The sequence below is a fragment of the Atractosteus spatula genome, chromosome 5 (genome assembly GCF_055471065.1).
Source record: "Atractosteus spatula isolate fAtrSpa1 chromosome 5, fAtrSpa1.hap1, whole genome shotgun sequence".
Classification (NCBI taxonomy): Eukaryota; Metazoa; Chordata; class Actinopteri; order Semionotiformes; family Lepisosteidae; genus Atractosteus; species Atractosteus spatula.
In genome coordinates, this window is record NC_142710.1 from 30,913,413 (window position 1) to 30,985,501 (window position 72,089).

Here is a 72,089-nt window from a genome sequence, read left to right on the forward strand (position 1 = left end):
TAATGCAGCTTTGAAATTGCATACCATCCACAAATAATACCAAATTCAGTCCTAAGATTTACTATAGTGGTTGAAGGGAAACTAAGGATATCATTTAGAGCCATCCAGAGTCCCATATTACAATGACGTGACATGGAACAATGGGACTGAGCAGGCATCATTGCAGTTCATTAAGAAAAGACTTTCAACTTTCAACTTAGAATAAGTAAAGTGTACATTTGGATATCCACTTTAAAATGCATGTTTACATTATATTGTAGCAATCTTAGGCCTAGGCCAGGATTCCTGGGACACTACGAACGTAGGTCTGGGGGATCTGTGATCTGTACAAGATGGCACACGGGGAGCTTTTATGCAGAATGACTCTCACTAATAGCAGGAGTATGGCATCTGCCTTTATTAAGAAGATACCCTTCACAACATCTTCTGCTGCCTCCCCGTGGAGGGTCTATAAGGAGGGGGTTGTCTCCTGCATGGCTCCTTGTAGGATTAAGAGTCTTGAGGGCTGTCCTGTGTCACTGTACACATCTGTTAGGTGCCCTGTGTTACTGAGGACTTGTTGCTCTCTTATTCCACACTGTATCGAAGGCAAGGAACACACCACTAGAATTCATTGCCCATAAAATCCTGAATATCCATAGAAACTAATTGTTTCATTTGAATGTTAAAAAAAAATTAAGTGCACTTTATTATCTTTATTATATCTGTATTTATCTATCAAGCACGGGCTTTCCCCTTGTGCAGTGATCAATTACAGCACGATGCAGGAGAACATAAGCTTGCTCTGCCACAGATGATATGATGTTCCCTGGGTGGTTGTTCAGCATTACTGGCCTAGCTCATTTCATATGTGTCAAACACATTAAGAGGTATGCACTCAATCTAAACATCAGTATTAAGTGTAATATGTAAAGAATTTGAGGAATACAATCATACATGTTTTTGGCAAAGGGAAACAAGTGGCAAAGAATTTCAAGGTGTGTGGAGAACTTGTGTTTGAGACTGAAAGTGTTGTTTTCTTACTTGGTGCAGAGAGCTCTCTTTTCTTCATTTAAACATGTCTCAAAAGGGCTTTGTAAAGGTCTGATCTTTTAAGGGTCTGATTAACATATTGATCCATGGACTTATGGGATAAATACTGAACTAGAACTGATCGATTGATTCAGAATCTGCAGTGAAACATTAAGCAGAGGACACAAGTTGAAACTAAGGGCCAGTGCATTTAAAACTGAGAACAGGAGGCACCTCTTTATACAAAGGATCATGGGACATCAGAACAAATTTGCCAATTATTGGTGGTGCAAGAAACGACTTGGAACAATAAGGTACTAGCAAATAAGCTATATAGGCCAAATGGCCTTGTCCTTTGTTAATATACAGTATCTTATGTTCTTGTGATTTGGATTATTTAGTTATGGGTGAATTAGATGGAACTACTCCTGCAGTTAGAATGTAGAAATAAGTCCCCAATTACCTAATTCACAGTACCCCAATATATCACAATGTTATGTGTACCACACAAGAAAGGAACAGACTGCACGTTTACCTCAGCGATGTGAAGCAATGAAACACCTGATGTGTAGCATTCATGACTTGTACTTCTCTGATGTATTTCACAAAGGAACAGATCGGTAAATCGTCATGTGGCCCATATCTAAAGAGTTTCTGAAAATGGCATGTGGAAATGATTTTGAAACATTACTTACAAAACCAGCCCAAGCTGTCTATCACACTTCAACTGGAATTGTCAAAGACAGCTGTAAAAAGTAAAACATTCCTGCTGTCTCCTTCTCCACGTTTTTAGTACTTTAGGTCCATATGAAAGAGTAAACTTCCAATTATATTGATGTATCAATACAAAACTCTTCATACTTTCATACCAGTTTAAGCAGAGTAATACAAAGCAATATTATTCTTTTTTTAATTCAAATTTCTTATTTGATTCAGATCTAGCCTAGACTTAAGTCTTGACTCACTGTGCTGAATTAAACAAGTCTTAAACTACAGTATCTCTATACACCAGTTTGCATAACGTGGTACTTGTCTCTGTAATTAGGTAAAAAGAGAAAAAAAAATACTAAGCAGAAAATCAGATTTCAGGCAATCACAAATACAGAATCAAGCAGCACAAGGCTGGTGGTGGAGATATCTAATGGCTACTAAAGTGTACACAATATTTCACAGATAAAGAGAAAATCTTTTGCCAGCAATCCATAGAATGTGTAAACCAAATAATCGATTAAAAACTCTGCAGTCCCTTTTGATTGGTATTTGCTTTTATATGGTTTATAATCATTTAAGCATTAATGAGTATAAAATACACACAACCTCTGCAAATTTGTATATATCTGTAATTTCCCTCACGGGATCAATAAAGTATCTATATAGCAGAAGGTTTGTGACTCTATTTTGTTAATATTGTAGTCTGAAAACTTTAAAATTACATCTATACACAAATGTAGTAAAAGTTAAACACATTAAAGTAATGGTAAAAATACTGACTTATTTAAGGTGCCTGTATATAATATAACATGGTACAGTAGGAAATTTATCTCATGAAAAAATAAAAAAATTCATATAGATTTCACAGTGTGAAAAAGAAAATCTAGGAATTAAAACTAGTTATACAGATATATTTATGTAGTTTTGGTTAAAAAATGAAACTGCAAAATATTTTTTTCTCATAAAACAGGTTAATTAGACTTTATAAGAAATCTTTTTCTTTGGATTCTTCTCTCTTTACTGATAATTATTTAATGATTGTTACAATGAAGACATAAAATATTTTTATTTCATTATTCTTTACCAAATCTTTACAATCGTGGCATGTTGAACAACCCAGTGCCCTTTTTGAAGAGCGAAGATTACATTAATTAAAATTGCACAACATCTGTGAAGACCAAAGATATGGTAGAATTTTACAGTTCATTAAATCAACAACGCAAAATGTCAACATCTTCAGTTCCAAACCTGTCTGGTGTACTAAATCCTTCTTTTACATCTAGAGGAATATTGCAAATTACTGTAAGAAAAAACACACACACATTTCACTCTAATTAAATATGGTGGCCTATTGAGATAAATAAAATGCCAAATAAAGGGCATTTAAAATAGTCTCATCTAGAACACCAGCAATTGAGTTGTCTGTATGTCTGTTAATTACACCCCACAAATATGAATTAATGAAATCTGTCAAAACATAAGCATCATTTGGCAAAGTTAAGGGAATGATTATTTCACCAGGAAACTTCTTTCAGTCTCAAATAGTTACCACCAGAACCATAAAATTTAAAACACAAAAACTTTATGGTCTCTAAAGCATGACTATTGTTTTATAATGGGATTGTAATGTTTTTCTTTTTTGAGTTTGCAAAGTGTTCTTTGTTTCACATTCTGCATTCAGGAAGGTATATTGAACCTGGTTTTTAAGTACAGTAGGTGTTTAAAATTATTCAGTTGATCACTCTTTTTGGAAAGAATGGATATTGTGACACTGCCATAAGAGACAGAATACCATATTTAATTTTTAAAGTGGAATGAAAGACTGTAAAACTGAGAAGTTTTGAGACTGTGTAGATTTCTATCCATACAACATTCATCAGGGATTAAAAATGTCACCAGCAAACTTTTTCACGAACATTTTTCACCAAATCCACAAAAAATAATCTGTGTCAAATTGTGTCAAATTCTGGCAATTCTTATGTTTTAATTTAGTCTATAAACAGCAGCTAGCATATTACCTCAAGTCATGAAAACAACAAAATTTTCCATTATGGCTTTGTATATAAATTTGTCTAAAATCACAGTGATCTTGCTGATATAACCAAAGTTCAAAACTCTGAGCACCTTATAATAATAATTAATTAATAATTGCTTACACTTATATAGTGCTTTTCTGGACACTCCACTCAAAGCGCTTTACAGGTAATGGGGACTCCCCTCCACCACCAATGTGCAGCATCCACCTGGATGATGCGACGGCAGCCATAGTGCACCAGAACGCTCGCCACACATCAGCTATCAGTGGGGAGGAGAGCACAGTAATGAAGCCAAATCATAGATAGGGATTATTGGGAGGCCATGACTGGTAAGGGCCAATGGGAATTTTGGGCAGGACGCCGTGGTTACACCCCTACTCTTGTTGTGAGTTGCAGAGTGATATGGCTGCTGACCATAAGAATTGTGGGCTAACAGTTCTAAACCAACTCCTCAATGCAAAGCACTGTGCCTCTCACCAAGTGTGGGCATGTGCACAATGTTGTAAAATGACACTTGTGGTGAGTGCTCAGCAGGTCTTTGCATATATTGCTGGATTGCTCATCTACATTCCTCCTCAAGTGAAGATGTGTCCTACTGTTACACTAAATCAGGGGTCGGCAGCCTTTCAGAAGGAGCGTGCCAAGAGTTTGCTTATGCACTTGTATTTACAGATTTGTGTGTCGTTAATACATTTTAATATCAATAATAAATAATGTCAACAATGCATTTTAAAGGATATAATAGTTTTTAATGTCAATATAGCCCTACTTACATCAAAAAATCTATTAAATATAATAATATCTAATATTAATAAATTAATATGTATATCTTACCATTTAGTGTGATCTCTGCCCTTGCTTTCCCTTGCTGAGTTTAATGGTTCACATGGAAGTGTGTGACACTAAGACATGTGCGTTCACACAATATTGTCTTCATCTCTTTCCTACCGCATGATTATGACTTGAGCTTTCAGGTAGTTGGAGATCACTAATTTAATTCTACAACTCAAACATGGCAAAGCTTTCCAAGGCCAAAATTTTATTAATGACATTCAATTCCAAGTTTTAGTACAGAAATGGTTGAAGGAACTACCTTGTCATTTTATTACAAGCTCACCCATAATTGTAGACATTTCAAGTTAAAACATACAATATGAAATGCATACTAATGACAACAACCTCAAGTATTACAATCATACTTCAGATGTCATCTTTCATATTAGATTCAGTGTTTTCATACTGACAAAGTATTTGCCATAGTTTTGTGTGAAAGCTTAATTTTAATATTGAATAACTTTGCATTCTTTGCATGCATCATATTATTGAGCTACATTTTAATATAATATTGCACTGCATTTTGGTTTTATACAGATTTTTTTGTTTCCTCATGGAGGGAAAGACCACCAATGGTGAGATAGTGTATGATGGCTCTAGAAGCATACACATTACTTCACAGATAAAACATTTTGCCAGCAAGTCACAGAACGTGAACATGAACGGTGTAAAACCTGTCAATCACATTAATTAAATGGAAACAAACAGTCGACACAATTTGGGTGCTAAACTGATGTATAGTGAATATGTAATCAATCCTTAAATATAGTTTTAATAATTGGCAGTGTTAATTAAATACTTAATTGATGTGAGCATACATCTGTTGCAGAACAGGCTATTACTGTAAAGTCACATAATGACTTCCTGTATTCCGATTTAAGTAGAATGTAGAATTGTAGAACTGATTTAATGAGACAAGACTTTTGAGTAAACAAATTTGCAGCATTCTTCTTGGAAACTGTAGAACAGTTTTCTTTAAAAATCTTTTTTTTGTCTTCAGAAGAGAGGGTTTACGTATTATGAAAAAGAAAACAAAAAAACACAAAAGCTCACACCAATTCAAGATCAGGCAACCTAAAACACAATTACACATAAATATTACTTAGACCCACAAATTAAAAACAAAAATGTAATCAGCAGTTATTTTCTCTACATGTTACCTGCTCATCTGGAGAATAAGAAATATTAGAAAATTATTGGGTTATTGGAATGCGGCATGTATGAATGTATCCAGATTTACTGCTATTGTACTGCACCAGCCTGGGTGCCACAAAAACAACTCCATACTATATTTCCTGTTTTAGATAGATAGATACTTTATTGATCCCGTGAGGGAAATTGCAGTGCAACAGCAGCTTAACACACACAACACAGCCACAGTGTAACGAATTATATAATAATAGTACAATACATACAATACAATACAAGAGTTACTCACAGTCCGACACACAAGAACAACTAGAACAGAACAGTACACAGAAAATCGTATCACACATATGAATATAAATATAGATGTAGCTATAGATATAAATATAAATGTATTGCACAGGTCCCTTGCATATATTGCACAAAAAGTGGTTGTAAACGGGAAAAAGAAAAAGAAAGAGAACAGATGTAGCAGTAGATGTGTAGATGTGTTTAGTCCAGAAACAGGTCACTGTCGATGTTGCCTCTGCCAAGACGCAAGGTGGATGCGTTGTACAGTCTTATGGCAGACGGCAAGAATGACCTCCTGTAGCACTCCCTGTCGCACCGTGGATGAATCAGTCTATTGCTGTACGTGCTCTTCATTCCTGCAAGCCTATCATAGAGGGGATGGGAGAAGTTGTCCATGATGGCCTCTAGTTTGGACATCATTCTCCTCTCAGCCACTATCTCCAAGGAGTCCAGGTCAGACCCAATGACAGAGCTTGCTCTCCTGATGAGCTTGTTCAGCCTTTTGGAATCTACTGCTCTAATCCCAGAGCCCCAGCACACCACTGCGTAGAAAATGGCACTCGCTACCACCGACTGATAGAACATGTGTAGCATCTTACTACACACATTGAAGGACCTGAGCCTCCTCAAGAAGTAAAGTCGGCTCTGTCCCTTCTTATAGATGGCCTCGATGTTCTTAGACCATTCCAGTCTATCGTCGATGTGCACTCCCAGGTACTTGTACGAGTCCACCATCTCCACGCCACTCCCGTGGATGTAGACAGGAGTAGGTTTGACCTTTTTCCTCCTGAAATCTACCACCAGTTCCTTTGTCTTTGTAACATTCAGTTCCAAGTGGTTCACACCACACCACTCCACAAAGCTGCTGACCAGTCCTCTGTACTCCTCCTCCTGCTCACCCTTGATACATCCCACAATTGCAGAGTCATCTGAGAACTTCTGCAGGTGGCATGACTTTGAGTTGTACTTAAAGTCCGAAGTATAGAGGGTGAAGAGGAATGGAGAAAGAACTGTCCCTTGAGGTGCCCCTGTGTTACTCACTACCTGTTCAGACACACAGTTCTGAAGTCTCACAGACTGTGGTCTGCCTGTCAGGTAGTCAGTGATCCACGAGGTCTAGCTATGGCAAATTTATTTAAAATTTTTTTCTCCAATTTAATTAACTTTTGACTATTGTAACTCAGAATATGCCTACCCAAAGTTTTAACCAATTTATAACTCTGCAGTCTCTTTGATTGTTATTATTTCATTAAGTGTTTGCTTTAATTTCATTTTCTTATTCTACACAATTATTGCACACATTAAAAAAAAGTTTTCTAGTCCTTTATATGTAAATGAATACGTTCCACCACAGCATACATGTCCTTTACAGCAGGACGTTTATGACTATTTAGCGAATATCATGCTGATTTCACGCTTTTAGCAATTAACAGCCTTCAAAGCATTTACTTTTAATACTAAAATGGGCAGGAAAAGGAAAGTGAATACAGTAGTTCTAGCTACAGCCAGTACTGCAGGAAAAAGAGCTACAGAGAAGTTCCTTAAAAAACTGCAGTCTTTATTTACACTGAAACTCTTTGCATCAAGAATTTCTCATAAATATATTTAAATGTATAATTGTTATGAATGCATATGTATTAATCAATAAAAAGTCAATCTTTATTAAAAAAATTCTTAATAGGCTAATTATTTTAAATTACCGATATTTTTATTATCAGTTTTGATGATCCTTTTATTAAATTAGCAGTTTATTAAAAAGAAAGCTTGATTTTTGTTGGGGCATTAGAGATGCTATAAGGTTTTAATAAAAGGTGGCAAACTGTGCTTTTGAGTACTATTTCAGATCTACCGCAAAGTCATCCCTTCCATTACAGCATTATACTGCTTTAACTTCTATATGAATCTTTCTGCATTTCTTTTTACTCTCCTCCTGTCTCCATCAAAACTAACCTTGATCTTTCACCGGTTTTCACCCTTTTCAACCCCACTTCTGACATTTGCACATTCCAAGAAAATGGAACAAATAAACATAAAAGCATTTTCAGCCTCTTTTCTCATCAATTCCTAATGTGTAAGCACACATTCCTCTCTTTTACGTAACTTTGAACACGCTAGCACTATTTTAAGCCTATTAATTGGATTGAAGGCTTTTTATCCTTTTTTCTATGGTTATGTACAATATACATATACCCTAAGGTGCTTTGACATCTGATTTACAAGTTTCTTTCCACATTTTACAGAAAAATAAAATAGGTTGGGGGCAAATTTTGCTTGAAGTAAATAACCACAGAACTAATGTTTCACCCAAGAAGAAGTAAAAGAGGATTTTCATGTTTGAAACTGCTGGTTCAGTGCTCCAGGCTGATGATAATGTTCAAAGGGACGAACAGATCTAGATCAGATAGATAAGTGGCGTGACACTCTCGACAAAGTAGATGTTATGCGTAGGCCTAAGAGAAGGTTTTCCAAGATTTTCCAATGAAACAGGATGGTATTTTTAAATTTAAAAATATAAATTTAGTCACTGATACTAGAGCATTTTCAGGTTAAGAAATAAGATCCCTTGGCTGACTTGCTGTGTATTTTATTAAATATCAGATATCATGACTAACAGGATACTTCAGAAAGTCTAACATGGTGATCACTGTGGGGTTTTATTATAAATCTCAAAACTTGAAACAAGGATTTTTGAGTTCATGCCTCAGGAGGTTATGAAATGAGGCAAAATTTGCAAAAATGTTACTCCCTGCACCCCTACAAACAAGTCTTCTTTTTAAAAAATCGTTTTTTCAAATTTGCCACATTTCCGAGTGCACTTGGAAATACACCGTATACAGTACAATTGTAAATTTTAATAGCTAGATATCCACTGTGGAGTGAGATGCAGATGGAGTCATTTTATTGAATGGAATGATTACTTACAAACCTACTTACCTTGCATAATGAACTAAAGATAGGAACAAAAACCACCTGAAGATAAAATGTGGGTGGAGTAAGGTAGAGAAGCTTACAGTTCTGCCATGTTACTGAAGAATGCAGTACTGCTGTAGGGGTCAGTAATGGTGGTCATCACTGCTTGTCAGACAGTTTCCCTTTCCTACCTAACTCACTTCATCCAGGTGTTGCCAAACCCCTTGGTTTCAAAAGGACCCCTGAATAAAAATGACAGGTTTAATCACATCTGTTCTACAGTATATCTGCTCATTACTAAACCCCATAGTGTAGAACAATAAACAAATTGGCACTCATTTAATTTCTAGCTTGGTAAACCCAATTACGGTGGATACCTCCCGTTGAAAATAAGGAGAGACAAATGGCTTCTGTAAGCCTTCTCCATAACAGAGCTCGGGTTTCATGACCACTCTTTGCATGTTGCAACACACCACAAGTTGTCATGTGCAACAGAAAGCCTTGCCTGTTATTAGATGTTAATTTTCTGTAGCAGGAGACACCCTTCCAATCCCCAGTGAAACCTACAGGAGTGCCGAGTTCCACCCCCCACCTCAACCCATCCTGAAGCAATAACTGTTCTTGCATGCTAATGTGGTTACATTTTTCTGCTGTGGTAATTCTCTTAATAATATGATATGTTTAAATAATTTGAAAGACTTTAGTGAGCTTAATTCTGTTCCAGATGGTGCTTCTGATGTTTGAAGACAAAGGGCTTTTTTGGATTTCATTTTTGAATGATATGACAGAGACCTATTAAAATAAAAAAGACCACCAATTACGTTTACAAGGTACTTAATCTATCTACATTATCTGATATGTTCATAATGGCCCCAAATATACAACTATCTGAAGTAGTATATTTTCTATACTGTATTATACTAGAAACTTCCTGGGTGGCTCAGTAGCACAGTCATAAAGACATACTGGTAAGTTCACCGACGTCTGAGAAAATTGGCTCTGTTGTTTGTGTGTGCGTGTCTGTATTTGTGTGTGCTCTGCGATGGACTGGCCTCCCATCCAGGGTGTACCCCACTTGCGCCGAGATTGGCTTCGGATCCCCTATGATCCTGAACTGGGTCAAGAGGTTAGGAGATGGATGGATAGAAACTTTTTGCATTCAATTTTTTCACCTGCCTCGATACCTAATTCAAATATGTTCTTATCATTGCAAGCCATATCCTATATGTTAAGTGCCAGGATCCTGGGCTGCCATTCAGCTTCAGTGAAGGGACTCTTTTCTCCTTATATCATAACTTAATTCAAAGTAATCAACTGGAGTTTTGTTAAACCTGTTAAAAACTTGAAAGTCACAACGTCAAAAGCTATGACATTGAGGATATTTTTTAAGAACGTGAATTCCAGGTCAAAATGTTTACTGCAATTCACTAGAAACTTAAAAGAGCTATACATGATCTGCAGTTAATAATTTAACAAATCTCCAGCTTCTGGTTGGCTTTTGACAAATGGTCTTAAATGTGTACAGCCAAATCCGAATACGCCTACTGTACACTGTGTACTGTACTGTACACTGTACACTGACTCATAAAGCCATGTAGTTTTAAAATAAGTGATGTCTTAAGTAAAGCTGAATTCCATGCTGAAAAATAAAATAAAGTACAATACAGTAATTCTTTTTCATTGAACTTACATGCATATGTACAACAAGGAAAGGATGATTTCTGTATGGTTGTGAACAGGAAGTTTTACATATTTTGCCAGTTGTAAATATATACATAAAATGAAAATTGAAAGAGCTGTGTTTTCAAAGGTGTGCATTATGGATGCACCATACTAAAAGCAGACAGATTCTGAGTGATACAAAAAAGACAAAAATGTCAAAAAAAACATTTGTCCACAAAATGCACAAGGAATGAGAAAAGCTTTAGGCAACCTGGACAATAATTTTCTAGCACTAAAACTGCTCTTTTGGAAAAATATTTTGCTTAAATTTGATTCACTTATGTCTTTTTGCATGGACTTGCATAACTACTGATTTAGGGCCCTTTGACAGTTATACTGCAGGTTTAATTTACGATAATTGATTACAGTCTGCTTTACATTGCTGTTTTTTAAGCTGTCAATGTTACTAGCAGTCCTGAGAACCCATCCACTCCCCTGGAGCTAAGCTAAAAAGTATGTACTGCTGACAATTATTACATTATATTCCAAACTGCTAGTGTCAGAATTGGTGGTGTAAAATGTTCAATTACTATTTGTTTGTGACCTATCTGTTATTTTTTGCTGCAGGCATTTAATGCATAAATCTAAGGTATTTAGAAAACAATTCCCTACATTTTAATTTTTTTCTGAGCCTTATTTTTCCTTTTATTTTTTTCCAGCTTTATACACAAGAAGGCCTGGCCGTATTCCTTTAACCCATTAAAGATATATATACTTCCAAGAGATTTTTTTCCATTATAGCTCTATAAATAATATAACAGACACTGATATTTTACACTTCAACAAGATAAATTCACAAGAGATTTATCCTTTATTTTAAATTTATACACTGGTATTTTACAAATTTGCTGTTTACACGCCAATACTATGAAAGTGTGGGTAAATAAAGTACAAACATACTGTACATACACATCTATTAAGGACTGAGAGCAGTTACTGTAGGTGTTCATAGTTCAAGCTCTTTCATTTAACAGTGCGTAAACACCTTTAGTACATTTTAATATATAATTTTTCATGTGTCCCAGTGTTTTCTTTTTTATGACATGATTCTCTCGGCTCTCATACAGGCCTCTACAATACAATTTCCCAGTGTAACATTTGGCACCACTCCTTTGCCACTGCAACTGCAACAACCTCTTTGTTTATCAGGGGGCTCCAACTTCATCCATATGGTTTAACTTTGTCTGTCAGACCCAGTGGGTCAAAACCCCAATACCAACAAAGTTTCTTTACCTGCATTATCTGAAAGTGTATCTTCTGGATTGCCAAGAACGATGGCTTCTTGTGCATGCCAGAATTTGTCACACAACTCTTTCTAAAGATTTGTTTAGAAGTCATCTTCACTTTAAATTTTCATCCAGCAAGAAATTTTAAGCCATCAATCTATGTTCAATCAACCCTAAATACTGTTAATTACATTTTTAAAATAATGATGAAGGATTTAATCTTCTAAAAGTACTCACCAAAACATCTGTAACCCCAAGCCAAATAATTTAATTTTATTTGAGCTGTGTGGAATTACAAAGTAAATGTCTTATGCTTGGCTGTGAGAATCTACCTGTCCTTTCCTGCTTAATACATCCCCCCAGACATTTTAGTTAAAATAGAGATTAAAAAAAATCTTTTTACAACAATGGAAACCAAATAATTAAATATATACAGTATTTAATCTGCAAGTATTGCATATCTACATATAAAAAATGACCTCATTTGTAAAAGCCCATCCCCACTGCACAAAGCTCGATCCAACATATAGTACAGTAGTAAACAGTATACTCTTCAACACCGTTAGAAGACACTCAAGGAGTAAATACGGTAAGGAAAATGTACGTTGTACAGTAACATCTTGTTTGGACAGTGATGTGATCATGTTTGTAAATGGCATTCACCACATTGATAAACATGTCCAAAGAAGGTTTTAATCTGCACAGTCTGTTTTCCTTAATGTAGTGATTACTTGAATATCCCAAGCAGCTGCTAGAGAATATAATTGCCCTCCTGTAAAAAGTGCACAAAAAATAAACAGCATATTGAAATTATTGCTCAAAAAGCATAATTTGTCTATGATTTTTTAAAATGTTTTCCTACTTTTTTTTCCTTATACACAGTATTTGTTGTTGAATGGTTACAGTAAAATAAAGCAACCAAAGATGCAAAACTGGCTCCTTTTATTTTATACAAAAAATATTTATGGGAGCTGTGGTTGGAGGTTAGTAGAGTTATGCACCAAAGAAAAAAAAATGACAATCCTCATATTGCTGCTCCAGCAATCAGGCAGTAGGGAGGAATAACCAGACTGATTAAACAGGAACATGAGAGATAAATACCTACCTTACTGAAAACAACAGTTCCATTAAATTCCCCCAAACCAACATGCTTATCCACTGCAGCAAAAACACGAGTTTAACTTTTCATCAAACCACTGCATGATTGCTGTTGTATGGTACAGTATGTCCAAAATCACTCTAGCTTTGTGACTTTTATGTCTTGTAACAAATAACAGACAACTTTTCTTTCATGCTGCTCACATTTTGCTCTGTAAAGATCTGTCACACTCAACCAGGGAATTACATGTTCAATTACTTTGGATTACAGTCACAGATATAACATCCTATTATCGGTGTGCAAGTCAAGAACTGGATGGATGCCCAACTTTCTAAAGGAAATGAACAACATTAAATTTGGGTTGCTCTGTTCACATCCCAGCCTATCAAAATTGCTTGTCAAATTAAAATTAGAGTGAATGTTACAATTAATTAACAGTTAGCCAAATCAAACGCTTTAAAACCCCTTTCTTGGATGGACATTTATTTTTTAAAATATATTACCATATTAATAACATAAAAATGTAAATGTTTCTATTTCTGTACATTCCTTGCAGCATTCCAGTTTTCTGAGCATTCCAGGAAAGCTTAATACAGTGAAAGTCAATATTAAGATACAATGTGATATTTCATTTTGTCTACAATTAGACAATGCTTCCAAGAAGAAGTTGGATTCCATATTGAAACTAAAGACTTATTTTATTAGTAGATTTTATCAGTAGCACACATTACTGTATTGATTTGAGACAATAAATTAATCAATAATATTCAAATGGATAAATCATACACAATGGATCTTTCCTTAAGTTCACAAGTAACATAACAGAGATTTTCTTTGTGCACTGTGGAAAAATAAAGAGCAGGATTTTTGACAAACGTAAAGCTAAAAATAAAAAAATCACATTAATCAAACAAACTACACTGTATTTAAGCATATTGTATGTACTGCTGCTGCTTCTTTGCTGCTGCTTCTTTGTATTTTTAGTGAAGGTTTTGCATTTCTAGTAATGAAGAAAATATAAGCACAACTTGCAGAGAAAAAGTTGATTCTAGGCTTTTTTAAAGAACTGGTGATAGCTATCACATTCATGTTTGCATAGTAGTTATATTGAAGGAGACAACTACTTAAAAAAAATCCATTTCAGTTTTTATACAAATCTAAAGAATTTCTGATGTTTCATTTAGAACAGTGATTCCCAATTTATTTTTTTCATTTTTAATTGAGCAAATGTAGCTTAAATAATGCTAATGAAATTGCTATAGTGACTCAAATGCTCATTTTCATTGCCATCCCATTAGTATGATTGCTAATATTAATGTTTCATAAGGTGTTTCTTTGTACTATGCATTGAAGCGATTGTTTTGCATCTGTTTGTCAGCAATGGTCTGACTGGAGTTTTGTAGCCAACATGTTACAAAAGGCTAAATCTAATGTGCTTTTCAGCCTTTGACAGAGGTAACATTGAGGCATATTGTTCTGAAATGAGAAAGAAAAAAGGCCAAGACATATGTTTTGCTGCCAATCCAAAATTAAAAACTGTTAACAGTCGGTTTTAAAATTAATTTTGAAAATTATTACCATATGTTGTTGTGACACCTATTGCAATTTATCATAAAAGTTGTTTCAGGAATTGTTGATTACAGGCAAAGATATTAATAGGAAAGCTTAAGAGAAGTTCCTTTATGCTTCTAGTCACAGGAAGTTAAGAGTTTTGTGAAGAGCAAAATTTGAATAACATTATTCTGAGTCCCCAATATAAGCACACAAGGTACTGTTTTTACTTGTGCCATTTTTATCATATGTGTGCAAAAGTACTCCATTCGTGGTATGTTATTAATAACACAGAGCAAGACTTAATGACATACATGATCTAAAAGTCTGTCAGCAATTTTGAGAATGTACCTTGATCCAAATAATATTCATGGGAGTTCTTTGATATGCTTTTATTTATTTAAGTGAAGGTTAGGGTGAGTCGTAATTTGTTTCAAATAACAAGAAGGCTGAAAACCACCCATCTATGGCACAGTGAATAACTCAAACTAGAATAAGAAAAAATAATACTAATTGGATATTCAGACAAAATTTCACTTGCCTAATTTCCTTTTTAAAACAAAATATGAGCCATAAAAAGTGAAACTTTATAATCTAAGGAAACCTTTATTATTTGCCAATCATCCTGCAATTGAGCGATAAAAAAACAAAAGAGATGTATGTTTTCCACAGCTGCATTTCTAATCTGTGGCATTAACCCACGTCTGGTCTTGAAATGTGAAAATATTACATGTAGCCCATGTTGCTTTTTGTCTCCCATCTTTTCTTGGCTTCAAACCTGAAATAATGCATAAAGTTTTCATTTTAGCAGTTAAATCATGCTGTGTGCCCAGACTGTCAAACAGTGCACTGCTGCAGAGAGTATTAAAAACAATAAAACATAAAAAACAAGACAAAGAAGCACAACTTTTCATACTTTAAACATTTTAAGTAGCCCATACTATATTTTGACATGTCACTGAACTTAGAAGTTTTAAAAAATCAACCTTTTAGTACCTTATGAGGATCTTTAAACAAATGCCTATTAATAATTAAATGGTAGAAGGTTGTGTTGGAGCATCTTTTAAACCCAAAGTAGAAAAAAATACCTTTCATTCTCTGGCACTTTATTGAAACACAAACACCAGTATGACAAGCAAACCAAAACCAAAAGGCAAACCTTATCTCAGACTGGACAGCTAGACTCTTTACCAGCATAAACTAAAGTTGTTAAAAATCATTCTGATCAGTTTTTAGCTCCTTCTCACTTCTGCTTCATAAAATAGACCACACATCCACATACAGCCTGTGTTAGATGGCCTTTTAAGCTTATTCTGACTGTCTCTGCAAATCTGGACTCATTTTATCTTCAGTAAACTAAGTTTTCTGGGGCCTGTAGCTCCTAAACTCATTTTATGTGAGTGTGAAATGCACCTACTTCCACAACATGGCCTCTTTCTATACCAAAATTTATAATGAGAAATCTTAAAACACAACAGTTCTTATTTGATGCACTTTTAATGCCTTATCACCTTTCTTTTGGAAAATAAAACGTATAGCAATGTTATGTTCACCGTAAAATAGAAAAACAGCTAAGCATGCCACACCCTATGAGTGATGCAACTTGCTTTGCCTGCAGATTTGTATTAGTGCACCACAATTCCCATGTTTTCTGCTTTGTTAGGCAGTTCAGGAGCTAATTGCCATTTACCACCTCATTCCATATGTAGATGTGTGCAGATTAAACTTACCTAATTTATAAACAATAAATTAGCTCTTAATGTGGTAATGTTAATTAGAGTATCAGCTACAAAATTGTCAAACAAATTAAACAGCTTTCTTCTTTTGAAAGGAATTCATTTCTAACCCTAATCAAATCAAAAATCATATGCAAGTACTAAACAAAACTAGCTGTTGTGCCAGCACTGGGTAAAACTGCATTTTTTACTAAAATACTTTATATTTTCAAGTTTGTAAATGTAATTTTACTGTATTCAGGTTGTTCTACATATGTTATATGTTATGCATATATGAAAGAGTTTATATTGAACAGACTCATTGTCAAGAAAAAATCTGAATTTTTTTATCTAATTTAGTTCTCAAAAACACTAGTACCCAATCCAGCTTTCTTTTTACTATCTACAGTAGATAACAATTATACATTTGAGCACAGAACATGGAAATCTAGACTTCATTACAGTTTCAGTTTCTTCAAACTAGATGAAGGTACTTGCATAAGTTTAATAGTGGATGCCTGCTTCAATATTTTCACAATCGATTCTGCTTTGGCAGGTATCGGACTTTTTATCAGCATGTGCAGTTTAGTAATATATTTTGCATCTTTGTAGCATCCAGTTTCCTGTGCTCGCATCTAAAATCTCTGAAATGACTGGTCTGCTTTGACACAATCATTATTTTTTCTTTAAATTTAATCTAACATTTACAGACATTAAGTACTAGTACTATCAAAATACTAATAGGAAACTTGGCTAAGTTTCCTTTTTACTTTTTTTAATTACAAACGTAGTAATATCTATAAAAATTGTATTTTTTGTGTTCAGCTTGGATAAAATATGTTAAGAATGAAATGTGCAAAAAAAACGGCAAATGTATTTTTTTTCTCTCTAGAAACAGTATAATTTCTTTCATAAAGGCTTAGGTAATTGCCAGTAGGAGTCGAATATGTGTGGGAATGCAAGTTGGAACCAGTTATTACAGTAATGACAGTAATAAATGTGGTATGCGAATCTTCCTCAGATTTAACTCACAACTATAAAAGTTAATAGGAAGAAAATGACGAACCCCCAAGCAACTTGTTTCTTTCTTTTCTGGGCCTCCCTTGATGCTTCAGCTTCCTGTTTGGCTTTCACAAAGTCACGGCAATCTGCAGATTTTGCAATTTTCACAGCCGTCTATATACAAAGAGAGCAACATGTTACGTCATCAAATGTACAGCCTCAAGTCTGGTGTATAACCTGCAATTCTGTGCATGAATATCTAGGTTTGGCCTCTTAAAACGTGTTTCGGGAAATCAGGAAAAGGTGTTTCAGAATATGATGAAAACTTGTTTCTTTACCCCATTTCAAGTACTTTCACACTACAGCTTTAAATGTGCATAAAATTCACAAATGATGTTTACACTATACAGACAAATATGGACAGACAATATATACAAGAAACAACGAGGGAAAGTAATAGTTATCCAATTCCTCATCGGTAAACAAGGAATGAACATAAGTAGTTGCTCCATCTTTTGAATTTGTGCGTTTAGATTAATATAAGTACTGTATATAGACCAAATCTGGTTTATATGTGATAATACATGGGGTCTTTAATACTGTAAGTCATTAATAGTGCTATCAATTGGATATTTGATTATCACCCTTAAACTCACTCCTAGTCCATAGAATTATAAAATATACAGAAAAACACATCTTTAATGCATTTAAATATCTTTTTGTAATTTTTTGAAAGTTTCTTGGCAGCCACAACTACTTAGGTTTATATTTTTCGCTGCTAAATAGAGGTTTTAAGGTACACGTCAGCTGACGCACAGTTGTTGTACCCCTGAGCAAGATACATCACCCATTTTGCTCTAGTAAGACACCATGCTGTACAAAAATGTACTCTTCCTCATGTCATTGTAAATAGTAAGTTCAAGCTGGTAGCAGCGTCAGTATGTGTAGGCAGTGTTATAGACAATGACAGGGCTATTCAACTTCCTCTATTTTTCCTCTATATGTCCTATACCTAACATTTCTTTAACTGAGAGATTGTACTCTCTTTGAACATAACATGCATGATATGCAATTTATCAAAATTTCAGTATAATAACGTTATTATAATGATAATAATCAGTAATGAAAACATACATTACCTAAATATATAATAAAAATTAGACAGATAATTTTCAGACAAGTTTCAGACAATTAACTTTTAAAATCGTTTGCTGAATTTGTTAGATGAATACAATTATTCTCTATGGACTGCACATCCATTTTTGTGTGCTATTTTTGAGCCTGGAAGTAAAACCTTGTTCTGTGGCATGTGACTAGACAAACGTTTCCAAATACCCACCATGCTTTCTGAGATAAGAACACAAGTGTGTTGATTCTGGGGAACAATTCTGACTCTATAATTGAAAATGGCAGGGGCACAAAAAGCCTCTTTAACTCGAATGTGAAGATGTCTGTACTTTACGTTATTTAGAAATGGCACAAACAAGATATGTCATACAGCTCCTCTAGGTTCTTATTCTTTTTGAAAGACTTTCCAATCTGCATCATCCCAATTCATTTTCAATGCACCACATAAATAATACTTCCAACAAAAAAGTGATGTTTTACATCCAAAAATTAGGAGAGAACATGGAGGGAGGGAAAACGGGGACACTTATTTTCAGCCTTTGTAATTTTCAATTGAGAAAATGCATGTTCTTGCAGTTGCCACAGTGGCTGTAGGAACTACACTTCCCACAAGGCAAAGGGTGTTTTCATTTGTTTTGTCTAACTAAAATGACCTGTGGGTTTATGAGGCTCTATGTGTCAGAGAGCATGCCTAAATGTACGTAAGAATGTACAGGCACAGGATATTTAGTTTGGACATCAACTTTTCTGTGTTCGGAGGAGGTCTAATCTCATAGTGAAGAGTAAAATTTGTGAGAGAACATTTCTTGTTATATCATGTTAGTTCATTGTAATTTAGAGATGATTTTCCCTAATACTGCACCTGCAGCTAGCACACACACTGTGGTAAAATATTTTGTTATAAAGTTAGAAAAAAAACAAAAACAAACAGTATTATCGACTTCTGGCACAAAATCCATCTGAGTGAGTCCCAAGATGAGGGTGTAAGAAAACATTGTTTTCTCAATGATGTTCATGTCTGTTGCTGGCCAGGCCAAGGCAGAAACGTGATGACTTGATTTCCTTCAGTGTTTGTCAATTTGGTCTTGAAAGCAGTATATTCTTACTATTCTTACTACTGTAAATTGAATTAGAAAAGAACTGACTTCACAGCTGTAAAAGATTTTTTTCCCAATAATTATAAAAATTAAGTCTGTTTGCTTAAGGTGGTATTCTTGGGTTTAATAGCCAAGACATCACGATAAATTTACCAGCATTCAAAGTGACTAGTCAATCAACGTGCAGGCATGTTTCAAAATAATTTCATACCAGATATCAGAGCCTGTGTGCATTGATGTAGACATTGATACACCATATAGGAACCTAAAAACAGGGAGGCAGAAGTCTAAAATAATAAATTAATGAGCTGAATAGTCTGTTCACATCATATCCTTTTCACTTATAAGAATTCTGGAACATCACCTATGCTACATTCTCTTTGTTGTTTTCCACACAAACAGCTGGACATCTGAGCGCACAATTTCAAAGTAACTTCCAAGACTTTGTGCAAGAAAAGCAGTAAAGTTAGTGTGATTGAGAAATGTTTATATTGTTTCAGGGCTTCAAGAGGCACACAAAATTACTCAAACTGAGATTAACAACACAGTAAACTAGATGATATAAAATCTATCTTCTATAATGGATATATAATGGACTTTGGGGATGTTAATCATTACAATATCGAGTAATAAATCTTCTGAATTCCTAAACTATAGCAATTCCATTAAGATAAATCAGCAACCCCTGTTATGACTAGCTATAAATGTTCTAGATAAAAACTGAATCCAGCTTTCCAGGATACTACTGAGATAATTTTATACTTTGAAAAAATGACTACAACCTTTTTGTAATACAGAATAATAATCAAAAACAGAATGAATTAAAGTACACAGAGAGAAAAAAATCTTTGAGTAATGAAGAAATGTGTCACTATTTCTCTAGTTGAAAAAACCTGGAGAAAAAAATAAATGTTTCAATTATAATTAACTGGGATAAACTTTATTAGAAAGACTGAAACTAAAATATCTTATAATGCATGCTGGGATTAAGGAGGTCAGAGCGAGCAGTCAGGAAAAATTAAACTCTAAAGGCTTTTTATCACCATATTTCAGGAACCAAGGGTGTAAAATGTTCTAATTTGGGATACATTAAAAGCCATAAAGGTCTTTCAAAAAGATTAATGGTACTTTGCTTGGATTTAAGATAAGGGCTTTAGCTGGCTGCAAGAGCTGGGCTCCGGCTGGGCCCTTGAGGCATTCATCTATACAGTCACTTGGAAGATTTGTAAAAGCGTCTGCATAACCTGAAGCTAACACACTGTGACAGTTTTTTAATTCCTCACAATTTTTTATAGGTTTTAAACCCGTAAATCATGTTTTCTAGTAAAATGTTTTAAAAAAGGGTAAGTTATAATGGCTGATCATACTCATGTTAAGTGTAGATTGCTGAAAGATAATTTTCTGGGGCTGCAAGAACCATGTAAACTGGTGTAGGTGCTAAAAGCTCACTTGGCAATAACATCAACAGAGAGTAAATCCGAGGTTTATTAAATTGTCTGCGATCTCTGCAAAGCTCTCCTTTATTTCTTGCAAAAACCCAAATCATTACATAAAAAGCATTATTCTGAGTCAAGATCAATTTAGGGGATGCTAAATGACTTCTTTTGAGGTTTACACCCAGAGATTTTTATTGTTCTACACAGGGATTACCCAAATTAACCTGCTTTCCGTGTGGGGAGATTTCTTATGCTAAGGTCTTTAAATCGTTCTGTCCTCAAATTTTTTCCAAAAACAAAATAAAAACCCTTTAAAAATACAGAGCAGAACTGTAACTATATTTAAAGCGTTAAAGGTCTTTAATTTTTTTATCAGTTCAGTCTACAGTTCCTGATTGTCTTTACTGAAGCTCGACATTAATGTCAACCAAGTTACCTAGGAGACGGAACAGATCAAAGAGACAAAAACCCCTCAAATGTCTGATTAATCAAGCCTGCAAACAGCTTATTTCTTTTAGCCTGCATGCAAGTATGAAAATGAGATTCCGAGAGCAGTACATTGTGCAGATTTGTTCATTCTTATCAGAACAAAGCCAGCGGCAGCTTATTTCATGGATCACTGGCACTGTCATCGCCGCTGCACAGAGCAGGTGACAGCTCTTCTTTCTGTGGCTGGAACAAAATTAGCAAAAAGTCGGCACAAATTAGCCTCTCATATTTTCAGTAATATGACATTATTTTTCATTTACTTTTTGATCCACTTTTCAGGATTTTTTTCCCCCCTCGGATACACTCTTCTTAGTGCCAAATGTTTTCACATCAGAATCTGGCAAAGATATAGAAATTAAAGAAAACAGAACAATAAAAAGAGGAAGAATGCAAATGGCTTTAAACAGCCTGTGTGCTCTTTGTTCTATTGAGTCATACAACATACCCCATGTTTTTAGCATATTGTATTCAGCAACTTAGAGGAAGATCATTTGGTGACCCTATCTTATCTTCAACTTTAGGTGCACCGAACAGTTAACCGCCTTTGGCACCATCTTTATTCCAATAAATGTTATTTCAGTGGTATTAAGCTCTTTAAAACAACTACCTTGTGAATCTCTGCAGCATTCATTCTGTTGACACTACAGAAATTCATCCACTAGGGGGTGAAACATTGACAGCAATATTTTTGATTGTCAATCATATCTGTAATGCTCCATCTTTATTCATCCATAATGGGCTGAGATGCCGGTTGACTCCTCAATAATGGCCTGAAGAAGATAGCGCAATGCCCTCTTGATTCAACTCTGACAGATATTTACTTGCGCCTTTTATCAGCAGTGCCAGTAATTCGTGCCAGTTTTTCGCACAATGTGTTATTTAATCTAACACAAACCCTGACAATTCTGTAACAGAAAACAAGATAAACAAGAACACAGATAACACAATAATATGCTATGAACAGACAGTACAACCACGGATGTGATTTCAAACAAGACACCTTTCCTTGGTTCTAGGCACAATATTTATTGATGGAAGGATACAGTGTGAAAATTCTCACTCTGCATGACTTGAGGTGGACTCAAAATAAAAAAGCACTAGTTAATGTTAAATGTGTGATCTGCTTAAGAAAGTTTAACTTAGTTGCATTTTGCTTCTGAGCTCCTTAATTACACAACCATAAATAACTTACCACAATTAACCTCTGAAGGAATTTTACATGTTAAAATATAAGCAAATATTTTGTAAAAGAATGTTTTATTTTCATGAACATGATCCAAGAACTGTATCCTTACAATTTACATTTATGTATAGACTAGCTACAATGTCTATCATAAAGACATTTTACCACCCTCTCTGTGACAGTACAGTGAATGGCGAGTGATTCTGTAAGATGAGGTGAAAATAAGTATACAGTCTAGAATATGCTTATCTCAGTTTTTTGGCAAAAGAATTTATTGTTTTCATTTGTAAAATGTTTGATACTTGGCAAAGAAATAGAATGGTTAAAAGTTGAACCATTTCTGCAAAAGTAAATATATTGCATAAATTCTATATACAGTATATAACTTTAAAGTGAGAAGACAATACTTGGCAATCCATAACAAGCTGCTAGATATCATTTCAACCATTCTTGTATTTTTTCTTATATAATTTATTCAGTCGCACTTTGCTACTAGACACATTTATTCTGCCATGTTTTTCTTTTTTTTGAATAATTGACTCATTTCAAATTCATTTTTTGCATATGAGTTATTATGCCGTTTTTCAAAATTACCACAACCAGAGAAGTGCCACAACAATCACATTAGTTCATTCCAATGGTTTTGAAATCCATCTACTAGTTAGATTTACAGTTGCAGAGTTGTAGTTCTCCTTAATAAAATGCTAAAGAATTGATTAACATCATACTATTTTATAAACCACTAAAATTATGCAGAAGGTAAATCTTAGAGCTGTGATTGCAAAAGAATAAATGAAAGCTGAGTTATAAATTTGTCATATTTTGTAGACAATGGTAACAAGTGAAAGTAAAAAATGACAAATTATACAAGATTTGTTACTTTTTATTAGTGCCATGACAAGACTAATATACTTTATAAAAGTATTTAAAAGTCTGTGGAGTGTTTTTAAAATCCCAATATATACTAAAACTGAAAATCAAATCAAAATGGCTATAGTTAATCAAGATCCTGTTGTGGAGGATGCTCTATATATTCCGAGACATTATTATGAATACAAAGACACTTTTGTTGACTTTTTCTAATGATAAGAATATCTTCATACTATCTACATAATATAACCAAAAATACAAGATGAAGCCATTCAAGCTACATAATCAACTGATTCAAGACAAAATACATAAAAATGTAAAAACCAAAGTAAGATCTTAACATTTAATCTAACCTATACATTTTTGAGCTCATATGTCACCTGATCTGTTTATGATCAGAACATGGAATGAGGGAGGGTGGTACCTGCTGTACATGGAATGACAACGAATGGGCCAGGTGGTACCTGCTGGATGGGAACTGGGCCATTCAATCTCCTTGGAGGTGCAGCAGGTACCATCTGGCCCATTCCAATCATACAGTACTAACTATCATAGATAACTGCCCATTCACTGCTCTGATTGTAAACACATTGGCTGAGAGTGTCAATCCAATAGACTTCTTCATAATCAATAGCGAAACACAGGCCAGAGGATACAAGACTACAGGGTATGGACTACAGGGAAGTGCATTTGAAACTGAGAACAGGGGCTCTTCTTTTAAACTAAGGACTGTGTGTTGTGGTAAGGGACAGGCTATCAAGGTATTTTGTTGGACCCAATACTCTGGCTTCTTTCAAGAAATGAGTGGTTGAGATCCCTGAACCACCAAGCTACTGTACTAGCAAACAAGCTACTATATATGGGCCAAAGGTCTTAATCCACAGTCCTAAACTAAGCTTGGACCTGAATAGGAGTTCTTCACTAATTAAGTGATACACAAGTGGCATGATGACAAGGATCACATGTGTTAATATAACTTAACGGAGCTGTCATTTTCTGCAGCTGTGCATTGGAATTTATTTGCAATCTCTGATTCAAATTTCCTGTCACTGATTCTCATTGCACCTCTTCATGTGATTGAATGTGCCTTTACCTTCGTAAGAAGAACGAAGAGACTTGTGAAGTAAGGTAAGGTTTATGTAAGGAGCTTCAAAGTATCATGAATGAAGAGTCTAAAACTTGCCAGTTACTTTTTTTCCACAAATATTTGATAGTAAAGCTGGTAATTCAAGACGCAAACACATTTTCTTGCTAAAAAGTGAGAAATCTCAGAATTTTGGCAAGGGATATGAATGGTTGAAGGTCCTCATGAAATGATATAAAAAAGAACAACTATTAATTAATGGTATGCACCCAAAAGTATTTTGGATGTTTTTTACCCTTTAAAAATTATAAAACAAATGCCAGCTTATATTTTAAGGGCAGCACTAAAAACAGAAAACCCCCACAATTAAAATAAAATATTAGCCTGGTATGTTTTATTTTCAATAATGCCTTATGATCTATGCTATATATTGATACTGTTCACAATTTCTCTGAGTGAACAGTAATTTAACTAGTATATAATAATCTATTATTTGGCAGAACAAATCATGTTCATGTTATCTTGACTCGGCTGTTTAGCAAACAGCATTACTGGAGCTCCATAAAGTACAAGGAAAACTCATGGGAAGATGTAACACCCTAAAGTACTATGCGCTTCTCTATTTTCTTTAAAATAATCTGATTCTAGATACATAACACACTATCATCTTTGGGGAAAAAAGTATGAAAGTTCGCCTGCTTTGTGCTTATTCCTTTATCTTAGCTCTTCTGAGTAGGGAAGCTTATTAGCAAGCTTTGAACTCACATTTACAATAATGTGCCATCAACAGTTTTATAAGCTAATTAGAAAAACAGTTTAATTAATGACTGACTGGTAATAAAATGGCAATCATGAAAAAAGAAACCGAGGGTGCTAAGCTTCGACTACCACCAATTAAGGACTAATTACAAACAAATTATATATGTGTTTTGCTGTGGGCTTTAATTTAAAAAAATGGCTTTAATTAAAAGAGAAAACATGCTAATTAATTAAACAGCACAAAAAATCTACATTGAAAAGTATGCTTTGTCTATCAAGTAATTAATGAAATACAATAATCCAAATTAGATTCCCTAGCATTTGATAAAGCTTAGTATCACTCGATTTAAAAATTAATGGGCAAAATTTAACTTGAGTCATCCAGAGATATAATAAAGTTCATTCGGTGAGAAATCGCTTATGCTACTAGAAAGGGAACAAAGAGGAGACTTTTCCTGAACAGTTTTCCTGTTGCCTCAGGCTCCAAGGGTAAATGGGAGGGGGGACAGGGATCTGATAATGACTATTTTCCACAACAGAAACGCTCATTAACATTTGATTACTAACATGCAGTATAGCAGGGAAAAGCATATAAACACCCAAATACATAAATAACATGAAATGTTCTTAGCTCGGCTCTTTGTCTTTGTTAACCAGCCATGTCCTTTAAAACAAAGCAAGCCCTGACACCTTTATTTCACAGTGTTTTAGTAATGCCTTGGAAGGAAAAATGCCTTTATAACACATTGGCTTGATTTCAAGGTGAGGTTAAAGGCCTAGGGTCTTTAACCTTCATAATATTGACTAATCCATAAAATGTTTTTACCTAGATTTTATTGTATTCAGAATTGCCTATAAACAGTATGAATACAAACATTCATTTTGATTTAATAATGAAACAGTCATTTCAAACAGAAAAAAAGATTATAAATCAAGGCCAGCATTACAATTAAATCAAAAGGCAAGGGGATCCACTGTATCTGAACTACATATATTGAATTGGCATGGGGAAAAGTAAAAATGTAAAACTTCAAACACAAATATCCAAACAAAATTATAAATATAAAAATGTGTTCTTGGTAGTTTCCAATTAAGATGATAGATGCATACTGAAAAGGCAATTTTTTTGTGTGTAAAAAACAGGGTTGACATTTGAAGAGACCTCAAGAAAGGATATTTTCATATAACAACGACTTACAATTGTGCACACAACTAGCTGTCATGGAAGACCTGTAAGCCTGATTTAAAAAAAACAGGTTCCCCTTTTGTTTTACAGTAACATGATAACTATGAGTCCCTGTATTGCACAACTGCAGCTGAGTGTCAGTATGGATAACAATATGAACATTCCTCAGGACAGAATCTGAGTTCTGAAGGTATATCTCACATGGGAATAAACACAAGAAGGTTACTGGAGGTCTCTATATGAGAATAACCTTGGTTTGACGCTGGTAGTTTAAATTAGTGGGATGTAGATGTAAATTCCGGACACTATCTTTTGTTAGAGATGATCTCTCCCAGCAAACTTGTGTTTAAAATAAAGGTGCGCAGGCCTGGTTTGAAATACTAAGGAAGACAGGGCTGGAAGTCCACTGCCTGGCATAACTCAAAAACAACTAGATTATTCTCATATACTAGTGAAAGGTAAATTAAACACTTTTTAGAAATCAACACTAGTTCTTAGAAAACGTATGTAAGGGACGAATGTGGCAGCTTAGTATCACTCAATACAATTCAACTTGAGTCATCCTGTTCTGCAACACATTTTACATTATTAGTAATCAAAGTAAAGTTTATTTCATCTGTTTAATATATAATCTCAGAATTTTTCTAATTTTCTTATTCTATTTGACACAAACCATAGTTCTACTTGATAGCTGTTCATTTGGTAATATTAAAATATGTCTCTTGGCACTAACCAGGTTTTCATGGAATAAAACACTTGTGTAGTTTTCTACAGATTACCTTACACATAGTACATGCTTGCATTGTAGAAACAAAACATTCCTGCAAGCTTAATTTAAAACATATCAAAGATGAATCCAGGGCAAATGGCAACAAACATCATAAGTTTACACAGAAAAACAGCCTATCTATATAATAGTAGAAAAATTGTAGAAATTGCATTTCATTTTATAGAAATTTAAGGACAAAAACTTTGACAACTCGTTCTTAATAAAAGCTTGTTTAATTTCCTTACACTTGACTGTACCCAGGGAAGCTAAATTTTTAATATAAGCAGTAGGATCATATCAACCCTCCTGAGAGAGTGACACAAGGCGAGTGAGTTATATATAGCAGTCGGTTAATGTTATGCTAATTAATGAAATTAATTACTCCTTATGTAACTTAAAGCAGTTTAAAATAATGTGCAGTAATCAAAGGACCAAGACACTTGTGTCTCTTAATTTCAGGGCCGCTAACATTTAATCTACAAAACTAATATTAAACAGTATCTAAGAAGCCAGAAGCTATTCCCAGTACATTGCCACTTCTGATGTTTCTTTGCTTTTTAAAAAAAAAAGTTTCTCCTTGGAAATCGACCTATAATTTATACTGCAAAATCAAACACAGCTTGTTTTCAGCAGCTTCTTCTAGTTTCATCTCTGACGTGAAAGCTGTTGCTATTATTTTCCAAAGCTACCAAGTAATACTGTACATTTTATTATTGCCATGTCATTGGCAGTAGTGTGTAGGGTTATGAGTAGCAGAGCATAGTAGTGTAGTGTGGAATAGTAGTAGTGTGGAATAAGGAGGTTGCAGGTTCAAATCCCGGGTGTGGCACTGTTATTGTACCCTTGAGAAAAGTACCTCACTCAGAAAGCTCCTATAAAATGCCCAGGTGTATAAATGGGTAACTAATGTAAGTCACTTTGGATAAATGTTCCAGCCAAATATCTTTAAAAACGTACAGCAAATACACCAGCAGTGAACTTAAATCTGCATATATATTGACAAACAGACAGATTCAGGCATCAGAGCAGAAAGTACTATTGTGTAGAATTATGGTTGTATGAAACAAAGCAGTGATAAATTAACTTATTCATTGAAAACCAGGTAAGATACTGTAAATGTGAAGGAGGTTATCTTACAATTCAAGCTAATTTCTTCAAAAATGGGCTTTGATTTCGAAATTCTGAAAAAAAGGTATGAGCAAATGAAAGGCTGATGAAGAATTATAAAACTATTAGAGTTCCTTAAACAAGGCTCTACAGCCAAAATGCTGTGTTTTCTTTCTTCTCTTTTCAGCATGGAATAAACCTATTACTTGTTCCTTTGCAGTCTACGCATGCTGACACAGCTACCCACCTGAAATATTTAAATCATTATGCTATCACTATCATTATTACGATTATGTTCATAAATATGCAAACCCGTATTGATGGCATATGTCATATGGCATATTGGCATATTCAAGGGAGACAACACTACAAATCATATGGTACTTTGTACTTAATGCTACCAAAGGTCTGTACAGGCCAGTTTCAGTAGGTCCTGTAACAATAAAATGCATTATGGAACCCAACTAATATGTACCTAGTACTGCATGAACAAAAAAAACCCAATAATCTTTTATTATGCTTTTTGTAATTCCCTAGTTTCTATAGCTTTATCATGTTTCAGTCAAATGACAGTTTTTAAAAAGCTTTATTTAAATAGAACCTTTTCATTTCTTTTTAATGACAAGTACATTTCAAAGCAACCTGTATTTTTTTTTGTTTCTAAAGGCTTGGCTGCAGATGAAAGAACACAAACATCACAAATTTTGAAGAGGCTTAAAAAAGTCATGCTGAAAGATTTTAATATTCACTCAAACAGAAGAAAGCTTTGGAATTAACAATAACAAATTAATTGATTAAACTATTGTAACATATTAATACACACTGTCTCCTTTATGTCAAAATACTTTCTAAACAAACTTCAAATGCAACAGTAGTTTTCTTTTGGATGAAATTTAGTTTAGCTTCCACTGGTTTAAAGATACAGCAAACTGATATTTTATTTTTTTTCTCTAAATGACTTTTCTTCAGAAAAATATAACTTACTGCTGTGCAATCATCTGCTCGTTAATTTTCTGTCCATTCAAATATTGGAGTTGCAGGGTGGTATGTAGAGTGCGGAGGACCAGAATCATTGCTCCACAACTGCTTTTCTCTTTGCTGGATCGCTTATGCTGATTCAAGCCCACTGAAACTTTACAGAGCTTGGCCAACTGGTCACTACCGCTTAGGAAATCCTGGTTATAGTCAGATAATGGCATAGCTCAGGCTTAAAAACAAGCTATATGTGGATCACACAGCTCAAGTGGTACTCAAAATTTGCACCTTTCACTGTGTCACCAGATAGCTCTCAGGCTCCAAAAACATTTAACCTACAAATCACGGTTCAAATCATCTTTCAGCTGTAAGAAATGTTACTTTGGCATCTCATCCTATGCTTGATATACCTTTTTTATTTTATGCTTACATATAAATATATGATTCCACACATATTTAAAATGTTTGAATGAAAGTTTCTGTATTAGCCCATTTTTAATGTTTTATCATACAAGAACTTATTCAAAAAATATTCACAGTTATAAAACATGAATGAATAACCTGGCAAATATCCTATTTCAACAGTAATAGAGGCCTTAATAAGTCTGACTCATTTTTTGGATATCTGAGAGTTTACTGAACCTCTCTCCCACTCCTCTGTTCCTTAGTTTTGACATCATTTTCTGTTCATTCCTCTAGGGGAAGAAGGCCAGAGGCATGAGATGAGACAACACCTGCATTCCCATGGTGTAATCTCATGCCCACCCCCACTTCTTTAAACCTCTTCGTGGACTGAGCTGGTATGTGTTGGTTGTGATAGGCCTGCCCATAGCCATACTGAGTGTTTAAGTACTGTGATCCATGACGTTTTTGAGACGTCACTTTACTTGTAAACCTGTCCTGCATGTCATTCCAGAACCATGTCATAATACATTTAACTGTTATCTCTGTTTCAGTGAACAAGGGCAAAAAATAAATCACACTAATTTCATTGACTATAGATTGATACCCACATCACCCACCACCTGGGTTATGCATAGCAGTTCAGGCAGAGAAACAAGAAAGATCCTCACCAAAAGAATTAAAGGGAAACTTTAGGAGGGACAGATTGTTAAATCCCACTATGGAATTAAGCTATCTAACTTGGATTAACACCCCTACGTTTTGGAAAAGTGCCTTGGGATCTTTAGAGACTAAGTAGTCAAAGCATCAGATTAACATCTCACCTGAAGGATGAGGGTGAGGGAGGAGGGACACCTACTGGTCCATCAATTTTACATGAAGAAGCAACCTGGTTTTCCTTGGTTCCCCCATCCTAGTACTGGCCAGAGGAGATCAGGCTACAAGATAGTAATCCTGCTGCCACCTAAATTCAGTTTAATAATTGTGATTATATATGGAACAATTAAGGATAATAACATCAGTGGAGGAAATACATTTCTCTCTAGGCAAAGAAAGTAGAGATGTGCTTTATCAATGTTAATGGTTTTGTCACAAACCTATTAGGAGCAATGAGTTTAATTTCTATGCAGGTTCAGAGGCATACAGCACCACATAGAATAGAAAAGTTTGCTTGGTATTCAGTAGACACAAAACCTGTTAGCACCTGATTATGGGGGACAAATAAGGTGCAAATTACTTCTAAAGGGGTTGCTTCTTTGTGTGATTGCCTGTCTATGCTCTTGGTAATGTCTGCAGAAGCTTTCTGGAGTGACCTTTTTAACACACCAGTTTGATATTTAAAAAACAGCACTATCAAATATGCTCAATGGGTTTGTAAAATAGAACTTCTCACACATATATGTTTCAACTGGCCTAGTAAATAACAGCACTATGTAAATATACGTGTTTTGTGAAATGGATGGACAGGTGAAATGAAAGTCCATTGTCAATGCTTTAATATAACAGAAAAGAAATTTCTGAATCAGCTTGTTACGCACACATAGCTTTGGTTTTCATATTTCTCAATGTAAATAACTGGATTAATAGCTACATGAAGGATTTAGACAAGCCAACAGTTTCTTTCCAACTTCTAATGCTAGTGTTGTCTGTAACTCCTGTTTGTCTTGCATATCCCTCTATAGTAGTTTACAGAACTGGACAATCCATTCTTATCTTCTACAGTGCGAACAGTATAGCAGGAAACAAGTGGTATAGTCAAATGGGGAGGTTTTTACTTGTTCATTCGCATCATTTAAACAGCCACAGGAATGCAGTGATGTTGGAGTTTCAGTCCTAGTCTAAGTTAGTGAAAGAGTTAAACATTTACTGCAGAAACATATTTTCAGGGATATCATTTTGAAAGAACATGGGTTTAAGAAAAGGTGCAATGTAAAAAAGGCAAGATAAACAAGGAAAGAAATGCAAATGCAGAGCTTTGACACAGCATAAAATTCACAATGTCCTCTTTATTGTTATTTGTCTTAGAACATCACCCCTCTTAGTGTGGATTGGCTGTTCATGAATAGCAGCATTATAGGTTAAAGATTTTTATCTTTATTACACATATATTTCATATTTCAGTGTTCATTTATATAACTTAATGTAGCCCTCCATTTTCAGTTAGTCTTTCAAAAAACACCCTTTCTGTGTTTGCAGGCATAGTGGAATATCAGAGTTAAAGAACTTTGTCAAAGAGATTTGGTGTCATCAACAAGTTTTTAGTAGAAACTGTTGAAATAAACAATTCAGTAGCCATTACTGTCGATTTTTGCTTCTGTGCAACATCTAAAAACATTGCACTATTTCTAAACATTAAAAACCTAACCCCATAGCATCCTGATACGTGATGAAAAAGACAAGGCAACCTGTCATACCACTCAAACACATTGGTCATTTTTACAACTTACGGTATCATTATGAACTACCACTGCCCCATTTTTAACATTGAAACCTCCGGTGTTAGTGGCCTCTACTCAAACCCTGATAAAGTGTTTAGAACAAATGCGTTATAACTGAAACTTTAAAAGGAAATGAAAAATCTAGTTTAATGGGAACATCTAGTGCAAAACAAAAATCAAACAAACTGTAGAAATCTACAGTATTTATTTATTACATCATTGTATGATAATTATATGCTCGGAGATATGTACATAATGCCAAGCTGCCATCTCAGAAATTTTTGCCTTTCTCTAGTATAAAAACTCTTGCACTTGTACCAATGAATTCTAATACATTATGCCCATTGTAGTGTACATACAAAAGCAGCCAGGCACACTTTAGAATCGAAACAATCAGGGAAAATTGAATCTCCTACTGCTGTCTCAAGATATCAATATTTTGCACTCATAAAGTTATTTTCAGGTCCTACATGCTTGATTATTAAATATATATATATATCGCTACATCTAACTAATGAGCAGGTGTATGTTAATGAATATAACCATGATTCAGATGAAAACAGTGAAAGCTAATTCAGATAATGCATTGTACAGTCTGAGTCCCAATCAATATTCATTGACTGTGACTCAGATATACACCAAATATGATCTTGTCACATATCAGATCGCTGGCACAGAAGTTGCTCTCTGGGATGAAATGTGCTATACCAAAAGATACTGAACATGCTGTGTTTTTCATGTTCGTCAATTTCTTATTATAATGAAGAAGAATATAATATTTAATATGGAGTTGGAACAAGTCTCAGTTCTAATTTCACGGCTGTCAATCTCATTCATAAACAACATGGACAACTGAAAGAAAAGTGTTAGTCTGAAATGTCTAAATCCTGTCTTCAACATTTTATTGCAGGATGGCTCTGTAACAATAGAACATACCAGGTGAACTGGGAAATTACTTTCCTAGTTTGAGAGAATGCAAGAAGGGATTGGCATGCTGAGCAAATATCTTCCCGTGTCAATTCTGGTACACCTGTCAATGATACATTCAGATATTCAGAGGTTTCTAACAGCATATGGAAGGAATTACAGAGTTAAATTAGTAATGGTGCCATGTCTCAATACTTGTACTTTTAATTATTCCATCCGTAAAATGTACATTAACTGACCACTTGCTGTCTGTAAAGCCAAATCTAGAGCAATATATTAACCTCTGAAGATGTGCATTTTCAAACTAGGATCAAAAATAATAAAACATAAGCCTTAAAATGTTCCTAATGCTGCCTGCATTCTAGACATGTAAAAAGATCATATGAAGTATATTTCTGAGCTTTCATCAATCATCACATTGTGCATTGTATTGTCTCTAAATTATCTACCACTATACCACGGCACCAGCATAGCACAGCGACTAAGCTTACAGACTCATAACTGACAGGTTGTGGGCTCAAGTCTGAGTGCAGATATTGCTGTTGTACCCCTGAGCAAGGGACTATACTGCAGTTGCTCCAGTTCATCCAGCTGTGCAAATGGGTCCAGTGTTGATGGGAATAACCTGAAATGGTCCGGAGTCCCATGCTCTCTAGCCCTCTGAATTTCATAGAAACCAGGATTGTCTCTCGGGCAATAAGCTTCTGGTATGGTGTTTACCTCTTTTTACCCCCCAAGTATTTACTAATTTAGGACAGAGGACAAAAGATTCACTTTAAGAATGTGGAACATTGGCACCTACCAATTTATAAGAATTGCACTACATGTATGTATCAGTTACACAAAAGTGCACCCCTCCACTTAAAAATAATATGTAGTTTCCTTGAAAATTACAACTTTGCACTGTAAATTCTACCCACCAATTTGCCAAAACTAAACGAAGCAGTATAACCACTTATTAGCAAGACTAGTATTGTTTAAACACTCTGACAATCACCCCAATAATTTAGCCTTCCAAATTACACAGTATTTGAAGTTTTTCGCTGACAGGGTGATCTAATATGCTCAAAATGATTTTATGATAGTCAATTCACTACCCTGAAGCCAATGCACCCTCAGACAGCACGGCACCGACACACAAATAGCTATTACGTGCACCAGCACCTTAAATGCTAACTTTGAATGTCAGCCAGGCATAGAGAACAAAGCTCATTGCCAATGCATTCCTTCTGCAATCTGGCAGGCTGTGAAACAGGTGAGCAGGCCCATCTATGTAAATACTGCTGTAATCCAAAAATTCTTTCTAAGAAGCTATTTAAAATCACATGCAAACAACACACTATAAGTAAATCATGACACTATAAACCTGGAAAAATGATGAGATTTGTCCATAACTGTTTTATATTCTTTATTCTATGCCACATTTAGCTAATACACACTGTACTGTATGTACTATTTCCTTTATCTTTTTCTGACAGTTGTCAGCCCATTTTGGAATTCCCAGTTCACTGTTTTGTCCCATTCCCGTATCTTGCACTTGAACAAAGAATAGGAATATCAGAGTGTAACCAGATACTGGTAAAAAAATACCTTCACCTGCTGACGGTAATGGATTAGTGCCACTGTGTACTTAATGTAAGTGTTATTGTATATGCAGTGGTGCAGGCAGTCCATTTATCCCTTGTAAGAACAGAATAATTTTTTAGATGCATTTATGTATCAGATGTATTTATTTTAAACTTCACTTTATGTTCAATTTTTAACCAAATAAAAAATATAATGCACAATAAATCACAGAACGAACATTTTACACAAGTTGCAAAACCTACTGGGTGATATGTACTGTAGACCAAAAAGACAACTCATTTGTTGGGGTGTAAGTTATTTTAAAAAGCATTTGAACCTTTGACACAGGAAAAGATAGGTGCTCTATAAAATATATTAATATGAAAACATATTCATATGAACATATCAAGGTATTGAAGATCTTACTTATTATAAATTAAAGTTATCTACAATTCAGATCTCAGTTAAATAGGACTTATTACTATTCTATTAGATATTGATGAAAAATAAGGAACTAGTTTAGGTTTATTCCAAGTTGAAAAGAAAAGAAACACAATGTTTTGGCTATGGAGACTTCTTCAGGTGTCTTGATGTATAATGATGTAATCAGAAAGAAAAAAGTACTGGAGTAACATTGTGTCAGAACAATCTGTGAAAAGGAGCATTCATTGCCTTTATAAGAGAAAAGAGCTTAATAGTCTTGTCATGGTAATCCCACCTTTTTTACACTTTACTTTTGAGGAGCTTTTTGATATGAGTACATTATATGATCCTGATTACAGTAAGGTTTTATGGCTTGTAACCCTATCCATTTTTTTCTTGTCCAAGTAATCTTATAATAATAAAATCAGTTCTTAGCACTGGAGCCGGTAAGATTTACAGCTATTTACTCAGGGAAAATAATATGGTGTTACTTGATGATGCCTGTATTCTGCAACATTCCAATAAATATTCACCCTTAGCTTGGCAATTTCCTAAACTTGGACTTCTAGCAGGAATGTATTTCTAATTTTCCCTGGCAAAATATCTTGGGATTTTTGAACAGATAATGGCTCTCTTTCTTTTTCTACAGAAGCTGTACAACTGGGGGGAGGGGTGTATGGTGCCTTATAAACCTATTTAATGCTTGTGCTCATTAAAAATGTTCGTCTCTGAACAGATAATCACCTCCTCTTTGAACATATGCAAGTGTTTAATGAACAATATGTCCCCTAAGTGTAGTAATACCCCAAACATGATCCAATTTCTGCCTGTGTAGAAATGACTGTGTGTGACATACTTCCACCTCTATTTTGCTCTATGAAATAGATTTTATGGGAAAGGAATGCAACTGCAAGGGCAACACTCCAGATGATTTAGCAATCACATTTAAAATGACACTTTTTTGGAGCAAAAAAATAAAAAAGTTGTAAAGGATTTCTAACAGTAAGGTGTGGGAAACATTAATATTACAAAAAAATGCCTTTACACAGAAGTATAAGTGAAAATGTGCAAGTATTTATATCCTACCGCTTGAGCTGCAGTACATCCCATCTGCAGTTTTTGAAAACTTTATCAACTGCAAAGTGAACTTCAAAGGTGTGCGACCATACCTAAAAACTTTTAAGAGTCAACTAAAAGAACATTTCCTCTATTAGGAATCAAAGTGCTTTAAACATGGCTAAAGATCAAAAAGGAGGAATTTACATGAACTCGTTCTACTGAGCAGCAGGATCTGTACCTTACCATTTTTCAATGAGTTCAAGTCAGAGATCCCATCACAGCAAAACATTTTGTGACTACAGAACTATTAGTTTTCATCTGTCACAAAAAGAACACCCATCCTATCAGACCAACTTACCTCACGTGCGGCCAGCTTGTCACTCAGATCCCAAGCTGTCTCAAGGTCCCCTTCAGCAATGGCTTTGTCAATGTTCTTTTCTAGCCCTGTCTGAAAAAGCGATTAAAAAAAATAAATCAAAGAACCACCGAGTAAAAAAAATTCCCTGAGGCAATATTTTTAATATGATTGCTTTCACTACAAATATGTAGATTTTTTTTTTCTTTCAAAAGAAAACCTTTGATTAGATATTAGGCACGAAATATAGAAATGCTACAGGAGATTAATCAACGTGAATGTGCCACTTTAATTACATATTTCCATTACAAGCTAAAAAGTAGCACAAGCAGAAATATCCCTGTTTCAAGATGTCAGGCCTACTCCGAGTTACAAAGTTTGCTATGTAACTATGCAGAAAATTTAACATCAAACACTACAAATCTAATATGTCTAATTTTTATAGTAGATTTTATCAGGGGAGAAAATGGCAGGGATTAATTGTGAAATGCATTGACTGAAACACTTAAGTTTTCTTTTACTTAAGCCTACATATGCATTATCAATATTTTAAACTTAACCACTCCTGAAAGACGATGACAGAAAATATCCCCTTTTAAATCTACAACAAATTACTTCACTTTAATTATTCCTGACAGTCCTCAGGTAACAAAATATTAAAACGGCCTATTTTGAAAGAAGACCACAGTAAAAAAAAATTAGCTTAAGGTACATAATTGACGGACATAACTACACTTCATTAAATTATATCTGTAACAGAAATCTCTTTCAAAACAGGTCTGTGCTTTGGAAGATAATTTACAGCAACAATTGGTACATCACTGATATCTTCCATGCAGCGATTAAAACCTTGAAAGTTAAGTCTTTTAAATACACCAGAAAATGCATAGTTACCTTTTAATCTAAAAAGTGAGAGAATAAATGTGTATTTTTTACAAATTATATGTAATGGGATCAACTCATTCCCGGACCTATTTACTTTTAAGAATGTTAAATATACTGAAAAAGCCCCTGCACTTGAAACTTGAAAAATTATAAACTGGAAAAAACATAAAAAGTGACAAAGAAATTACTGGGTTCCTCTTTAGTTCATAGAAGAAAAGCAAACACAAAAAGTGATTTCATCCTCTAAGGCAATTTAAAAAAAAAACCTGTATATGGCAACTAGAATTGTGTTTTTAACAATTCACATGAAGGTCAACACATCCAAGGTTTCTGTGTTTTGTATGTTTTTCATAAATATAATGTTTACACATTATAAACATACATCCAATATGATAAAGCTGACAATTGTGAATATTAAGTTTACTATTTTTCTATTTACTTTTATGAAAAAAAAGGACAGAGAGAAAAACATCAAAACAAAAACCAAATAATCAATTAAAAAAACAAAAATTGAATTTATAGCTACAGTGATGAAGATTAGTGATATCAAAATGAACATGTGTAAAATATTGTAAGTTGTGTAAGTATCTTACCAATCTTTTGAATTCTCTTAGATTCATTTTAAGACATTTTAAAATGTGTATTCAGTAAAATATTTTAAAATAAGTCAGTTACTGACAATCATACAGTACATACTGTAAAGCCATATATTGCAATATTTTTAACTAAATGATGTATCTTAAAATTAACAGGAGTGCAAAGAATCTTTCCTTAAACTCAGTGTTTTAAAATGAAGAAAATATTTTTTTAAGAGCTCAGAAAATAATCAGGTTATTTTGGGATATCATAGAAAAAGTGGGTGATAATTTAAGATATCATACATTTTCGGAGATGGTGATACTGTAGCTCAAAGGAAGGCATTTCAATAATCTTAAAATGATGTAAAGTAGAAGAAATATTTTGAAAAACATTTAAAGATAACTTAAATCAGCAAAGTGAATTCAGCTAACTGAAAATCTGTAAATTATTTACTTATTAATATAAAATACATGTATATAAGTATTTCAAATTATATCAGGATATATCAAATGATTTTCAGATAACCAACTGATTCTAACAACCTATTAAATATTTCAAAATATCTGCTATTTCATTGAGGATATCTCTAAATGCTTATATGCTTTACTATAAACCTACTGGTGCTGTTAGCTTTGTTGTTTTGGTAGATCTGCATATTTCTATGTAAGGTACATTGCAGTATAAACAAATTATGTTGTTTTACATTCAACATACCAGTACATAGTGGAAAGCATTAAAAATCCAAAGGTTTTGGAATCAGTTGGAATCTGTTGGATTTTAAATGCCACACAGCATAGAGTCTCAACCTCCAAAATGTCTTATATTCATTTTACACTACAAGACAAATCAAAACTTCTGAAACAGCAGGCAAAAATGCTTAATTTCATGCTATTTTTACAACAAATTAACTTGAAAATTACATTTTAAGGCAGTTTTTTAAACTACTACTATGTTTCTAATCAAATTATATTTAATTTTGTCCATTTTGAAGCAAATTAAAAGTTTGCTATCATTGTTTCTAAAATGAACATTTAAACATTAAAAGAAACTCATACACACAATTTACAGTTATCATAAGTCGTTTTTAATAAGTTATATGCCTGCTGCTAATGCATATATGGCTTAAAGTAAGAAATAACTCTTTTCTATTTACAAACCTTGCATTCCACAAAGTTGGCTTAATTAGAAGAGTATTTTAATTAGATTAATTAATTTTAAGTTAAAATTGTAATGCTCCGACTGCTTTTGTTGTAGCTGGTAAATTGGGGCACTAGTGGTCTGCAAGTAAAGCTGTAATTAATGGACCATAAATCAAGATTTTCTTAGAGGGTCTTCTGTCTGTCTATATCAAATGTCAGCATTAAAAGGACATTTTTTTCTGGAGGCTGGTTCCCAAGTTCCAATTGTTCATGAGGTCCAAATATAGAAAAACTCAGGACTGTCTTCAAATGATGAACCTCAAAGGCTTAAGCTCAGCCAACTCCATCTGAAAGTATAGCAAAACACCACCTCCATAATACACTAATGCATATTCTCTTATGGTGGCATATTCTATTTTGGCTAGCTGTTTCTGGCAATTAAATAATGACAGACCTAGGTAAGTCACTGGTAAATTAAACCTAATAAATGTCATCATCTCAAAAGGCTCAACAGTTCCAAGTGCTTCCTTGAAATATTCATACAGTAGATCAGTGGAAGACAGCACTCGGTTATTCATGAGGATGTAGCAATGGAGTAAGATGGTTATCAGAAGTATACACCCCCCGTTGGACTTTTTCACATTACAAAATGGAATCATATTGTATTTAATTGGGATGTTTACACAGTGAATTGTTGTCGTATGCACAATTTCTCCCTTCTAACTGTAATTCTTTTAGTTGTCATAGACCCCTTGGTAGCCATTCTCAGACTCAGTTTTTGAGGATGCCCTCAAACACAGTTGTGCCATAATTCCTCTATTTCTTTATAATATATTTTAAATTTTCTTATAACTTTTCTCCGATTGGTGCTTTTCAACAACCTTATGCCAGATTTGCTCTGAATGTTCCTCTGTCTTCTTGTTGTGGTTTTTGTTGGGAGCTGTACTAAACAACTGTGGGACCTCCCAGAGATAAGTGTATTTAACCTGAACACATGTGAAACACCTTAATTGCACACAGGTGGACTCCATTCATCTAATTATGTTTGCACCAGGTGTGTCATAGCTAAGGAGGTGAATAATTATGCAATCAGTTATTTTTTTCCTAATTAATTTAGGATCTGTAGAATTTTGTTTTTACTTTATAGCAAAATTATAGTGTTTTGTGTTGATCAATGGCAAAAAATCCCAATTAAATAGATAATGATGACACACTGTAACACAAGAAAATATGTTACCTCAAACGAGGTAAATACTTTCGAGTGTTAAACAAATATAGAAAAACTGAGAGGAACGTCTAAAGACTATATCTGGAGGGTTTATGATAGTTGCTTTTTATGCCTATCACTCCTGTGTTATTTATTTTTGCAGAATCTTGAAGTAATAAATTCCACAGTGTTTTCCCATATGCTGTACAACAAGTACTTCCAACTCGTTCTGCTAGCTTGGACATGCTGTTCTTTAAGTTTTATAAAGAGTTTGTGAAATTTATAATAGGCCCTCAAGCTCTCCCATTTTCAAAGCTGGTGACAAGAAGCAGAGTAAACCAATTAACACTGTCAATCTCCTGCAAAGACATGTGAGTTTCATTCAACTATTTTAGCTTAGGCCCTCAGCTACAACCATTGGGTGTGCATTTCTCAGGAATGAAAAAAAAGATCCTGGCACAACCTGAAATGGTTGCAATGCCTGAAAACAAAACTACGATAATTTATGAAATGTTATTAACAACTAACAATGTAGTTGTGACAACATAACCATGCAGTATAGATCAGAGTCCAATATTAACTCAATTTGCTATAGTATATACAGTATAACATAAAAGAAATTATGTTCCAAATCCAAATAATTGTTTTAAAAAGGCAGTCAATTGTAATTAAAACATAGTATTCTGAGATATCTTAATATCTGATCCAATTATACCTGTAGCTAGGTACTTTGTGGAATGTGAAGTGTGCATACTTTTTCACTCGTTGTTTCATTAAACACCTCAAACCGTGAAAAACTTTTATTTGACTTGACATTTTTTGAATATCGAACACATTTATTTAATACATGTATTGCTTTGTTTTGTAGACTGTACACTGTACACTTTCACTGTACACTGTAGAAGAAGACACTGCATTGAACATTTAAAGTACTACTATATTTATCCTTTTTATTACTACACGTTTGTAATGAGGAGATTGCACTGACAAAACCTGGACACACAGAACTTGGCACTTTAGTCTAAAGTTCTATTTAGACAGATGAATTATTCTTGTAGTGTCTTCAATAGCTTCATAACTAAATATTTGCTGAAAGTTCACATGAAACAGCATTCTACCTTATTTTCAAACTATTCATTAACTTTGTATAACTTATTTGCAAGGTCTGTTGTAGTTTCTGCTTCCATAATTATTAAAAGCTGTAACTTACTATTGTAATAAGAATACTTCCTAAATGTGCTTCAGAAAAGCTATATGAGTTTTACAATGCACATCAAAGAGACACTAGCTTTAATGGACTGTGGCTCTAATGAGTTCTGTGTACAACAGCTGCTACATAACATATTAAGGGGGAACCAAAGAAATGGATTAAAAAGCCATGTAAATACAAAGAATACAATGAAAAATACAATGGGACAATTGTAAATGTATTTCAAGAAATATTTGTAACTTTTCTGAGCAGCATTTTGTCATCTACCCTACTTTACAATCACCTTCAAGACCTAGTAAAGATATTTGTCAAGTCTATTTTAAGATATTTGTCAAGTCTATAAACATTTTTCAAGAGTAAGAATACCAATCCAAGCAGACAAAAATAATCAGACATAACAGCTGCTTTAATAAGATATGTTGCACGACATAAGCAACAGGAATTTTTTTTTTAATGAATTATAGCTTTAATGTAATCACCCTTAATGAGACCACCAGTCCCCATATGGCACTGTGGTTTCTTCTTTTAAAACAATCTCGAGTCTGACGCGGTAGTTGAAACTATCAAACACTTCCCCCTGATGAAATGCCTTGAACAGATGTACGCAGGAAGTGAAATCCACATTTTATTTAAATTATACTGAAAAGAACCCACAGAATTATCACTCCCGTGTCTGCTTGAAGGTTTTCTTAAGCAGATAATCTGAGTGTTAAATATAACAGCACACATAACATAATACAAAATCCCAGAAAGCCTTTTCAAACTGAATTGCTTTATCAGTTGCTAAATTTGATGTTTAAGCAAAGGTGGGGGATGCGGCTCATCTGTCCTTTATGGACATTTAAATACAAATATTACACAAGTACTTAAGAGGGGGGAAGGTTGTAAAACTACATTCTATTTTACATACAGCACAATGGTATTTAAAACAAAATCTTCATAGAGAAAATAAGACAGCAAAGGAATCATTACCTTGGGAAGAGGTCTGCTGGAGGCAGGAGGCTGAAACCTATCATTTATGCCAAAGTACTGCTTAAGCTCATTCCAGTGTGCTTCACGCTCAGCTTGAAGCATGCTGAAAAATGACAACATTTTCAACAATTTCTCACAAACTGTTTTATGTAAGATCATTACACAGACTGTTCAACACAAGGGTTTTCAACATGAATACATTTTTTGACACCACTACTCTTATACCAGGTAAGATGAGCTGTCTGGTAACATGCATAAGCTGCTATTTTTTTAAAAGATTGGTTTCTTTTATTTGCCCTTTTATTCATCAAATTGAGCAATTCATAAAAAAAATAAAACATAAGTAATCACAGGTACTTAATGAATATGAAATTCAGAAATAAAAAAACACTGGTACCAGATGAGCCTAGATTTAATCATAAAAAGGTTCATAACAAAAGGTTAGACTGCATGCTAAATTCTAAGCTTGTCACAATCTGAAAAATACACTTTGATGCATTATACAAAATAATTTTGAAAACATCTGGAATGATGGAATAATTACTCTGCTTGATTTCCGGGAATCTGATTCCTCAGTGAATTACTCTGTATAAACTGCTTTGTGATTTCTGGAGTTCATTCATATCCAGGTTGTATCATTGCTGACCAGAGCTGGACTGCCACAATCCATGCCATGTTCAGCTGCAGGGAAATCTGAAAGGACTCTGGGCTTGCCCAGAAAGTCGTAACACAAGGTGCTCGTATCAAAGGAGGGAGGGGAATTTGTGGTAACACTGTCTTTCTTCCAAAAAAGCTGCAGATATGACTTCTGATTTGGTATTCTTGTGAAAAAATGTGAGTTATGCCTAGGGTTTTCTTAGAGTGAAGTGATGATTACACACCAGTGTAAAAAGGTAAAAAACAACAGGTAAGCCTACAAATTGAAAAAAAAATTCTAAAATATACTTCTTCAGAAAAAAGCCTTGTAACATCAAGCTCATCTGGTAAAATGTATGTCTAATCAAATGTTTTAGTTTTTGAGAAATAGAACATTTCACAGAGAGGTTTTAATATTCACAGCAGAATAAAGTGTTCTGCATCCAGCCAGAAAAGACATTAACAACATCATTTTCATTTAAATACCTTACTGAGTAAAATGGTTCCAAATAACTAAAGTAGGTTTTCAAATTATGTCAAATTTCAAAATTATTTTGGAAAAACTAAATTACCTCTGTGAAACATGAAAGTTTATTTGCAGTACTATCAGAAAATTCTTGATTTTTAAAAAATATGTTAAAAGGCCTTCTCTCTCATTTTTTAATTTAACCTATCAGTAAAATGGATCTGTCACATAGTATGAAAATCCTGAAATTGCTAAGGAATTAATTTTTAAATTTGTACATGGATAGCACATTCATAACTCAATTATAGCACAGAACTAAACATGTCCAAATAAATTCTATGCAAAGCAGACTGATGTCAAAATATTTTCTGTCAGACTGAGAACTGCACAGTTGGGTATAAAGCACTCCCATATAATTTGCTAAACTGGCAACAAGCTCCTAATTTTACAAATATCATTTACAAAAAAAATAAAATGAGTACTTTATCATGCGTCATGATCACATTACTATTATTTTGTTTGTATTTTAAAATATATAACTTATTCCACAATTCAGTCAAATATCTAAATATTAACTCTACTCAGTAGCTATATACAAAATAAAAAAATGCATTCATAAATTAAAACATGGCAACAAATCATTACATGACAGAAGCCATGGCAGCCCAGTTCACATGATGTTTAACAGAACTGTTATATCAGATCTTTCAATCTGTATAACTAACATGCGTTCTTTACGCAATATCCCTTTAACTGCAGTACATACACTATTCATTAAAGAGAAGTGATAGTGTCTGCCACTTATTTAATAATTGGTGGACTGTGTAAATGTATAAGCACTGCTTCCAGACTAACCATAAACCATGCAGTTGCATCAATACTTCAGATTTTAAAAATACACTGTATTAAATTGATTTATTGATGCCTCACCAATCTTTCATTTAAATATCATATAAAAACGGAGGTCTAATCTTCATTACAATGCATACTGCATTTTTTGATAAGCCATATGCAGGTGAGCAAAGGCTTTCATTTATGAAAGGCTCTTTTGTCACTGCTTCTGCTTCTATCAATATTTTCCATGAGAACTATCCCCATGAAAGATGTTAACTGAGAAGACACTTTACTGTACTATATCAGTTAACATAGTAGATAACAATATACAGTATGCAGCAACATCAACAACAGAATATCAAGTAGAATACATCTAACTGGATAAGTAAAAAGCAAGAAAATGATCCACTTCTTTCACAACAAAAACTTGAAATTCAACAACTATAATGAAATTCCCTGTAAATATGACCTTTTCCTGTAATTAAACTGTTTTACTGTTATTTCATAACTGTTTGACTACTTGCCATTTTAAGCACAAGATCACAGGGGCAAAAAATGCAGCGATGCAAATAAATAGTTTATGTCAGGAGGAATAACCCCTGTTTTACAAATATCAGCGCTTGGTTTGCTGGTAATGTGCTGGGTTTCTCCCTTTGTGTGAATCTAACATTCTTACACTCATACACCCCTTGAAACTTAGTTACACTTCAGAGAAACACAAATGATCTAACAGGACATCGTAACACCTTATTACTGCTTTTATGACCTTTAAAGGTGCTATATAAAATAAAGTTTATTATTATACTCTCCCATTATAGGACAAAAACTAAACATAAAACCACAACATATTTTGGTACTGTACCTCTCCTTCTCTGGCTCCATTGAGACTGTTTTCTCATCTGATTGGAAACATAAAATGCACATGAGGAAAAACTCATTTAGATTCTGAATCTACTTCTGTGGGTTTAAGATAACACAGTGTAGTAATAAATCTTACTTTAAACACTTGTAAAAAAACGTTGTTTCTTACATGTTTATCAACCAGTTTGAATGGTTAGACACAAAAAGTTCTTTCTTATTTAAAAATACCTACACCTCCATTTAAGACCTACCATTTCTACATAAAACATTGCTTTTACCTTTTTTGTGGCGTTTTCTTTTTCGGTGCCTGCCCTTCGATTGTGGCTTTTGCTTCATTTCCAAATGTTTATGCTTAAGTTCTTTAAACTTCTGCACAGATCAAACACACAATAGAATTAAAAAAAAACAACAGAAAAATACATACAAAAAGCACAAAGTTACATTTGATCAAGATATTATATATGAAAACAATGATTAATTCAACTCCATATAAATGCTCTTCATGGCTAAGAGAAAAGGGTTTCTCCATGTTCTGCATTTCTAGGTATTTCAAGGTCCTTAATTACAGTTTTGGCCTTATAAAACCAAAATATATTGAGATCATACCAATCTATTTAAAAATAACTCGAATTAAATTCGAATTCTAAAAAATTAAAACACAAAAAAAATGATTGATTATATAATTTCTGCTATAAATTTTACACTTTGGTGTAAGAGGAAGTTTGCTTGCTTAAAAAAAATGAAAACAGTCAATAAGTTTTAAATACATCAATTGCAGATGGTTCAAACTGTAACACTTTCATTTCTCACACTCAACATTTCTCCAAATACAAAGATTTGCTTTGAGAAAAATAAAATCATGTTCAGAGAGAACATTTTAAGTTTCTGAAAAGCACCTGCAACAGTTACCAAAAGCCTTAATGCATACATGTCATTTACCATCCTTCTACTTGCTTGGTAAGTATTAAACTGTTATTAAACTATTCTGAATATTATTTTAAACATTAGACAATCTAATTAACAAATTAGTGTTGATAATTCAGCTCAGATTCAGAACACCCTCCTGATTAAAGTTACTGCATTATACTCCTTTGTCACGACTTTGTCCAGATGTCATAGCATACACATATTAACTCACACCATGTAGGTTTTGGAAGCATTTATGACATAAAAATGTTAACAAATACTTATTTGTATATATTCTTCTGAAAATAGGCTATAAAGATTATGAAGTGTTGTTATATTTAAATATAGCCTTAAGGGACGTGTTATGCAAAATCGTTATCAAATATGATTTAGGAATAGGATAAGTTTTTTTTTAAACTTTTAAAAAGCTTTCTTTAGTGTTTAAAGCAACAGTTTTTGTTTTCGTTAATTTAACGATTTTATAGTCTACACCACTTGCACTGCCGAGACACTCTTCTAGGACTTTATTTGTCAATTTATTTGGGTAGTTCCTTATACCATTCACAATAACATCAACACATATCTTTATACCGCATTTAAAGAGAGTATCGAATCTCCGTTTGGATTATCACACATTTACATTTCATTGTATTATTTTTCTTTGTAATCAATAATCAAACCTACTTTCCACATCTCAAGTGATACTCCAGGTAAGCAATCGTCCGTCGATACATCTTTCGACTCGCTCTCAGAGTTTGACTGTGTATTTTTATTATCATCGAGCCCGGTGTCAGTTGCTTCAGAATCAAAGGCAGATTTAGTGTTCGGAGATACAGTTCTTATTGTAGTTGTTTCTAAAGCATCTTCCGTAACGTCTGCACCCTGCTCATCAGAATTGTTTTCTTCATCACTTTCGTCGTATCCCCTTGGAAGAAGTCCACTGTACATCTTGGAATCTCAAGTGACACCTTTCTTATTCCTGATTTTAATGAGAAAACACCGTTTTTACTCTCAACAAATCTCGTTTCAGGCCGTGCTGGGGAGCACGTAACCGCAGAAAACACTATATTATAAGAGCAGAATGTAACAGCGATTTATTAATTGTAAGGACTCCAATTTTTAGCAACATCAACAAAGTGAAAATGAAAATATCATAAGCATGTTTAAAATATCTAACTGTCTCATGGACTTGTGCGTTGTTGCGAAGTAAATGCTCTTTTCTAACAAAGAAAAAAAACACTAAATGCTAAAGTAAAAAACGTTTTTTTGTGTATATATACAGCATATAATTTCCATTTTAACACCAAACAGTTCATGAAAAAGTCATGCTCCCACAACATATTACCATGTTTATCTTCCGTGATGGGCAGGCAGCGTGCCTCAATGCAACAACAATTATTCTGATTGGTGGCTTCGTCTCGTTTGCAGCCAATGAGATACTTAAGTCTTGACTTGTTTCCTAAGTAACCGCTAGTATGTATGGGGTTCTTAATTTAGGCATCTTTAGAACTTCGTGTTAAATTTTGAACTTACGAAGATGATACAATAAACAAATAGACCTCTAGTAAAGGTTTGTAATTATAATACCTGACTGGCAAGTTATCAAACAATGTTTGTCTTCTCTGACCATATGCTCAAACGCTTATGTCTATTAAATTAGCCACCAATCTGTCTCTATATTCAGAATCCTACAATAACTTACCATTATTTGTATAGTTTTTTCTTTGTTGTACAGACTGATAACTATTTTTTTACTGTTTTACAGAAATATCCCAATAACTGTATCTGTAGAACCTTTCAAGAGTATAATATCATTATTGTAATTGATAAATATTAAAAATACAGAGAAATATACAGATAGGAGACCTATCACAACATCTTTGCAAATAAATGGAAATAAACCTCATTAAATGGCAAATAAAAACGAGGAGATTTTAAGAGAAATGCAACTTTGTCTTTTGAACTTGAATTTTTTTCCCATATGTAACCTGTACATGTACTGGGTCAATGGAATTGTTACAGAAAGTCTCTCGATTGTTAAAAAAAAGTGTAAAACAGTACCTAAGAGCAACAGACCCAGTGTAGTACTTGACGTTTGCACCAAAGATTTTTAAATGTCATCCATCTCCTACAGAAAATTTAAATGTTAATCTATTCAACTTTGATTTGCAACCTTGAAAAAAATAAATTACCCCCTGTTGTGGGTTAATTAATGCAGACAATTCTGATATTAATTTGTTGTGTCCTGTAGAATGCACTGAGCTGGTCTCTTGGTCGTTTCATATTTATTAAATGAAATTTCACTACCACAGGTTTTGCCTTTGAGCTAATATTACCAGGGTGATCATCAAAGCCTTTTCAGTTTAGAGTGAAATTAGTTCCCAGTTTTCTAAAAGTCATTGTAAAAGTTCAAAGGTGAAGTCAGGTAAAGAAATATAGGTGTGGAAAGAAGAAATAGTATCGGTTTTATTTTTTGTTAAGTTTAAATTTGTTGATATAGCTGTTATTGTTTTTAACTTGGTAACATTCAGTTGTATTTTGTTACAATGAAGAATAAGTCAAGTTTCAAAGGTTATCTTTTTACGTTTTACATTCCCTTAATAATAAATAAATAAAAACAGTCTACAAGCTTGTAAAAAAAAGGTAGTAACCACTTTTGAGCCATTGTTTGTTAAAGAAACAAGTTAAAATGAGACTCTTCTGTTTCTTAAATTATGTTGTATATGATATTGGGTTTCTTCCCTGATTTTGTATTACTGTGATACTGTAACTCACTGTCCCAGCACAAAAGGTCAGAAGAATGTCCAAAATTAAAATAATCAAATATATAATTGTAGCTGACATGTGACTATTTTATGGTAAGCAAAGAACTACTTGCAGTATGTCCAGATCAAATACATAGTAGTTTTACTTTACACATAAAACATACATACTGTATCAGTAACTTCTAATGGACTTGTTTATAGGGATAATTATTTTAGGCACAATATCGGGAATGTTGCTTACTAGACTGGAAATGTTTTTACTAGTGAGTGTCGTGCTAAAATTACCAATGTTTTGCTTAATTACGGTCAAAGCTTTATATACAGGGACCCAACTTTACTGTGTGCAAATTGCTTGACTAACTTGATTCCCAGTCAACAGACATTTTGTTCCTTGTTTACTTCAACATAAAATTTAGGGATAGGACTTGTGACACACACCATAAACATTACTCTCATCAATCTCCACAAGTGTTGTCCTTAAGTAAGCGTGTACAGTTGTGGCTAAAATACATTTTGCAACCCATAATCTATAGCAAAGTCTTCGGTGATCTAAACAGACCATTCAAAATCCAATCATTAACAATGTTTAAATGTATAGCTAGGTTTGAAATGAAAAAGTAAAAATCATACATGTATGAATTTTAATCACACGAGTAAGTGTAAATGTATGTAAAAAAATAGTCCAACATTCATTCAGAAGTCCCGTGTCCTTTGAAATTGAATAGCTATTTATTTAAAGTTCTTGGTAGTGAGAGTGAATGTCACATCAGAAATTCTGACATTTTAATCACGCTTCTTTCCAAAAGATTAACATTCAATCCAAGTGCATAAATGAATTCTCTTCACTTACACCCACTACAGTATATGTAGTCATTCCAGTTTTAATTCTTCTGTCTGCTTAAAAATTTAATTCAGTTCTGCAGCGACGAAATGGAATGGATTGAAGCTTGACTTAACAGAAGTTGAAAGTGAAGCTTATTTCTTGTTGGAATAAACCATCAAAAAGAATAACATACCCAGGTAAGAGTTAGTATGTTATTCTAGAAGGTCATAACTAGAACTTTACGAGCTGTATTTTTGCCCAAGGAATTGGAAATTGAAACAACTACAAAAAAAAGACCTACAGTAGAGAATGACTGGGCATTGCACACTATAATTTTAAGTCAAAGAGGGAGCTTTTTGTAAGATAACTCAGCATCTGGAAAGGATAGAAAAAGTTGTGGATAGTTTGATTTCAGAACTCAGCCTATTACTGTTAACCCAGTGTAGTCACACAACTGAGGTAGGTTGTACAGGTGGCCCTGCTCGTCCCTTCGGGGGGTGTCCAGTGTGCCTTTATAATACCTGCTTTATAATACCTTGGAGCCGGAACAGCTGTGACTACAAAGGTGAGGCGTCGTCCTCCAGGGCTCCGCCTCCACACTGGACACGCCCCTGCCTAATGCCACAATATACACTACTATTCAAGCTAGGAAGTTAGTTATGTGACATGTTTACTATACGTTTTTACTTCCTATGTAGATCACTTTGCAATTGTCAGTGTTAAATCTCATTGGCCTAGTGTATGACTGATCCATAATTTATTTTTGTAAGTCTCTTCTCACTTCTGGCTTATCCCTTTCATTTTGAATCATCTGCAAATTTTTGTATCATCTGCAAATTCAATTGATTTTCTCGCTATACCAAAGTCTAAACTATTAATCTAGGTCAGAAGGTACAATGGTCTTAAAATTGATGCCTGTTTTACACCATAAATTGACTAACATCAGCCGATTTAGAAGCTATTGTATGCTCATTTAGATGACTTACATGTTAACCAGTTTTCAATTCATGTACCTTCATTCAATCTGTGTGCATATAATGATTGTCATTGTGGCAAAAAGTTCAACTTTTGACCCATTTGGTCAGAGAGCATTCCTCCAGTAGTCTTGTGAATCATACAGGTACATTTTGGTGGAGCTGAAATGGGTGGCAATGTTCTTTTTAGAGAGCAAGGTTTCCGCCCTGGCTATCCCCCAATAAAATCCATTTCTGTTCAGTTTTTTCCAGAGGGTTGAGGCATGAACGCTGACATTAGATGCATCAAGAGAGGTGGGAAGATCCTTAAATTGTTTGGTCTGTGACGTCCTGGATGATTTTTCAGGTGACTCTACAGAGATATTGTCAGTATGACCAGTCCGATTAGAGTCACTGCTGTGGTTTTGAATACTTTCCAGTTTTAGACTGTCTGACAGTTAGTTGATGGAACTCCAAATGTTTAGATATGGTTTTCGGATCCTCTCCAGACTGATGATCATAAACTGCTGTTTTTCTTAGGTCTTCTGAAGCCCCTTTTGATATGGCAGGAAGTGTTTCTACTAATCTGTATAGTGAGGACCAAACTCAGATTCAATCCTTGTGTACCTATTATTGTTATTGTTTATTTGGTAAATATAGCCCATTTCGGTTGTTTAAGAAAAGACTAATTTTGATCAAACAAGGGTATCATGGTAAGAAATTGTAATTCCCCTAATTATATTGGGGGTGTACAAATTCTTTCTTGGCACTGGTATTGACAAAACAACATTTTGGCTCTGTGTTTTACTACACAAGAAATGTGTAAAAGCAGCTATCACAGGGACTAAAAGAAGCTGAAAATTGTTGTTGAATCATTACATCTGAATTCTCACTGGGTTACTGTAAAATGGATTAAGAAACATTTATCTATTCCAGCCTTCTTTTAAAGTGAAACACTAGCTTGAGGCATCAAGACTCTTAACTGCAGTGAAACGCTTGGTTTTGATTGCGATTAAATACCATTACAGCTTTCCCTTTCCATGTCTGTCATTAATTTTTGGTTTAACCTATAAAGTGAGCCTCACCCATTATGCACTCAGGATGATTTTAGGTCATCTGCTTCAGATTAGTTAACTCAGGGTTCAATGTCTTCTTATTGCCTAGTTGGAGGACACTCTCAAAAATGTAAACTTGATCATTTTGCTATATAGAGTATAGTTTTCATGTATTTTATATTATTTACATTAATATAAAAAATGACAAATGCCAACAGCTTATCCATATTAATAATTTAGAGTGTGTGAATAACTACTGTACATATACACATACTGATATATTAGGGTGTTCCAGACTATTTTCCTTCAGTTTCCAATAATCACTTAATCCAATACAGGGTCATGGCTGCAGCTTAACCCAACATACACTGGGCACAAAGTAGGGGGCATTCTGGTTGGGATGCCATGTATTTGTGGTAGACACAAATACATATGTACAGAGAAGAGTTTTTTAGGTGCCAGTTAACCTAGAAAGCATGTCTTTGGACTGTTAACTGTCTTGGACTTGTAAAACACTTCGACTTTGGTGTTGTGGTGTCTCTGCCACTATCAACGTGCAGCACCCACTTGGCTGATGCGATGGCAGCTAAATTGCGCACACTATACTCACCACACATCAGCTATCAGTGGAGAGGAGAACAGTGTGATGAAGCCATTTCATAGATGGGGATTATTAGGAGGCCATGATTGGTAAAGGCCAATGGGAATTTTAACCCAGGATACCAGTGTAACACCCCTATTCTTTTTGAGAAATGCCCTGGGATTTTAAATGGCCACAGAGAGTCAGGACATCAGTTTTGCATCTCATCCGAAGGACAGCACCTTTTTACAATATAGTGTCCCCATCACTATACGGGGCCCAATAGTCCAATTAACACCTCTTCCAACAGCAACCTTAGCTTTCCTAGGAGGTCTCCCATCCAGGTACTGGCCAGCCTTGCACCTGCTGAGAATCAGTGGGGTGCCAGTTGTGAGTTGCAGGGTGTTATCGCTGCTTATTTCAAACTATTTTCAAAAATTACAAAATAATTTTAATGTCTAACCACATTTCCTCAACATTTCCTGCCCAATTAAAATATATCAATACAAGGTTCACAAAGGGAACTGACACATTTCTCCTCAAACCAAGTGCAAATATACCATTTTATACTATTGGAATCCTTTTCTTAGAAATTATAGCCTGTTGCAATATGGAGAAATGAAACAAGTGTACAGGTGTATACTGAGAACAAAAGGCAGAATGGCAAATTTAGCAACTTGAGATAGAACATGAGCTGATGAACACAGACATTAAAAATAAACACCGTGTTTTTGATACCAGGTCTGTAGGCGATGTGTACCCTTGTTGTGGATTATACAGTCCATTACTACTGTAATTTTTTGTGCCAACTATTTCAAGCAGGCTGTTATAGAGGGTTTAAGTTCAAAACTGTGAACCCACTGTTAAGTTTTAGCTCTGGAGGATAAGAGGCAATAAGCGCTAAAAGATAAACTAATCATCTTAAACCCATAATTATAGGAGGTATCTTAGTGTGACAGGCTGTTTATTGGAACCAGTTGAATTGAGCTTCAAATGAAAAAGGCATATCTCTGGAAGTGGTAATAATTTTAGTCATCTCGGCCTGGCTAGGGGTGGCAGAATTCATTAGTGCAGATTAACATACTATGTACAAAGTGGATGAGATATCTAATGGCAAACGTAGAGGTCTGGGGACTGTTAATTTACTACTGAATGTAAGGAATGAATGATGGCATGGACTTGCACACACACACACACATACATATATATATAAAGGCTGAATTACTTTTGAGAATAGCTTTAAAAATAAATCTGAAATGAAGTATGTTTTGGCAATAACAACCAGTTACTACGAACTAACTAAATAAAAAGCATTAAATCGATGACAACTATAAAGCTTTGATACTGTATGTAGAAGGCTGGATTTTTTAGGGAAAATTAAACAACTATTTAGCAAACAATTTCTTTGCATCTTTGCCTGATAAGTTACTGATATTGATTGTCATTTGCCCTGTCTCACCAAATAGGAATTGTAAATACAAATAAGTATAATGTGAGGAAAATTGGAATTAATTGCTTCTTTTCAAGACAGAAAACATTTACGTGATGTGAGCAGTATAAAGACTGCACTAAAAACAGAAGATGAATGCGATAAACTAGCAAATGTTTTTTTAACAATATGATTTCCTGATGCATCATAAACTACTGTATTAAGGCATCCATCCATTCATTTTCTAATGGCTTTATCCAATACAGGGTGATGAGGGTCATAGCCTATCCCAGCTCTGACTTCCTCATCACCCTGTAACAGGTGCAAGCCTGGATACACCCCGGATGGGATGCCAGTCCATCTCAGGGCAGACACAGACATAAATCCAGACATGGAAACACACTCATACCAGAGCCAATATTCCCAGATGCCAATTAACCTACCAGTATGTCTTTAGGCTGTGGTAGGAGACTGGAGCCCCTAACAAAAACCCATGTGAACCATAGGAGAACATATAAACTCTGCAGATAACACCCAAGACCCGGAATTGAAACCAGGGCCCCAGCACTGTGATGTAATACAGCAATGCTAACCACTGTGCCACCATCCCATCCCTCATATTTGTATATTGAAAGAGCCCATTCACATTATTACTGTATTACTGACTTCCAATGCAAATATTTTTTTGGTTTGAAAATCAGAAAATTGTCCTGAATTCACAAATCCAAGAATGCATGTGAAAATAGTTCGTATTGCAAATTCTACAATAAGAGAAACATTACTGGTATGCCTGCGGTATTTATTGTTTTTCTTGGTGCTAGAGTGCTCACATTCATACTTATTTGATTGTAATGGTAGGAAATTATCTGTAGTTTAACTTTTATGATATTTTCTGTTCTCTATTCATCCTGTATTTCTAAGGGACAAAGACATCCAAATTGCAACTGTCCATCAAGGGCTTAGCAGTAAAAATACTCTTCTACTGTAATGCTGTTTTATCTTCTAAAAAAACCCAATTACTTACTTCCTTTTCTTTTAATTGCCCCAGATGGGAAATTTGCTTTGCAGGCAGGTAAAAGACATAATACAATACACAGACCATTTCACACAACATGAACCCATTAACAACTAAGAGAAATAGGTGTATCATGAGAAAGAAAATATATAAATGATGCAAAATATACAGTTGATTATCCAAATTAAGCAGGTCAATAGCCTTTGGAATAAAGAATAACTTAGTTCAATTGCACCTGAATCTGGGTCTAAATCGATGCCTAGATGGAAAGAGCTCAAATTCACTGTGCAAGCGGTGGTCGTGACAGTCAAAGATTATATTGGCCTTCCACACTATTTGTTTGACGTATAAGTCTGACAGTTGTGCTGTTGCCATTTTGCAATAGTTTTGCTGGCTACCTTCACTGTCTTGCTCAGTCTGTTTTTATTGAGTGTATTAATGTTACTAAACTAGGCTACCACACAGAATGTTAGGACAGATTCAATAAAAGATCTTTAAGATTGTATTGTACTACACACATTAACAGAGTGTTTTCTCAAGAACAACAATTGCTTTCTGCTTTTCCTACATATGGCATCTGTGTTTTCCTCATGGGCTAGCTTGTAATCAACAATACTGACAAGATATTTGTAACTGTCGACATTTTCAATTTCTTACTCATTAATAACTGTTGGTTTTGTATCTTTTGGTTGTTTTCTGTAATCAATGATCATATCTTTGATTTTTGACACCTTTTGTGGAAGAAATTAGTTCTTAAACCACTCAACAAAAAAATCCATTGCAGGCCCATTATCAGTGTCTACCTCTTGGAGGAAACAAAAACAAAGTCAACTGCAAACTTCATGATGTGACTGTCCTCAAATGGGCTGGAGGATAGCAAACATCCCTTAGGAGACCGTGTGGAAGAACAAAGGTACTGTGATTTAAGACCATTTACCAGTACTCTTTGTGATCGGTTGCTCTAAAAGTCTAATCTTCATCTTCATCATCTTTCACTTACGCTTTTAGTCCTGTAGGCACATTATAATGGGCTCTACCTGGCGGAGGACATGACTTTAATTACTGAAGAGGTCAGTGCCTCTGGTCTGAAATCATTTAATGTCTTGGGAGATATATGTTTTGCAACTGATGTGGTTGTTGCCTGTTAACAAATTTTAGTTACTTTCTGCTGTGTATGTTTTAAAAATATAATGAAATATAGTACTGAGCTGCTCAGCACATTACCTCAGTACCTGCCCACTGATGTTATCAGGTCCAAGACTTTCCTGACTTTTGTTTCCTTGAAAATGTTTGAAACACACCTTGTTTTTCTGGTTTAAGCTCTAACTTCAGATCTGATGTCCCTCTTAACAGTCACATTACCCTGTTGGTGTGAAGCAATGTACTTGTGGCTCTGTAGGCTCTTCAGTGATTTGTTTACTCAAGGCTTATTATTTGAATGAACTTACAGGGGTTTCGTAGTAAAGATATATGACTAGAAATCACATCTGTAAGTTCGTCTAATTGTCACAAGATTCTAAAAATCATCCCAGTCCTAATTAACAAGTACAATCGAAACAGCCCTGCAAACGCTGTGTGTTGTCGTTTGGCCAGACCTTAAGTTGCTGCATTGTGCTTTCTCCCTGTCCAGTGCTGTGTACAGTAGGTTGGCATTAAGAGCACAGAGTTGTGGTTGGTTGAGCCAAGCAAAGGCTTATGCCCCTCTGATTGAGCCATAGCACAGATCCAGGGTTCTATGTTTATTGTTTTATTGTAATAAAAGAACACATTAAGTGATGTCTGTCATGTATTCCATTAACCTCACAAAAATATAAGCAATGAAAACGTTTGCCAACTATGTAACTGTTTCTCCTTGATTTGGGTTTATCCCTGCAGTGTTCCCACTGGGCTCTTAAAGTTTTAAAAGAATCCCTTTGTGTGATTTCAGTTTTTGTATTAGCTAAAATGATGCCTCAACAATTATAGCACAATTGTCTAATATAGCTCAAGAATTTGCTTATTAAATAAATTATATAAAAATCACAGCCCAAGATCATTGAGGGGAGTCATCTGCTGCTAAAGGTGAACACAGTTCTCGATATGATTTTACCTGGTTCTGGTAACTACCTTTTGGTTATCTTAATGAAGAGATGAAGAGTGTCAAACACTTAACATAAGGAAAGTTATAAGCAATAGGAGGTCATTTTGCCCATTTAATGAAAGAAGCTTTGATAATTTGACTAGGTAGCTTGTTCCAACTCCTATAGCCATTTGTGTGAAAATGTTCCTACTTTTCCCAGTTTTAAATACGCTTGCATGTACTTTCCAGTATTAGTTCACTTCTTGGAATTCTCTTTTTAAGACTGAAAAGATGTTGTAAAGTGGTGAGCGGAATGGCAGTTTTTCACTCCTTGGTTCAGTAGCACATTGCAAACAGGTGAGCTGGTCTCCATAGATCTTGATTCCATTCCCTACCAAGCCCAGATCCCTGAAGACTTCTTTCAGCTTTGCGATGGATAGTTTTGGTAAAAATATATTTGAATTTATAAACGCACATACTGTATAAATATATAAATGGTCTTAACATTTCCAAACAAGTATCAAAGAGTACTGGAAAGAATAGTAAGTCCAAAATGGATTACATAGCTTTGCCCTGTCTGGCCAGCAAGTTGAATTGTTTTTGAGAGGAAAGGAAGGAAGCTAATTATGTGTGTAAGAAGAAGGCTGAAAAAAATAATAAGATTACAAAGAATAATTTGCTGATATAATTACACCAAAATTGGGTACACACAATCGTCAAATACATGTATTGCTTGACCTGGGTGAGCCAGTGAAATAAATCCTCCTTCTATAGCCTTTGTTAATTTGTTTTTATCATCTCCAAGTGGTGTTTGTGCAGGCAGTGCAATTTGCATGTGTAATGCCGCTGAGCAAATTGACAACAAGTAGATAATTCTAGGAAATAGGCTGGTTGCAGGCCCGAGCTATCTTCCCAAGCCTATTCATTTTGAGGAACTGCTGAGGCGTGAAACTCATACATCAACTATTTCCTGACAATGCTCAGACTTATTGTCTCCTAAAATGTCATTACAGCCATTATTTATGAAGCTAATTCATTTATTAATCTATATTTAACTCTGACAGAATTTGTAATATTCTATCTAATGCCCACGCAGAGGTTTTGAATTGGTGCTGTAATTTTTTTCTTTAAAATTATAAAACAAAGTTAAAGCCTACACGTTCTTGCATTAAGCAAATTAGGTTTAACCAGCAGTATCCACTGTTCTGGCAGAATAAAAGCAGCTTAGAAGTCAATACAGCAATTTTGTGAAAGCCAGATTGAGGCTTCCCGTGTCCACACTATTCACAATTATCTCTTTCTCATTCTCACTACACACACACATGAACGACTGGATATAAACCTCATTGTTAGTTTTTAATGTGATTGTACATCTTGCACGTCACATATAAATCATGTTGACATTTGAGAACAAATGTACATTTTTAAATGACATACTCTTGAAAAAGAAATTTTTAAAAAATAATATTTTTGAAAATCTTACATGTAAAAAGGGGGCACAGACACATTGTGAAAAGAGGGATCTGAAGGATGAGCAGATCAGATACTCCCTTCTGTGACAATGACATTCCCATGCACATTATTAGCATGTACTGTAGTAAAATCCTGAAAGACTGTAACTGCTGCTTTAGTTGACATCGATTAAGTACAAGTGAAGGTTTATTCCATGCTGAAAAGAAAAGAGCCACAACGTTTCAGCCGTGGAGCCTTCTTTAGGTGTGGGACATGCTCAGATACCTGAAGAAGGCTCCACAGCTGAAACGTTGTGTCTTTTTTTCTTTTCTTTTCAGAAAGGAATAAACCTTTATCTGGTTCTTTGCAGACACACTTACCTGAACTTCATTGATTAAGTACTACGTTAATCAACATACGAAACAGTAAAATTAGGGTTCAGAAAAGTCATTTAAATTACTCGTGTGGGAATTATGTTTAATAATCTTTATCCGTTGTCCATCCATCCACTTTCAGCTACTTTATTATCCTTAGTGTCACAGTGAGCCAGAGCCTTACACAGCTGGCTGGGGGGCAGGCATCCCAGCCCAATCAAACCAGGTTTCCCTTAAAATCTTTGCCTCTTTGCCTCAAATTTTAATTTTAAAACATAAAAAATGTAATTGTAACAGGATAGGCTGTCTTCTCAGGCATAAAGAAGTTTGACCATTATTATCAGTAGGACAAATTGAATATATAAAATACAGAGAATGATTATTTAAAAGTTCTGTATATTCTATTACACTATAATAACTCATAGATGAAGGACTTAAGGCTCTATTTTTAAGCAGTTACTGTATGTGCTGCTTATCTAAATACAAGAAGCAACTGTAAATATATAAAAAAGTGAAGATTACTTCCACACTGAAAAACAACAAGCTTTCAACTGTTGAGCATTCTTCACACCGTCCTATTTTTTAGCTTGGAATTAACCTTTTCTTGCAGCCTGCAGTTAGCATGACAACTGCAAGTTAGTTGTCATGACAAAGAAAAAATGTACATTTTGACAAAGGTTCCTGCTCAAACACACTGAAAATATTGCTAAACAAAGGAAATATTCTAAAACTTTAATGAGTGAATAAAATAAATGAGGGAGTGGGTCTCTGTCTTGAGTGCAAGTTGGGCCTCTGGAAGTTGCCTTGGTTATTAGCCGACTATGACTAGGATTCCTCAGAAGCCCTGGCCAAGACAGACAGTGTAAAGTGCATTGGTACTGTAGCTCCTTTCTTGGCTGGCTCGGCATTTATGATGAGCTTGAAGTGTTATTAATGAAAGCAGCATCAATGCTTATTTCTGCTTTTTGCATTGTGGGTCTTGAAATGCAAAGATTTAGAAAAACACAGAGCGACAGCAGTGTGGAGAGGTGCTTAGAGCTCTGCACTCCTAACTGGAAGCCAGTTGATCCACATTGCAGATGGATCTCAGCTGTTGTATTCCTGAGTCACGGACGTCATTCGGAACACTTCAGTTACATATATAGTTATATAGACTGTTATACTGATTGGCACAAATGTAATTCACTTTGTATAGACAAATTAATTACTGTTTAATTAACAACTGAGCTATTAACAGTTCCAAAATTGTAAAAAACATAAAAATAACTGTCTATTTGTAAAAAAAAACAGAAGATGGATTTCAGGTGCATTAAAAGAGGTATTGAAAAATGATTGAGCATGCATCTTGTGGAAAATAAAGAAAACAGATGTTCAGTTTAAATGTGATTGAGGATGGTGTTGGGAAATACAGACTGGAATTTGCTATCCTTGATAAGTATTCATCTTTGCCATGAGATTTATTGTACGTTCATCTCAGACTGAACAGGCAGAGCTGAAGGGCTATATTTGCAAGATATGTGCAAGGGCTTATTCCACACAGAACTGTCACCAAAATACATGGCAAAGTGGATAAATTATAATTATATACTTAGGTGCTGAATTTAAAATTTTAATGTTACATTTCTCCCCGCATTACGTTGCTATAATTTTATTTTATTTCTTCACTAACTTGTCATCCCAAAGCACTCATCAGTATTGTTATATAGAGAGCTGTTTGAACAGTTTTATAATGATAATTTGGTTTGGTGACATTTCAATTAATACACAGTGGCAGCAGCAGTGACAGACCATATTATTAGACTGGGTTAATGGGAATACAAAGAAGGTCACTAAAGTTTTAAGAGCATCTACCAGTGCCTTTCCCTCAAATAGTAATCAACTACAGTTTGTAAGGTGTGTTATGGCAGAAATGTTTTGCAGTTACGTTTGTATTGCATGTTAATTTCCAACCAGTACATTAATAAAAAAGATCTATCCTAATTTGGGTTCTGTTTTAATTACCTCTTATTCATCAAATCTGATCAAAATCCCATAGTAGTATTAATCTAGTTAAAAACATTGGTCTAACTTTGCCCTTTATATTCGGTGCAGGTGGAGCACCCACCCACCTACCCAGTGAGCCCAAACAAAGTGATATTGCTGAATGTGGAATAAAGCAATCAGACCGCTGCTGACTTCAGCTCAGTCTAGTCACTTAAATGTGTTTTGATTCTTCTGATTTGAAGATTCTGATTACTGTGTTGTTTTATTCCTTTTTTGCACATGCCTGTGCAAACCTGCTTACAGTATTACTACTGCACTTTGTTGCCTGATCTGTCAGGGAAGCCTGCTCCAATCTCCTACAACTCTCAAACAATTTCTGCTGAAATTATTTTTAAAATTATTTTAAGGATTCCATTTTTGATGTGGTATCTGTTTCACTTTTGATTCTAAAGATGTCCATTAGGTTGAATATGTTAAAGCCTTTTAAAGATTTTAAATACTTGGATCATGTTTGTTAAAGGTTCAAAGGCACTGTTTGTAAGTGTGATAATATTATACTAGTGTCCTGACTAAGTCCCACATCGTGTTTTCATAATCTGACCTCCCTAAAGTTCCTCCTTAACTCACTTTTCCATGTGTTCTCCAGTGTTATAGGTCTGCTGGTGCATAATGGCTGCTGCATACCAGCGGTCGAGAAAGTGGATCTCCTCCTGTTTGTGACCAGCTTTGGATGAAAAGCACATACAAATGCAAGGAAATATATATTATTGCTTGAATGTTTCCCTTTGGTGTCACTAGTATAGATGAAACACTATTTGAATTGACACAATTATCAGGTTCCATGAGGGCTCCGATTATCATGTCCCACAATCAAGTCACTAAGATGCATTGCATTAGGTTACTCATGTTTACTGCTGCAGCACCACCTGCTTATACATACCCACATAATCTCTGCTTTGGTGGCAACTCACACACTGCTTGTTTAGGGTTTGACACGAAAGCCATTACACAGGCGCAGATTTTAAAGCTTTTCTGGAAATTTCTCAGTTTCTCTGCAGCAGAAACATCAGAAACATACAAAAATAAAAGTCTCCAAGGAGGAGAGTTTCAAACATCTTAAGTGTAGTGCTACCAACACTGTAAAAAACATTTGAACAAAACAGACACCATTAGTAAAGAATTAATATGTGTTTTAGGCACAGCCAGCAAAAACATATTACAACGGTGAAATTCATCATCACCGTACAGTATTTCAGATTCAAAACAGCCCCAGGCACATTGCAAGAACAGTAAACACTGAATACATTCAAACACGCACAGCTCTCTCTTCACCTTTTAGATATCCTTCAGTCAAACCCTGTGAAAGCATTCAGAAAATGCAAAGATTTCTAACAGTCATTAATTCTTCCTTCACCTGGCTGCACACCCTCTCACTTGTCAGTTAAATGTCAAACTATTCTTCACAGCTAGCCATGTTGTTAAGGAACCGATGCTGCACACGTTTTCCTGTTTGCATCATGACTTTTGAAATCTCCCTTACTGACATGCAACAGCATTTTTCACAAGTTGTGTACAACATGTGGGGCAGCTACTGTACCATTATCCCCAATGTCTAAAACCTGCATACAAGAGTCTGTGCCTTCTCATTTTAGTACTTCATCAAAGTCATAGTTACTTCATAATGTAGATCTAATTACTCAGATGGATAACACTTTAAAATTTAGATTTAACACTCAAAGTATTTTAAAAAGTTGTTAAGTAAAAAGTTTGTTTCAATATGAGTATATACAAACTATTCCAACATCTGTAGGGAAGTGATTCATTTGGCCAGTTTAAACAGTAACAACACCAATTCCATACTTACTGTAGGAGATCCAGTGCAATTAAAAGCAGAAAGAATTGACAACTTTTTTCTAAATCTGTGGCCTGTTTCAAAGTGCCACTTGTTTCAAAGTGTTTTTTTTTTCACACACACTTGTGTTTTAGTCAGGTTACTGAACGAGACATCATAATAGTGAGAATCAATTAATAGATTCTTTAAAAGAATAAAAGAATGATGTGGTCAAGGTCATGTGGCCGAGCAGTCTAAGGCGCTGGATTTAGACTCCAGTCTCCTTGGGCGCGTGGGCTCGAATCCCACCACTGCCAAATGTTTCTGGCTTAAGACCTTGTTTCCTTTGACTTTTCATGGAGAGCAAGTTGGGGTATGCGAAAAGACAAACTCCTAATACAAGAAATTGTATATGGCCAATAAAGTGATCTCTCATCTCTCTCAAATTCCAACTCATCCCTCCATCAATGTTCTGACTGCTTCATACAATACAGGGTCACCGGGAGCACGAGCCTATCCAGGCAATGGGCAATTGCGATGGGCGCAAGGAGGGATGCACCCTGGCTGGGATACCTGTCTGTCACAGGGCACGTACAAACACACACACACTCACACCAGGGCCAGTTCTCCCAGAAGCCAATTCACCCGCCAGTATCTCTGTGCACTGTGCGTAGAATCCAGAGCGCCTGGTGAAAGCTCACATGAATAAGGGGCAAATGTACAAACCCCACACAGACAGCTCCCCAGTTCCGGAACAGATTCCAGTAACTGAATCTCCAGTCAACATAAGTGCTTATTTTGTTTGTTAAAAAGTCAAAAAGGAATTTACGTCATGACTGAAAAATGTCAGTTCTGCAAAGCCAATTGTCAGCAGCTGTCAACAGGATGATTTGTGAATTGTCAAGTTTATGAGTGGAAGCTCTAACTAAATCTGCAGTCTACAGTGCATCATGCTATCATTAGCATTATTTCATTACAGCAAAGCCAATTAATTAAATAAAAACAAGAAGGATCAATATCTTTTAATGTGGGGCTCTGTAAAAATTACTTGGACTTTCACATCATTGATTAGATATTAGTTCCGACAAAATATTTTGTTTTGGCAGGGGATTCAAGTATCTGGAAGAGTTGTCCAGTAAAGCAGTGCTATAAAATCCAAGGTTTGAGATTCCTGATCTATATTCTTTATTAAATGCAAGCTACTGTAGCTTATGATTGCCAAACAACGTGAAAAAAATAGAAATGAAGTACATCATCAACGTGATCTTATTTCACTGTCATTGGATGTACTGTAAATAATTCCAAGCATCAGGGCATGTATCCTTTTTAAAAAAACCCCATCATTTAACATCATTAACATCATTATTTTGATTAAAAACATTGAACAGCACTTGCAGGAGGACCTCATTAAAAGGGAATCTGCTGAAACCAGACTGGCACAGTTTAATCTCTGATAGAGCAAACCTATTTCAGTTTATTGTGTCAATATTGTGTGCACTTTCAGAGAACATGGGGACTCCACAGGACTTAAACAACAGCAAGCGTTTCTTGTCTTTTAACATTTGAAATTTAATCAACCCTGCTAAGTGGAAACTGAAAAACAAGCACAGCTCTGGAAATGGATAACAGAATTGTGACCGACAGCTTAAATCTCCGCCTGTGAGGCATCCTGTGAAGTCAGAGCACTGAAGCATTGCTCTTTCAGTGAGCCCTATGGGGGATTTAGTGTTTCTTTCCCCATTGCTTAATAAGGTTTAGTTGGCAAAATTCATTATTTTTTAACTCAATATGTACATTGGATGTCTACTTGAGAGGAGTAGTAGAACCATCGACAGGTTCAATTGTTTTTGTTATACAGTTATGTTTCTGCGCAATGGAATAATCTCAGACAATTATTTGCCGTATGGATTAACCATCTGAGCAAGAACAGACAGAACATTGCTCAAAGCATAATGACAGAGAGTGATACTGAGAAGCTCCACCTCCACATATTCCCACTGGGCAGAACATCATGATGCAATTCTGATTATATTCACCTGCGCACTTCCTGTCAGTAGGTAAAGGAGGTGCTTTCAAAAGTTACATTTGGATATTACAAACTGAATGACCCAGAAAGAAATGTGAGAACATACAGTAATGTCTGCAATAGAATATATATTAGGAAAAAAAATAAAGTACTAGGAGAATATAAACTAAAACCCTTATATAAATCTCATAAAATCCTTATATAAAAAATTATATAAAACTTTAATTATTGATTGGTACACTTGTAAAGGCACATATTAATCAATGATATCATCCTGAATCATACAACATATAATAACGTGATACTAATGATACATGACATACTGTGGATAATGTAATAATGTAAATAATACTGAATTTGAACATACACTTCGACTGAGAGGAATTGTGTGTTTCATGTTACAATAGTCCTTCTAATCCCAGAATTTAAAGAATAACCTGTAATGAGAACTTGCAAAGTTAGAAAGGTTCATTTTCAAGGCTTTAAACCAGCAAGTTGGACCACTTTAACATGATGAAAGTAAATTGTTAAACCTCTTGCTGTTCCCTTTAAAATCTTTTGAGGTAGGCAGCTGGGGTTCTGTTGATATAAGCAAAATAATTCAATCAACAGTTTATGGCTTTAAAATCTAGCAAAGAAGATGGGATTTTTCTAATTTTTTTATGAATGTGTGATACCGGTAATGCATCATAGTTTATGTGAATGTATTGATGTCTTTAATTATGGGTTGTTGAAGAACTGCTATAAGCACATTTGTTTTGCTTACCAGTGCCAATGATCAGGTTTCGTAGCTCTTTTTAGTACACTTTCAGCACAGTAATGTGAACCTTTGGCGAGTATGTGTATATTTATAAATTTAACATATGCGGGGAACGCGACATTTCTTTTTTATTTCTTTTTGTGATCAGAAATTGACAATGAGTCTAACTAACAAGATTCTTAAATGCATTGCACTGTTCCGTATTTATTTTTTTAACGGTTGCTATGTGTAAATAACAATGCCAATCCCTCTTTTCTCCCAGGCTGATATGCCATCTTAATGACTCATTCCATTATTAATTATACCATTTCCCCATGTGGTGCTGACAGCCGGTGTTTGCAAGGTCTGAAGGTAATTGCTAGAGAAGCCAAGGCTTCCTCTGACTAAACCTGTGATCAACACCTGCTCTTTGGTTTAGATAATGCAGGCAGAGAAACTAATAAAACAGGACATGTTGGAGATTGTAAACTGTCAAATAGGGGATCTCACTGTCCCTGCTTTCCTTTCCCCTGTGGAGAACTGTACAATGTGGGGAAAAAATACCAAACTGATATAATAAGTGTCTGAAGAACCCGTGCCTGTAGTGACGCAACTCTGACGACAACAGACCCATTGCCACATCACTTGGAAAGGAAACTCGTCTATGTTTAATCAAAACCTGTAGTGTCCTTGTACTTTCTAATTAATAAAACACATGGTTTAATCCAAAAGACATTTTCTGATCTGCGGAATAGATAACATAAAAGTAAATACTTGAACCAGAAAACATTCAAGAATAATAATATAGGAGGGAATGGTGTACTGTATATTCAATAAAGTGTACAACATAAATTACTGCCAAATACAAACAGAATGGGTGGATGGATTCTGATAAATAGAAAATGGACAGTTCAGTTTTAAAAATATGCTAGTCCAGGCACAGAACATCAACATTTCTGAAGCACTAAAATCAAAGATTAAAACGCTGTGGCCTAAATAGGTCAATGGAGAAAATCAGCAGGAAAAAAACCCTACAATAGATAAAGGGACCATGGCCACGAAATATGACACCAAAAAATAAAATGAATGAATGTTCTGAATCATAAGCAAGTCAAAAAATAAAATGGTTAGGAGATACAGCACATAGAAAAGAATGTGTATGAATTTAACAAAACTAAACTATATCTGAATGAATAGTTAAAATATGAATTAATATATCTAAAAGACATCAGTGGAATGCTAGTAGAGGAAGAAGGAGAAATAGACAATGTACTCAAAAAGTGTACACAAAGGAATGACCTCATAATGCTTCTCAGGTTAAATAAGGATGCTGGACAGTACTAGAAACACAACACAGGCCAAAATGTCTTGAAGCGCTTAAGAATAACAAATCGCTAGTGTCTGATGGTATTTTTCAATAGAAGTCAACCAAGGGACATGATTGATGAACAAAGATCTTTCAACAGTTTCTAAACACAGGAGTTGAACCTTCTATAGAATAGCATATGTATAAGTCTTACATCTCTTACATTCCAAACCATAAAGACAAGAATTTGATCTGATTATTTAAATGGAAACTGATTCTAGGAAATAATCATCAAGGATAAAAAAAGCCTGATTGGTTTAAAGGCTTTTCAGATTATTTTGAACAGTGGATACCACTATGACTTGAAATGATACTGTTGCACTAAGTTATGGTACATTTCGATTTCTATAATTTTTATGATAGCATTACTGTATCTGTAACAGATCAATTCTTAAATTGAAAACTGAAGGTCAAAGGAAATGCATTCATATGGATTGCAAATGTGAAGAAAAGAAGACTTCTGGTGAAAACTTAAACTGGAGGAACATACTGTAATTAGTGGTGTACTGCTGGGATCTGTACACCACTAGAAGCTGGCATAGTTTGTAAGTTTTGAAAAAAAAAGATATTTTGGCAATGAAAACAATGTCTGGCCAACTGTAGTCTTTTCAATATTGACAGACACGACATATTTCCACAATTTGCATTTTGCTTAAAAAATCTTATATTTGGAAAGTGAGCACCAGTGTTGCTGGCTTCTCACTCATAAGAGCTTAATACTGCAATATTTACAGTACAGGTGCAAATTAAGGTAGCTGGTGCATTTTTAAAACGTTCCTGTGTATGCAATAGATTTCTAACCTTTAGACCTGCCAAGATCCCAGTTTTACCTTGATCCTCTCAAGAATAAAGGTTTTCTTAAACACATTTCAGCTCAATAATTGTATACCTAAAACAATAAGCTAACATTGAGTAATCAGAAATTTAACATCCTGAAATTAGTTGGAAATTGTTGATATTTAAATACATATTTACAAATACCCCAAAATGCATTTACTGTATACTGTACTTTTAAGATTGCTTTGCAATATTGCAAAGATAAATTTCATTTTCACTTGATTTTTAACAGAGGCGTGTAATGCTCAGTGTTCAAGCGTTGACTGAAGATGCACAATGAAGTAACAGCAGATAAATGAGGACCTCTGCTGGTAATGTTTGAAGTATCTTGCAAAGTAAGTAGATTGGTTCTTCTGGAGTGCAGTTCTTGGGGCCTGGTGTACCTTCATGAAATGTGGGAGTGACAGGGTTTTTATTTAGGGTTATTATTTTCTCTTTCTTATTTCTTTTTATTTCATTTTTTATTTTCTGGGATTTCATATATTTTCATAATGTGGTCTTTGTGTTTTTGCACTTATTTCCATATACTGATTGTATGGCCTTTATTGCATATTGCATCAAAGTACTTTAAAAGATGCATTAGTTGTCTTTATTTTATTGGTCTTAAAATTGCAAAATGTTGTAACTATCTTATCAGTTTGGTTCCTAATGTTTCTATAATACAAATTGAGAATGAATACATTGACAAACATGAGTAGTATTTTCCTAAATACAGGTTTTGAAGACCGCACTTTGCAACCTTCTAAAGTCATCTATTTTTAAGAAGCGAATTGTGTTCTTCTGCTTTCACTATTTCACCTGTTTGAAATATCTAGTTCCTGGTTCTATTTAACATGGAGAAAGGACAACTGGTGAGCCCATGGACTGTAAAACAAACCAAAAAAAAAATCTGTTTACAGATCCTAATCAAAATATTACAAGTTTTTCTTTCCTCATCATTGGTAATATCCAAAGCTAATACATTTCAAACTGGACCCAGATACAGTAAGTCCCAGAAAGTCCCACCCCCAGAGAAGGAATTACAGTATATTAGATAACTCCCTAAGAGCTCCTAGGTGCTACTTGCCTTGCACACCACTAGAGGTTTCCTACAGTATTTTAGTAAACCAAAACACTGAAGTTAATCCCATCACCAGCATTCACAAAAACTAAACTCTTCCATATTTGCAAACCATTACAAAGAAAGCAAGCACAACGGCATTCTTTAGTCATTTAGTCAGCTACTGATTGTTGAGAACAGCATCCAGTTAAGCAATGATGTGACAAAATGACATGTTTTTGCAGTGCTGTAATGCTCAGTTCATAGGTTATTATTCTTGACATAGAAATAATTCACCTGCCTTTAAAGCCTTGCAAAGAAGCTACAAAATTAGTCACCTCATTCCTGTCTAGGTCTCCACACAACAATAAGGCACCATGCTGTGGAAACACTGATCACCAGGAGCTCTTTTAATGAGTAGACAGTGTATTGAAGAGTCTCTTGTCTCTTCTGAGTTGTTAGTTACAGCATCATTCAGTATTGCTCTGTGCTTGGTGACAGTACTGATCTGTAGAAGCTTAACTCTGCTTGAGTTGATAGTTACTGACTGTTTCTTGGCATTCTCTCTTTGATAATCCACACTAGACATTTTCTGGCTTTTCACCAAAGGGACACGGGCTTTATTATGGAAAACAAAGTGAAAGGGCCTACTTTGAAATGAGGAAAACAACAGCAGGAATAAAGAGCTAACACCAATGGATAGAAGCATGTTTGAACAGTTTACTACAGAAATGGTTTCCCTTCTTCCTGGGGAATTTGCCTTTGGTTTGCACTGAGTTCTCAGTAGAGAATATCCAAAAATAAGAAATGAAAGAAAAACATATTTGATAATAAAAGATGAAAAAGGTGCTTAATTCCAGCTAACCTCATCACAACCACTTCCCCACAATTTGACAGTGATATATCCCTTCACACCACATGGAGAACAAAGACTCATGTTTGGGGTTGCAAATGGTGAACTTTATTATGGTTAACATTGTCAAATCTGGTTATACTCTGCGCACACAGTATGAAAAATAATACACAGCAAATGAAAAGCAATAGTTTTAGCCATGAGAACGACATGGTGATAACTGAACTTTGAGCCTGTTGAATTATTAATATATTTGTGACATTTATTTGTTTCAATGTGTGGCAATGTCTGTTTTGGATAATATCCTGGGCTGCAGTACTGTGGATCACTTAAACCGACAGCTATTCTAAACAAGAATATTATTATTAACTGTACATACTGTAGCAGATATTTAATCCAAAGCATTGCATAATCACTATTATAGTAGTCACAATTTGAGCATATTCCCAGCTGACTTCTGTAAAGTGAGTACTTCAGTCTATACACATCAGGTGTCACTTTGCAGCTCTGTATATCATAGCTTTAGTCCTAAACTGATTTATCTGAATTTGACTTTTACACAATACAGTCCTTATAGTTTATGAGGAGTACAATACCCTTTGATGTTGATTGTTCATTAGAAAGTCTTGTTTAGACATTTTTAACAGTAGTGCCATATTAATAGAGCTTTCTATAAAGGGTTTCTAAGTCAAAAACTTAATGGAAGGATAAATCATTGTTATTAGAACTGCATGTTTATGAAGTGAACTAAATTCTGTACAATTTAAATTAAGGAGGAGCATGTGGTTGTCAACACTTCATATCTCTTTATGCTTTGCAGAAAGAGACAGACAACTGTTGTACAGTACATGACATTTCAGATATAACTGAAATGTGGGGATAAATGTATCAGAAATAGCCAATGTGTCATTTTGTATAGGATCTAATGCATGTGCAATGATCACTTCAGAAAACATCCATTTATAGCAACATACAGTAAGTGTGACCAAAGCTAGACTTAACCTGTAAAACCTTCCTGAAAGCCTGTCAGATTTAGACAGTCTTGCATCGTCTCTACACCATGACTGAATTTTGTCTCCTGTTACAAGGAGGTTCAAAACAAGTTAATCAGATCACTGAGGCAGGTCCTGCATTTTGGGATCATCACAATATGCTATTTGTTCATTTCCTATGTTACAGAATCTGCCCTAAACACAGAATTACAACCTATAAAACAGCCCAGGTTGCAGTAGCTACAGTAGGTGTTGTCTTGCTGCACAATAGTGCCAAGGAATGTACTGCCAGTCGCACTTGTAAGATTTTACATTGTCCTGGGTGGAAGGTCAAAGCCTTGACCTGGAAACTTGTGAATTCCATTTTCTCCATCCATTCCTTAACAGACAAAGAAAAGGCTTTAGGGGAGTGGAAGAAGTAATTTGAAGAATTGTTGAATAGTGACCAGATACCCGACAACACACGAGAAGAACAGAGGACTCAGGATGTACAGTCTTTAGTGTGTGATCCAAACTTGGAAGAGGTAAAGTTAGTAATCAAGAAGTTGAAGAAAGGGAAGGGCCCAGGAACTGATAGCATACATGCTGAAATACTGCAGGAGGGAGGAGACACACTTCACAGGAAGATGCACTACCTCATAAAATTAATCCGGGGAAAGGAAGTAATTCCAGATGAACGGTGGGGGTCTGTTATACAGTATGTCCAATTTTCAAAAAGGGAGATCCAATGCAGTGTACAAACTACAGAGGAATTGCACTACTACTGTATGTATAGCTTACAAAATCCTAAGCCAAATACTACTAAGAAGACTGACACCGTACATGGAAGAAGCCTTAGGTTTTCAACAAGCAGGTTTCAGGAAGAATAAATCCACAGTGGACCAGATGCATACTCTATGACAGATACTGGCAAAGTGTTGGGAGTTTACCCAAGAAGTACATTGCCTGTTTGTGGATTTTAAGAAAGTGTATGATAGTATAGACAGGAAAACAATTTGGAGAGAAATGGAAAAATCAGGAATCCCAGCGAAACTGATAAGACTTACACAAATGTGTCTTGCTGGCTCAAGATGCAGAGTAAGAGTGAATGGGCGACTATCAGACGTGTTTGAGGTAAAGACTGGCGTCAAACAAGGAGACTGCCTGTAAACATTCCTATTCAATTTAGTGTTTGAAAGAGCCATAAGGAATGTCACAGAAGTGGAAACAGGAATTAAATAGTGGAAATAAGATAAATATTTTAGCCTACATAGATTATGTAGTACTCACACAGTAGTTCAAAGCGAACAAGAATTGAGAGACATGACAATGGTTTTAGTGTAGGAGGCCAAAGGAGTGGGTCTAGAGATCAATATTGCTAAAACTAAATACCTCCCTGTAAGTAGACGAGGAAAAATACTGTACAAATGGCTATCTTGAAGTAGAGGGAATGTCCTTCGGGAAAGAAGAAGATTTTAAGTATTTGGGAGGAGTGGTTCAAGAGGAAAATAGAAAATAGAGGAAGACATTCTAGCAAGGATTCAGGCTGGAAATAGATCGAGATTTGCTATGGGGAAAATGATGAAGTCAAAACTGCTGTCACAAACAACAAAAATTAGGATATACAAGACAATAATCCAGCCAGTAGTACTGTATGGTGCAGAGCTTTGGAATCTCACTAAAAAGATGGAGAGTAAACTCCTGGGTTTTGAAAACAGTGTCTTAAGGCAGATTTTG

At 34.8% G+C, this 72,089-nt stretch overlaps 1 protein-coding gene across 1 annotated transcript; it reads right to left on the reverse strand.

Moving 5' to 3' along the window:
* Window positions 1-11,449: 11,449 nt before the first annotated feature.
* fam204a (family with sequence similarity 204 member A) lies at window positions 11,450-47,592 on the reverse strand. Its single transcript, XM_088917256.1, has 8 exons — window positions 47,548-47,592; window positions 46,887-47,181; window positions 45,575-45,665; window positions 45,298-45,334; window positions 42,500-42,602; window positions 36,511-36,600; window positions 17,319-17,428; window positions 11,450-15,315 (listed from the first exon to the last, which is right to left on the reverse strand). Exons 2-8 carry the CDS (start codon window positions 47,148-47,150, stop codon window positions 15,264-15,266), a joined length of 747 nt encoding a protein of 248 aa, XP_088773382.1. The 5' UTR covers window positions 47,151-47,181; window positions 47,548-47,592; the 3' UTR covers window positions 11,450-15,263.
* Window positions 47,593-72,089: the final 24,497 nt, after the last annotated feature.

Bases quoted from the DNA above. Each gene is read 5' to 3' on its own strand.
- fam204a (XM_088917256.1), bottom strand. From the start codon at position 47,150: ATGTACAGTGGACTTCTTCCAAGGGGATACGACGAAAGTGATGAAGAA. The intron at 45,335-45,574 runs GTAAAAGCAATG...GTTTCCAATCAG, and splicing joins AAGAAAACGCCACAAAAAAG to ATGAGAAAACAGTCTCAATG. The intron at 42,603-45,297 runs GTACAGTACCAA...GTCATTTTTCAG, and splicing joins ATGGAGCCAGAGAAGGAGAG to CATGCTTCAAGCTGAGCGTG.